The sequence below is a fragment of the Triticum aestivum genome, chromosome 3A (genome assembly GCF_018294505.1).
Source record: "Triticum aestivum cultivar Chinese Spring chromosome 3A, IWGSC CS RefSeq v2.1, whole genome shotgun sequence".
Taxonomy (NCBI): domain Eukaryota; kingdom Viridiplantae; phylum Streptophyta; class Magnoliopsida; order Poales; family Poaceae; genus Triticum; species Triticum aestivum.
This window is the reverse complement of record NC_057800.1, coordinates 694,002,125-694,074,213: the sequence shown is the minus strand read 5'-3', so window position 1 is coordinate 694,074,213 and position 72,089 is coordinate 694,002,125. Positions and strand designations below refer to the sequence as shown.

General features: G+C 42.9%; 1 protein-coding gene across 1 annotated transcript; it reads left to right on the top strand.

Moving 5' to 3' along the window:
* Nucleotides 1–32,012: 32,012 nt before the first annotated feature.
* LOC123057173 (uncharacterized) lies at nucleotides 32,013–67,641 on the top strand. Its single transcript, XM_044480281.1, has 2 exons — nucleotides 32,013–32,074; nucleotides 66,957–67,641. The coding sequence occupies exons 1-2, from the start codon at nucleotides 32,013–32,015 to the stop codon at nucleotides 67,639–67,641; spliced, it is 747 nt and encodes a 248-aa protein (XP_044336216.1).
* Nucleotides 67,642–72,089: the final 4,448 nt, after the last annotated feature.

Genomic DNA, 72,089 nt, shown 5'->3' with positions numbered 1-72,089 from the left:
AGGACTTTCCCAAAGTCTTCCCAAAGGTTCTACTTGGCACAAACACTAATTAAACACATAAAACCACATCTAAACAGAGGCTAGATGAATTATTTATTACTAAACAGGAACAAAAAGCAAGGAACAAAAATAAAGTTGGTTTGCCTCCCAACAAGCGCTATTGTTTAACGCCCCTAGCTAGGCATGATGATTTCAACGATGCTCACATAAAAGATAAGAATTGAAACATAAAGAGAGCATCATGAAGAATATGACTAGAACATTTAAGTCTAACATACTTCCTATGCATAGGGATTTTGTGAGCAAACAACTTGTGGGAACAATAATCAGCTTGCATAGGAAGGTAAAACAAGCATAACTTCAAAATTTTAAGCACATAGAGAGGAAACTTGATATTATTGCAATTCCTACAAGCATATATTCCTCCCTCATAATAATTTTCAGTAGCATAATTAATGAATTCAACAATATAACCAGCACCTAAAGCATTCTTTTCATGATCCACAAGCATAAAAAATTTACTACTCTCCACATAACCAAGATTCTTCTCATGAATAATAGTGGGAGGAAACTCAACAAAATAACTATCATGTGATTGAAAATTAAGATCAAGATGACAAGTTTCATGGTTATCATTATTCTTTAAAGCTTACGTGTCATCACAATAATCATCATAGATAGGAGGCATGCTTTCATCATAATAAATTTGCTCAACAAAACTTGGGGGACAAAAAATATCATCTTCATCAAACATAGCTTCCCCAAGCTTGTGGCTTTGCATATCATTAGCATCATGGATATTCAAGGAATTCATACTAACAACATTGCAATCATGCTCATCATTCAAATATTTAGTGCCAAACATTTCATAGATTTCTTCTTCTAGCACTTGAGCACAATTTTCCTTTCCATCATACTCACGAAAGATATTAAAAAGATGAAGCGTATGAGACAAACTCAATTCCATTTTTTATAGTTTTCTTTTATAAACTAAACTAGTGATAAAACAAGAAACTAAAAGACTCGATTGCAAGATCTAAAGATATACCTTCAAGCACTCACCTCCCCGGCAACGGCGCCAGAAAAGAGCTTGATGTGTACTACACAACCTTCTTCTTGTAGACGTTGTTGGACCTCCAAGTGCAGAGGTTTGTAGGACAGTCCCAAATTTCCCTCAAGTGGATGACCTATGGTTTATCAATCCGTAGGAGGCGTAGGATGAAGATGGTCTCTCTCAAGCAACCCTGCAACCAAATAACAAAGAGTCTCTTGTGTCCCCAACACACCCAATACAATGGTAAATTGTATAGGTGCACTAGTTCGGCGAAGAGATGGTGATACAAGTGGTATATGGATGGTAGATAAAGGTATTTGTAATCTGAAAATATAAAAACAGCAAGGTAACGAATGATAAAAGTGAGCGTAAACGGTATTGCAATGCGTTGAACCAAGGCCTAGGGTTCATACTTTCGCTAGTGCAAGTTCCCTCAACAATAATATCATAATTGGATCACATAACTATCCCTCAACATGCAACAAAGAGTCACTCCAAAGTCACTAATAGCGGAGAATGAACGAAGAGATTATGGTAGGGTACGAAACCACCTCAAAGTTATTCTTTCCAATCAATCCGTTGGGCTATTCCTATAAGTGTCACAAACAGCCCTAGAGTTTGTACTAGAATAACACCTTAAGATAGAAATCAACCAAAACCCTAATGTCACCTAGATACTCCAATGTCACCTCAAGTATTCGTGGGTATGATTATACGATATGCGTCACACAATCTCAGATTCATCTATTCAACCAACACAAAGGACCTCAAAGAGTGCCCCAAAGTTTCTACCGGATAATCACGACGAAAACGTGTGCCAACCCCTATGCATAGGTTCATGGGCGGAACCTGCAAGTTGATCACCAAAACATACAACAAGTGAATCACATGGTATCCCATTGTCACCACAGATACGCACGACAAGACATACATCAAGTGTTCTCAAATCTTTAAAGACTCAATCCGATCAGATAACTTCAAAGGGAAAACTCAATCCATTACAAGAGAGTAGAGGGGGGAGAAACATCATAAGATCCAAATATAATAGCAAAGCTCGCGATACATCAAGATCGTATCACCTCAAGAACACGAGAGAGAGATCAAACACATAGCTACTGGTACATACCCTCAGCCCCGAGGGAGAACTACTCCCTCCTCGTCATGGAGAGCACCAGGATGATGAAGGTGGCCACCAGAGAGGGATTGCCCCCTCCGGCAGGGTGCCGGAATGGGTCTAGATTGGTTTTCAGTGGCTACAGAGGCTTCAGGCGGCGGAACTCCCGATCTATTGTGCTCTCAGATGTTTTTAGGGTATATGGAGATAAATAGGCAGAAGAAGTACGTCAGGGGGGCCACGAGGGGCTCACGAGGGTGGAGGGCGCGCCCAGGGGGGTGGGCGTGCCCCCTACCTCGTGGCCTCCTCGCAGGTCCCCCGACGTGCACTCCAAGTCTTCTGGGCTTCTTTCCTTCCAAAAATGAGTTCCGTGAAGTTTCAGGTCAATTGGACTCCGTTTGATTTTCCTTTTCTTCGAAACCCTAAAATAGGGTAAAAACAGAAACTAGCACTGGGCTCTGGATTAATAGGTTAGTCCCAAAAATGATATAAAAGTGTATAATAAATCCCATAAACATTCAAAACAGTAGATAATATAGCATGGAGCAATCAAAAATTATAGATACGTTGGAGACGTATCACGCTTTACGGCACCCGTCCATTTTTTCAAGAGGATGATTTGAATTTTCTTTCACATATGAAGGAATGAAACATGGAAGTTAAATTTGGTAAAACCTATCTATACAATGTCAGTAATTGAAGTGAGGGAACTTCAGTCGTTTTACAAAACAAAAATGGGTCAAATATGTAACACATATAGCTAGAGAGAGGAAAGGAGCATTTTATTGGATGGAGCAAAAGCAATCTGTAAGGATAACATAATAAAGTTATGTTAGCACCTTCTTGTTCCTGCTCTTTTGAAAAATTTGTGAATAATTTTGTATGAAATCGGCACTAAAATGGAAACTTTCATTCTGATCCACTTTTGTTAACTTTGGTAGTTTCACATAAATACATAATAATGTAATAATAGTGAAATAACTATTGATTATTGAACATAATATTCCTTACACGGTGGTATTAATCTAGGTAACATTTAACTACACTGGGCCAATGAAAAACTAAATTGAACATCAGTTTATATGTTATTTTTTCCTTGGAACATAGAAATAAGATATCAATAGTTTTGGCCCATTCAACTCATTAACAGAGCTTCAGAACTTCTAAATCGGGAGGTGATCTCACAACTGCTACCCATTTTGTCTCGGTTGTACTATAATCATCCTATTCCCATCCTCAATAAACCAAACACATGAAAGGTCGCATGCACGTGCCATGCACAGGAGCTCACCTGCAGCACTTGCTCGAGTATTTGCTATTGATATGTGTTATTAGCACTGAACTACTGAAGACACAAGGCGTAGTTGACTTCTTTTTCTACTAGAGACACAAGGCTTACGTAGTTGACTTCCTTTTCTATTGGAGAAACAAGGCGTAGTTGACTTCTGTGCCTTCTACTTACCGGGCAAGGGAGGAGGAGTCCTACTCCCAATGCAATTCGTCCCCAAGCTTCACTAGTAGAAAAGGGGCTTTCGTTCAGGCCTGGCCAGCCCATTAGTCCCGATTCTTCCATGAACCGGGAGCAATGGATGCATTCGTCTCGGTTCGTGAGCCCAGGGGGCCGGCCGGGGCCTCGTGGGCATTGGTCCCGTTTCGTATGGACCCATTTGTCCTGGTTCCAGGCACGAACCGGGTCCAATGGGCCTCGCTCCTGGCCCACAAACATTGGTCCCGGTTCTTGGCTCGAACCGGGATAGAAGGCTGGGCTTTAGTCCCGGTTCCAGCCACAAACCGGGACAAATGAGTTGCCTATATATACCCCGTCGCCGCAGCAGAGCACTCCACAGTGCTCTGTTTTTTCTGGCCGGTGAGGAGAGGGCATTTGGGTGCTGTAGCTCACCTCCTATGCACACGAGGTGTTCAATGAAATGCCCGAGCCATGCTAGTTAAGCTTTCTCCTCTCTAAGCTTGACCTCCAAGCTCCATTTCCCCCGATATTTGTCTAGGTTTAGCGTTCCATCCCGTCCCGTCCTCGTCTTCACCGCCGCCGATCGCCCGCGCCGATCTCGTCGCCTGCACCACTGTGGTGAGCTTCTTACCTTCTTCTGAAAGAAAACAATTCTTACTTTAGACAGATACTTGTCTAATTTTCTTACTTTTATTATTGCTTGTTATTATATAGTGTGATGGTTTTGGTATTTGCCCCCGTCGGCCCTCGTCCTGGCTATCATTCGGATGTGGTATATATTATCTTTTATAACTATTTGGTTCATTTATTGTTTATGACAATTATGCCCATCAAGTTGACATAGATTATATTTATGTAGGAGGTATTTGAACCGGAAATTCCAACCGACCCTATTTTCGAGAGGTTAAATTTAGTTGAAGAAGAAAACAATTACTTGAAGGAAAAAATAAAAAAAATTGAGGAGGAGAAGATGATATTGGAGTTGCATGTTGCGGATGTCGTCGATGATCACAAGATTAAGATGGATGCAATGCGGTTGAAGATGAGAAAGATTAGAAAATATGCCATTCATACCGAGGCTTGGTATCATTATGCCGTTGGATCAATTTTTACCTTGGTTGTGATTATCATCGCATTTATTGTTGCATTGAAAGGTTTCACATAGTTTCAATGTAAGGTTTAACTAGATGCTCTAGAGAGCTATATGTTGGTCAACGAGAACTATGTATGTACTTTGTTTATAATGTGATGATGAACTTCTATTAATTTGGTCACTTATCTATCCATGAGAGCTATATGTACTAAATTGATGATGTGGCTTTGAATGGTGCATTTTATACACGAAGTGCATCCAGTTTTTGTCGTAAGCCTCTCTACTTTCTTGCACATGCTATGTGAGTGAAATGATGATACCATGCCAACTTTCAACCTTTTCAGAGTTCATTTGTAGTGCTTTTCAATTTCAGGGTCTTATAGCTCAAAATAATCAGTAATGCATGAAAAATAACAAATGAAGTCAGAAAGGGTTGAAAATTGATGATGTGGCTTTGAATGGTGCATTTTGAACACAGAAAAAGTATGGAGTTCAAATAAGTTCAAAAAAAAAAATGAAATCCCTTTGTAACAGACGAGTTTCTGTATGAAACCCTGATACTTTGAAAGAGATTGTTCGTTTTGTACACGCAATGCATCCGGTTTTTGCCGTAAGCCTCTCTACTTTCTTGCACATGCCATGTGGGTGAAATGATGATACCATGCCAACTTTCAACCTTTTCAGAGTTCATTTGTAGTGCTTTTCAATTTCAGGGTCTTATAGCTCAAAATAATCAGTAAATGCATGAAAAATAACAAATGAAGTCAGAAAAGGGTTGAAAATTGATGATGTGGCTTTGAATGGTGCATTTTGAACACAGAAAAAGTATGGAGTTCAAATAAGTTCAAAAAAAAATAAATCCCTTTGTAACAAACGAGTTTCCATATGAAACCCTGATACTTCGAAAGAAATTATCCGTTTTGTACACGAAGTGCATCCAGTTTTTGCCGTAAGCCTCTCCACTTTCTTGCACATGCTATGTGGGTGAAATGATGATACCATGCCAACTTTCAACCTTTTCAGAGTTCATTTGTAGTGCTTTGCAATTTCAGGGTCTTATAGCTCAAAATAATCAGTAAATGCATGAAAAATAATAAATGAAGTCAGAAAGGGTTGAACATTGATGATATGGCTTTGAATGGTGCACTTTGAACACAGAAAAAGTATGGACTTCAAATAAGTTCAGAAAAATGAAATCCCTTTGTAACAAACGAGTTTCCGTATGAAACCCTGATACTTCGAAAGAGATTGTCCGTTTTGTACATGCAGTGCATCCGGTTTTTGCCGTAAGCCTCTCTACTTTCTTGCACATGTTATATGGGTGAAATGATGATACCATGCCAACTTTCAACTTTTTCAGAGTTCATTTGTAGCGCTTTTCAATTTCAGGGTCTTATAGCTCAAAATAATCAGTAAATGCATGAAAAATAACAAATGAAGTCAGAAAGGGTTGAAAATTGATGATATGGCTTTGAATGGTGCACTTTGAACACAGAAAAAGTATGGAGTTCAAATAAGATCAAAAAAATGAAATCCCTTTGTAACAGACGAGTTTCCGTATGAAACCCTGATACTTCGAAAGAGATTGTCCGTTTTGTACACGCAGTGCATCCGGTTTTTGCCGTAAGCCTCTCTACTTTCTTGCACATGCTATATGGGTGAAATAATGATACCATGCCAACTTTCAACCTTTTCAGAGTTCATTTGTAGTGCTTTTCAATTTCAGGGTCTTATAGCTCAAAATAATCAGTAAATGCATGAAAAATAACAAATGAAGTCAGAAAGGGTTGAAAATTGATGATCTGGCTTTGAATGGTGCATTTTGAACACAAAAAAATATGGAGTTCAAATAAGATCAAAAAATGAAATCCCTTTGTAACAGACGAGTTTCCGTATGAAACCCTAATACTTCGAAAGAGATTGTCCGTTTTGTACACGAAGTGCATCCAGTTTTTGCCGTAAGACTCTCTACTTTCTTGCACATGCTATGTGGATGAAATGATGATACCATGCCAACTTTCAACCTTTTCAGAGTTCATTTGTAGTGCTTTTCAATTTCAGGGTCTTATAGCTCAAAATAATTAGTAAATGCATGAAAAATAACAAATGAAGTCAGAAAGGGTTGAAAATTGATGATGTGGCTTTGAATGGTGCATTTTGAACACAAAAAAGTATGGAGTTAAAATAAGTTCAAAAAAAATGAAATCCCTTTGTAAGACACGAGTTTCCGTATGAAACCGTGATACTTCGAAAGATATTGTCCATTTTGTACACGAAGTGCATCCAGTTTTTGCCATAAAATTATCAAAGTATATTATGTTCAAAATCATTAAGAGCAAAAAGAATTTTCATAAAGAACTTTTTTTGTTAGAAACTTTAATAGCAAAAAGAATTATCATAAAATAAAATAAATAAGTAATTAGAAACAAAATAAAATAGAATAAATAAGTATTTTGTTGTAAGTTGAAACAAAAGAAAAAAATAAAGCAAAAAAGGAAACAAAAAATGGGAAAAACATAAAAAATTTGCCACCTACTTGGCCACCACGGTCTGAATACGACTAGAAATGCATCAATGGGCCAGGATTCAGGCCCGTAGAAGGCCCAGTAGGCCTATCAGGCATACAGTCATAATTAGGCCCGTAAGCCTGCAATGGAGAGGAGGTCGAGAGGGGTGCGACAGTGGGGCTTATAAACCACTGCGCGCCCCTCTCGACTAGCGAGGTGGGACTAAACTCCCACCACCTCCCAGCTGTGCAAGGCCTTTGGTCCCGGTTCGTGGCACAAACCGGGACTAAAGGGGTACATTGGTTCCGGTTCGTGGCACCAACCGGAACCAATGCCCCCCTTTAGTCCCGGTTGGTGCCACCAACCAGGACCAAAGGCCACCACTTCCCGCCCTTTGGGCTGCTGAAAAGAGACCTTTGGTCACGGTTGGTGGCACGAACCGGGACCAAAGGGGGGTATTTGTCCCGGTTTGTGCCACCAATCGGGACCAAAGGTTCTACAATATAAGCCCACACTTAGAAAATTTGGCAGTTTCATCGCCAATTGCCTCCTGACGACGCCGAGCTCTTTGACACCGCCAGGCTGCCCCGCCGCCCTGCCGTCGCCCCCGACCGCGCCGTCGCCGTCGCCCGTGCCTCATTGTCACCGTCTCCGTCGCTGTCGCCGACGTCGTCACCAAGCCCGCGCGCCCCTGCCCTCGCCCCCAAGCGCGCCTTCGTCGTCCGTCGTCCCCGAGCCTTCCTCGTCGCCGACGCCACCTCGCTGTGAGCGCCGCCCCAATCCCCTGCTCATCCTGCCTGTACTAGCCGCCGTCGCCGCCGCACGCTGCCACCACGCCGCCGCCCCCGCCCTTCGCTGCCACCGCGTGCCGCCCCTGCCCTGTGCGGCCGCCGTGTCGCCGCCCTTGCCCTGCGCTGGCACCGCACGCCGCCCCTGCCCTGCCATGCCGCCGCCCTGCCCTGCGCCGGTGCCGCACGCCGCCCCGCTGCGCGCCGCCCCTGCCCTGTCGTGCCGCCGCCCCTGCCCTGCATTTTATTTCATAGCATTTTTTTTCATAAATGTATTTTTTTCAATTTATGTATATGTTCATATATGTGCATATTTGTAAAACAATTGTGTATGTATAAGGAAATTTATGTATATGTTTTTGTGCATATTTTTTGTCAATTTATGTATATGTTCATATTTACAAGAAAAAAAGGAGTGGAAAAACCAGGTTAGTGCATTTTAGGTTAGTGTAGAGGAAAACGTAAAATAAGGAAAAGGAAGAAAAGTTTTATATATCTAGCTAGGAAAGGAAGAAGAAGAAAAAGAAGGAGAGGAAAAACGAAAATAAGAAGAGGAAGAAAGGAGAAGAAGAGGAGAGGAAGAAGAGGAGAAATAAATAAGAAGAGGAAAAAAGAAGAAAAAGAAGAGGATAGAATATTTTCTATTTTTTCTTCTTCTCCTCTTTTTCTTCTTCTTTTTTTTCTTCGATCTTCTTCTCTATTCCTTTCTTCTTCTCCTCTTTTTATTTCTTCTTCGTCTTCTTATTTTTTTATCGGGTATGTTATTGTCGATATACCCCCTCCCCGATAACATTATTTTCCCATGTATGTATGTCGTTGTTGTCGATATATATAACTCCCTCCCAGATAACTTCGAGAAGAGGGGCGGTCGATATATATACCCCCTCTCGACCGTGATAACTTATACCACGGGAGCACCGTCCGGCCCTCTCGCTCGACCAAAACTCTCGAGGACACCCAAACCCTAGAAAAAAACAATGCCGGTCTCCTACCCCTCCTGCAGCACCCCTACCCGATCGACAAACTCTCTTGAGGCCACCCAAATTTACCAAGTTAAAAGAGCGTTGTCGTCGAGGCCACCCGAACCCTTGAAGCTTGTTTAGGTTACCCCAAACCCTTGAAGCATTGCCGAGGCCACCCCAAACCCTAGAGAAGCGTCGAGGCCATGCCACTAATATGATTCCTTATTGTGGTTAGCTAGCTAGTTCTATGTTTGCCACTAATATATCCATCTGTCATGTTTGAATAATAATTTCCATGTTGTAAATATTTGCAGAAAGTATGGATCCACACCCTCGAGACGAAGCAACAAAAGCGGTGTTGGGGGAGATAATCGCACATGGAAGTGATGCCGTCTTGTCGTTTCTCAACGTCACATGCACCGATGGTCTGGAAAGACAGGATGAAGAAGCAGGCTACGACGATGATCAAACAATGGAGGAGGAAGGACACCGTGATGACGGCTCCGGTGACCGAATGGAGGGGGAAGGACACCGTGATGACGGCTCCGATGACCGAACTAAGGGGGAAGGACACCGTGATGACGGCTCCGGTGACCGAACGGAGTCCGGCCAGGTATATATATATTAATTAATTAAGCATGTGCTGACTATAGCTAATTGATGCATTAATTGTTTTTGGTATGTACACATATCAACTCTCTTATTTTTCTTCTTTTCTAGCCCTCCGGATCGAGCAACACTTCGGTAACGAGACGAGGCCCGAAGAGAAAGTTGCGCTCTGATGAAAGGTACACAATCATCGAAATTGATCTCGCTGGCTGATACGTCTCCAACGTATCTATAATTTTTGATTGCTCCATGCTATATTATCTACTGTTTTGGACTATATTGGGCTTTATTTTCCACTTTTATATTATTTTCGGGACTAACCTATTAACCGGAGGCCCAGCCCAGAATTGCTGTTTTTGCCTATTTTAGGGTATCGAAGAAAAGGAATATCAAACGGAGTCCAAACGGAATGAAACCTTCGGGAACGTGATTTTCTCATCAGATAAGACCCAGGAGACTTGGACCCTCCGTCAAGAAAGCCACGAGGCGGTCACGAGGGTGGAGGGCGCCCCCCTAGGGCACGCCCCCTGCCTCGTGGGCCCCTCGAAGCTCCATCGACGTACTTCTTCCTCCTATATATATCCACGTACCCCCAAACAATCAGAACAGGAGCCAAAAACCTAATTCCACCGCCGCAACTTTCTGTATCCACGATATCCCATCTTGGGGCCTATTCCGGAGCTCCGCCGGAGGATGCATCGATCACGGAGGGCTTCTACATCATCATCCAAGCCCCTCCGATGAAGTGTGAGTAGTTTATTTCAGACCTACGGGTCCATAGTTAGTAGCTAGATGGCTTCTTCTCTCTTTTTGGATCTCAATACAATGTTCTCCCCCTCTCTCGTGGAGATATATTTGATGTAATCTCCTTTTTGCGGTGTGTTTGTTGAGACCGATGAATTGTGGGTTTATGATCCAGTCTATCTATGAATAATATTTGAATCTTCTCTGAATTCTTTTATGTATGATTGGTTGTCTTTGCAAGTCTCTTCGAATTATTAGTTTGGTTTGGCCTACTAGATTGGTTGTTCTTGCAATGGGAGAAGTGCTTAGCTGTGGGTTCGATCTTGCGGTGTCCTTTCCCAGTGACAGAAGGGGCAGCAAGGCACGTATTGTATCGTTGCCATCGAGGATAACAAGATGTTTTTTATCATATTGCATGAAACTACCCCTCTACATCATGTCATCTTGCTTAAGGCGTTACTCTATTTTTCACTTAATACTCTAGATGCATGCTAGATAGCGGTCGATGAGTGGAGTAATAGTAGTAGATGCATAATCGTTTCGGTCTACTTGTCTCGGACGTGATGCCTATACACATGATCATACCTAGATATTCTCATAACTATGCTCAATTCTGTCAATTGCTCAACAATAATTTGTTCACCAACCGTAGAATACTTATGCTCTTGAGAGAAGCCACTAGTGAAACCTATGGCCCCCGGGTCTCTTTATCATCATATTAATCTCCATCACTTTATTATTGCTTTGCTTTTACTTTGCTTTTTTACTTTTTACTTTGCATATCTATACCAAAAATACCAAAAATATTATTTATCATCTCTATCAGATCTCACTTTCGTAAGTGACCGTGAAGGGATTGACAACCCCTAAGCGCGTTGGTTGCATTGAGCTATTGTTTTTGTGTAGGTACGAGGGACTCGAGCGTAGCCTCCTACTGGATTGATACCTTGGTTCTCAAAAACTAAGGGAAATACTTACGCTACTTTGCTGCATCATCCCTTACTCTTCGGGGAAATCCAACGCAGTGCTCAAGAGGTAGCAAGAAGAATTTTTGGCACCGTTGCCGGGGAATCTGCGCAGAAGTCAACATGCCAAGTACCCATCACAATCCCTATCTCCCGCATTACATTATTTGCCATTTGCCTCTCATTTTCCTCTCCCCCCAATTCACCCTTGCCATTTTATTCGCCCTCTCTCTCTATCCTCCCTCTCTATTTGCCTCTTTTTGCCTGTTTGCTTTTTGTTTGCTCGTGGGTTGGATTGCTTGTTTGTCGCGATAGCTCTACCTAGATTTAGTGATCTTCACCTTAAAAGGTTAGAGGAGATCAAAAACAACGTTAGGAAGTTTATGGTTTTGTAATTTGAGCATAATAATTTCTTTAGAAATGAGCTTAAGGAACAAAAAAGTTTCATGAATTATATGAATAAAGAGCTCGATGATATGTCTAAAGAATTTGATGGTATAAGATCCCAAATTGCCCATCTTGAAAAATTAACTGTTGAAATTTCGGATATGCAAGCTACCTTAGTCAATAAGATGGCCGCTAAACCGGATTCCTATGAAAATAATGATGAAGATCTAAAAGTTATTGATGTGTCCCCTATTAAATCTTTGTTTTGTAATATGAATCTTGATAATGATGGGACTGAATATGATCCACCTTTACCTAGAAGGCGTTCTAAGAATTCAGAATTTGTTGATCTTGATGCTAAATTTGATAAAAGTGGGATTGAAGAAATGAAAACCCTAGATATTGCTAAACCCACTATATTGGATTTCAAGGAATTTAATTATGAAAATTGCTCTTTAATTGATTGTATTTCCTTGTTGCAATCCGTGCTAAAATCTCCTCACGCTTATAGTCAAAATAAAGCGTTTACTAAACATATCGTTGATGCCTTGATGCAATCTTATGAAGAGAAACTTGAATTGGGAGTTTCTATCCCTAGAAAACTTTATTATGAGTGGGAACCTACTATTAAAATTAAAATTAAAGATCATGAGTTTTATGCTTTGTGTGATTTGGGTGCTAGTGTCTCTACTATTCCCAAAACTTTGTGTGATTTGCTAGATTTCCGTAATTTTGATGATTGCTCTCTAAACTTGCATCTTGCGGATTCCACTATTAAGAAACCTATGGGAAGAATTAATGGTGTTCTTATTGTTGCAAATAGGAATTATGTGCCCGTAGATTTTATCGTTCTTGATATAGATTGCAATCCTTCTTGCCCTATTATTCTCGGTAGACCTTTCCTTAGAATGGTTGGTGCAATTATTGATATGAAGGAAGGGAATATTATATTTCAATTTCCATTAAAAAATGGCATGGAACACTTCCCTAGAAAGAAAATAAAATTACCATATGAATATATCATGAGAGCCACTTATGGATTGCCTACCAAATATGGCAATACCTAGATCTATTCTTGCTTGTTTATGCCTAGCTAGGGGCGTTAAAAGATAGCACTTGTTGGGAGGCAACCCAATTTTATTTTTATTCCTTGCTTTTTGCTCCTGTTTAGTAATAAATAAATTATTTAGCCTCTGTTTTGCTTGTGTTTTTTGTGTTTAATTAGTGTTTGTGCCAAGTAGAACCGTTGGGAAGACTTGGGGAAAGTCTTGTTGAATTTGCTGTAAAAAACATAAACTTTAGCGCTCACGAGAATTGCTGTCATTTTTATTTGGAAATTGATATTTAGTTAATTATTTTTTAAGATGATTAATATATAAATTCCTCACGTCCAGCAATTTATTTTAGAATTTTTGGGGTTCCAGATCTTGCGCTAGCTACAGATTACTATAGACTGTTCTGTTTTTGACAGATTCTGTTTTTCGTGTGTTGTTTGCTTATTTTGATGAATCTATGGCTAGTAAAATAGTTTATAATCCATAGAGAAGTTGGAATAGAGTAGGTATAACACCAATATAAATAAAGAATGAGTTCATTACAGTACCTTGAAGTGGTCTTTTGTTTTCTTTCGCTAACGGAGCTCACGAGTTTTCTACTTTAAGTTTTGTGTTGTGAAGTTTTCAAGTTTTGGGTAAAGATTTGATGGATTATGGAACAAGGAGTGGCAAGAGCCTAAGCTTGGGTATGCCCATGGAACCCCCACGATAATCTAAGGACACCTAACAGCCAAAGATTGGGGATGCCCCGGAAGGCATCCCCTCTTTTTCGTCTACTTCTATCGGTAACTTTACTTGGAGCTATATTTTTAGTCACCACATGATATGTGTTTTGCTTGGAGCGTATTTTATGATTTGAGTCTTTGCTTGTTAGTTTACCACAATCATCCTTGCTGTACACACCTTTTGAGAGAGCCATACATGATTTGGAATTTGTTAGAATACTCTATGTGCTTCACTTATATCTTTTGGGCTTTATAATTTTGCTCTAGTGCTTCACTTATATCTTTTAGAGTACGGTGGTGGATTTTTTTTATAGAAACTATTGATATCTCATGCTTCACTTAGATTATTTTGAGAGTCTTATTATCATGGTAATTTGCTTAAAATCCTAATATGCTTGGTATGCAAGATTAATAATAAAACTTTCGTATGAGTGTGTTGAATACTAAGAAAAGTTTGATGCTTGATGATTGTTTTGAGATATGGAGGTAATAATATCAAAGTAATGCTAGTTGAGTAGTTGTGAAATTGAGAAATACTTGTGTTGAAGTCTGCAAGTCCCGTAGCATGCACGTATGGTAAACGTTATGCAACAAATTTGAAACATGAGGTGTTATTTGATTGTCTTCCTTATGAGTGGCGGTCGGGGACGAGCGATGGTCTTTTCCTACCAATCTATCCCCCTAGGAGCATGCACGTAGTGCCGAGGTTTTTGATGACTTGTATATTTTTGAAATAAGTATGTGAGTTCTTTATGACTAATGTTGAGTCCATGGATTATACGCACTCTCACCCTTCCATCCTTGCTAGCCTCTTCGGTACCGTGCATTGCCCTTTCTCACATTGAGAGTTGGCGCAAACTTCGCCGGTGCATCCAAACCCCGTGATATGATACGCTCTTTCACACATAAACCTCCTTATATCTTCCTCAAAACAGTGACCATACCTACCTATTATGGCATTTCCATAGCCATTCCGAGATATATTGCCATGCAACTTTCCACCATTCCGTTCATCATGACACATTCATCATTGTCATACTGCTTAGCATGATCATGTAGTTGACATAGTATTTGTGGCAAAGCCACCATTCATAATTATTTCATACATGTCACTCTTGGTTCATTTCATATCCCGGTACACCGCCGGAGGCATTCATATAGAGTCATCTTTGTTCTAGTATCGAGTTGTAATCATTGAGTTATAAATAAATAGAAGTGTGATGATCATCATTATTAGAGCATTGTCCCAAGTGAGGAATAAATAAAAAAAGAAAGGCCATAAAAAAGAGAAGGCCCAAAAAAAGAAAGGCCATAAAAAAGGCCCCAAAAAAATGAGAGAAAAAGAGAGAAGGTACAATGTTACTATCCTTTTACCACACTTGTGCTTCAAAGTAGCACCATGATCTTCATAGTAGAGAGTCTCTCATGTTATCACTTTCATATACTAGTGGGAATTTTTCATTATAGAACTTGGCTTGTATATTCCAAAAATGGGCCTCCTCAAGTGCCCTAGGTCTTCGTGAGCAAGCAAGTTGGATGCACACCCACTAGTTTGTTTTGTTGAGCTTTCATATATTTATAGCTCTAGTGCATCCGTTGCATGGCAATCCCTACTCCTTGCATTAACATCAATCGGTGGGCATCTCCATAGCCCATTGATTAGCCTCGTTGATGTGAGACTTTCTCCCTTTTTGTCTTCTCCACATAACCCCCTCATTATATTCTATTCCACCCATAGTGCTATGTCCATGGCTCGCGCTCATATATTGTGTGAAAGTTTATAGTTTTGAGATTACTAAAGTATGAAACAATTGCTTGGCTTGTCATCGGGGTTGTGCATGATGAGAGCATTCTTGTGTGATGAAAATGAAACATGACTAAACTATATGATTTTGTAGGGATGAACTTTCTTTGGCCATGTTATTTTGAGAAGACATAATTGCTTAGTTAGTATGCTTGAAGTATTATCATTTTTATGTCAATATGAACTTTTGTCTTGAATCTTTTGGATCTGAATATTCATACCACAATTAAGAAGAATTACATTAAAATTATGCCAAGTAGCACTCCACATCAAAAATTCTGTTTTTATCATTTACCTACTCGAGGACGAGCAGGAATTAAGCTTGGGGATGCTTGATACGTCTCCAACGTATCTATAATTTTTGATTGCTCCATGCTATATTATCTACTATTTTGGACTATATTGGGCTTTATTTTCCACTTCTATATTATTTTTGGGACTAACCTATTAACCGGAGGCCTAGCCCAGAATTTCTGTTTTTTGCCTGTTTTAGGGTTTCGAAGAAAAGGAATATCAAACGGAGTCCAAACGGAATGAAACCTTCGGGAACGTGGTTTTATCATCAGATAAGACCTAGGAGACTTGGACCCTCCGTCAAGAAAGCCACGAGGCGGTCACGAGGGTGGAGGGCGCCCCCCCTAGGGCGCGTCCCCTGCCTCATGGGCCCCTCGAAGCTCCATCGACATACTTCTTCCTCCTATATATATCCACGTACCCCCAAACGATCAGAACAGGAGCCAAAAACCTAATTCCACCGCCGCAACTTTCTGTATCCACGAGATCCCATCTTGGGGTCTGTTCCGGAGCTCCGCCGGAGGAGGCATCGATCACGGAGGGCTTCTACATCATCATCCCAGCCCCTCCGATGAAGTGTGAGTAGTTTATTTCAGACCTACAGGTCCATAGTTAGTAGCTAGATGGCTTCTTCTCTCTTTCTGGATCTCAATACAATGTACTCCCCCTTTCTCGTGGAGATCTATTTGATGTAATCTTCTTTTTGCGGTGTGTTTGTTGAGATCGATGAATTGTGGGTTTATGATCCAGTCTATCTATGAATAATATTTGAATCTTCTCTGAATTCTTTTATGTATGATTGGTTATCTTTGCAAGTCTCTTCGAATTATCAGTTTGGTTTGCCCTACTAGATTGGTTGTTCTTGTCATGGGAGAAGTGCTTAGCTTTGGGTTCGATCTTGCGGTGTCCTTTCCCAGTGACAGAAGGGGCATCAAGGCACGTATTGTATCATTGCCATCGAGGATAACAAGATGGTTTTTTTATCATATTGCATGAAACTACCCCTCTACATCATGTCATCTTGCTTAAGGCGTTACTCTGTTTTTAACTTAATACTCTAGATGCATGCTGGATAGCGGTCGATGAGTGGAGTAATAGTAGTAGATGCAGAATCATTTCGGTCTACTTGTGTCGGACGTGATGCCTATATACATGATCATACCTAGATATTCTCATCACTATGCTCAATTCTGTCAATTGCTCAATAGTAATTTGTTCACCCACCGTAGAATACTTATGCTCTTGAGAGAAGCCACTAGTGAAACCTATAGCCCCCAGGTCTCTTTATCATCATATTAATCTCCATCACTTTATTATTTCTTTGTTTACTTTGCTTTTACTTTTTACTTTGCATCTCTATACCAAAAATACCAAAAATATTATTTAGCATCTCTATCAGATATCACTTTCGTAAGTGACCGTGAAGGGATGACAACCCCTAAGCGCGTTGGTTGCGTTGAGCTATTGTTTTTGTGTAGGTACGAGGGACTCGAGCGTAGCCTCCTACTGGATTGATACCTTGGTTCTCAAAAACTGAGGGAAATGCTTACGCTACTTTGCTGCATCATCCCTTCCTCTTCGGGGAAATCCAACACAGTGCTCAAGAGGTAGCACTGGCCAACCGATTGAACCCCTCCGGAGCAAGGAAAAAATTTAATGCTCAGTGTGGAGTTCTAGTTAGGGACATGATCCTGATCAACATCGAGCAATGGTTGAAGCCTAAGGACAAAGACTCTCAAGTGTCTTATGTCAGCGATAGGCAGAAAGCTAATCTTTGGACCGCGCTGCAGGAAAATTTCACCTTCCCGCCAGAGGAGGATCCAGAGAATCCAGTTAAAAAGCCAATGATCAAGGCTTATCCTCTTAAGAAGATGGCTTAGCTATTTAGGAGGTGAAAGAATGAGCTGAAATCATCGTTTGTCGACCAAGACAAGACTCCAGAATTCATCGGCCGATTTGAGAAGATCAAAGATCAGTGGCCCGCATTTGTCACCAAAAAGAAATCTAAGAGAGCAGCAAAGATGTCAGCGACAAACAAGAAAAATGCTGCAAAGAAGAAGCATCACCATCGCACGGGGTCAGGTGGCTACCTGAAAGCCCGGCCGTTGTGGGACAAGGTTGAGAATGACCTCATTGCTAAAGGTATCGAACCAGAGACGCGACGCTGGCCAGACCATTGCAGGACTGGATTCTTCGGGGTTGGGGGAAAATTGGACCCTGTAACAGGGAAGTCCATTTGGACCAACGAGCAGCTGAACGCACCCATCGAGAAGCTTCAGGGGTATATCAAAAAGGCGCAGCAAGGGACGTTCGTTCCAGACAGAGAGAACGACGAGCTCACAGAGGCCCTCAGGAATCCTGAGCACCCCGGACGGACACAAGGCACGCCAGGCTCCCTTTCATGGAAGGCTAGATTTCCTGATGCAGGCGGTTACAAACGCCGGGAGAGGAAGAAGAAAAAGGAGCTGACCCAACTACAGGCACTGCACGCAAGGGTACAAGTGCTAGAGGAATGAGACAAGGCCCGCAGCACGCGACCTGCCGAAGCTACTACACTCGAAGCTACACCGCCATCTCAGCGGAGAAGCAACGTGGCTTCCACGGAGCTGCTTCAAGAGCTTGTCTTCATGGCTCCTGCTAGCTACCCCGTGTACTTAATCACGTAGTCTCAAAATTTCCACCTTATGACGCAATGGATGAATATGAAAGTCAAGGCGGCTGTTGGCTCTGTTGCACGTCCTGAACCTGGCGCAACTTTTCACTGCCGGCCGATTCCAGAAGGATATGCTAGGGTGATGGTAGACGAAATAATGGAGGGATTTGAGGAGCTCGAGCTTGCCCACCCTACCGGTGAATCGGAGACTCGGCTGGGTTCTGCTCTGAAGACTCCATGCCTATGGCGGAAGGAGCTCATCAACCTTCCGAACTGGACGGCTCCGCCTCCTCCTCCTCCTCCTCCTCCGGCGAGTCAGGGCACTCCGCCTCCTCCACCGCCTCCTCCTCTGGCGAGTGATCAGGGCACTCAGCCTCCTTTTCTGGCATGTGGTGGCACTCTGCCTCCTTCTCCGCCTGCGCCGGTGCGCCCGAGCAGCCACCAGCCTCCTCCTTCTCCGGCGTGTGGCGGCACTCCGCCTCCTTCTCCGCCTGCGCCGGCGCGCCCGAGCAGCCACCAGCCTTCTCCTTCTCCGCCTTGCCAACAAGGGCGGAAGAGACTCGCCGCCCCGCCCCGGCTGCTTCAGCGCGTCGTAGTCCTTCTCCTCCGCCTCGTAAGCAAGCACGAAAGAAGACAACCGCAGCCTCTCCGTCTGCTCCGGCATCTAGCAGTACAACCAGAGGCGGGAGGCAATACAAATTCGGTCCACCTCTCAAGCCTCTAGAGAAGTTACCATACGAGAGGACTGTGGAAGAAAATGCGAAGATCATGGAAAAAGAAGTGAATGCCTTCTTTAAAGGGGTGAAAGCAAAGATACATCCACCTCCGGAGGAGAAGGTAGACCGGGTGAAAGCAAATCGCACTATCGATGCCCTGAGGAAACCACCAACGTCTCTGCTGAAAAACAACTATGAGCGCATTACTACAAAGGTATATATCGAAGAGGAGCGGTCGGTAAATAATATCAATGATCGAAGGTTAGCAGAATGACGAGTTGGGAAAAAAATAGCCCAGCTCGGCAAACAAGCGGACCAATCGTGCCCCCCGCTCAAGGTGTCTAGCGATATCGTCGCTAATGGTGCCCGATTATAGCAATCTTGAAGATTACCTACCCGACGATGTACATTATGATTTCTTGGAGGTGGAAGAACACCAATACCATTACAGGAAGCCTCTTGTCAAAGATGAAAAATCTCTAACAACGATGATGCGAACATTCCATGATTGGTACATGAAAACTTGCAGAGAGTCTGGAGGGACGAATACTTTGTATCTGAGAGTTAAAGAGGAGCACGACCTCGTTGGAATTGATTTGTTTACTGTTCCATTTGAGGAGTTCTTCCAGTGGTTCAACCAAAAGGCCCTCGATAAATTAACGGTCACTTGCTATTGTCTGTAAGTACTACTTCTGTCATTAAGTCTCTATATATAGCTCAGCTCTTTCATTGCATGTATATATGATTATCCTCACTATATTATGCAGATTGAAGATCGTCGAGTGCAGAAAAGCAGAAATGTATGATTGGGTTCATTAACACAAATCTCATAGATAAATTTGAGGTTGAATAGAACGCCGATGATGCTGAGGCCAACTTGCTCAAATCATTGATAGTAAATCAAAACAAGATAAAATACTCTTTCCTTACAACTTCGAGTGAGTGTTACTGTCTTGTGCATATTCGGTTTCCCTTATTACTCGAGCGAGGTTATAGTAATGTAATTGATGATGCATGCGTGCGCAGCTTCCACTATATTCTCCTGGAGAATAAGCTTGAGCAGGGACTAGTAACTGTCTTAGACTCGAGACGAAAATCTCCCAAGACCTATGCGGACATGACTAAAATGCTCGAGAAGTAAGTTCAATCGATCATTATCGCACCATATCGGCAACTTTTTGTTCATTTCCTGATATCAAGTAATTGTTTTCTTTGTCTCGCAGTGTTTGGAAAGTATTCACCGCAAAAGCTCCGGGACTGCCGGGGGAGCTGCGATGGACATACCCGAAAGTAAGTAGTACTAGCTAGCTAGTTCCGCACATCTCAATCCCGTTGATTCTAACTACTTTCATCAATGCCATTTATAATGCTTCATTATCAGTTTGATTGACCTCTATTTCTCATAAAGTGCTTGTGGCAGGAACAAGGGAATGATTTCTATGGATACTACGTGTGCGAGTTCATGTACAACGCGACTTGCAAAGATAAGCGGGGCTACTCTAAAAGACAATTTGATGTGCGTAAGCAATAATATTCACAATTTCATTTTATTACACCATCATTTCTGTTGAGTTTCATTCATATATATGTATTAACCCCCTTCTTCAAATTAGACGTGGGAGATGTGGAATGAACTCCTACCAGAAGATCGCATGAAAGCAATTCAAGAGGAATTAGCGGGATTCTTTCTTGACCACGTCATCAATAAAGCCGGAGAATACCATGTGGAACTTGATTTCAGATGCTAGGGGATTGTAACATATCTTACATATTGTATATGTATGTAGCCAGTAGCGTCGGATAGATAATACGAAAACTTGTTGTTCGACCAATCTCTCGGATAAGGAGAGGTTGATCACTTCTCTCGGTATGCATGATGAAAATTCTGTACTTAATGGTTTCCTTCATTTTCTTACTAGCTAGCATGACGAGGGCCTCTCTATACGTATAGTACGTAGCATCGACCAAGCACGGAGATAAGAGAGGACACTTCTCTCTATTAATTAATTAGCTACCTAACACAATATATGAAACACCTTAATTAACCATACAAACCCCCCAAATCAACCCCCCTTTCAGAAAAAAACAAAAACCGTAGCCCCTGAACAGCTGACGCGTGTATGCCTATTGGTCCCGGTTGGTGCCACCAACCGTGACTAAAGGCCCTCCTGCCTGGGCTCACCACAGCGGCCACGTGGAGGCCCATCTGTCCCGGTTCGTATAAGAACCGGGACTAAAGGCCAAGGGCATTAGTAACGACCCCTTTAGTCCCGGTTCCGCAACCGGGGCAGATGGGCCTTATGAACCGGGACAAATGGCCCTTTTTCTACTAGTGCTTGTCCAACAAGATAGGGGTGCTACAACCTTATTGGGCCCATAGGACCAATAACTCTCCCCTAATAGGCCTTATTGATATTTTCCTTAGCCCATTGACTCTAAATAAATAATACATACTCCTATATAATTATCTAAGGCCTCTATTATTTATATTAGGTCCCCGGAAATATTTCCCACCTATCTATCATTTCCCGGTATTACCCGGTACTCCCCGAAACATAGCGGTTTCTCTCGAAACTATTCTTTTGTTCCCGAAACTATTTGGAGAATATTTTCTCATATTCCTCACTCCACTAGACTTAACATATCGTAATTCCCTTAAGCGTGTGACCCTGTAGGTTCGGTAAAACATGGACATGAACAAAAACATCTTTTGTTGAATGATCAATAGGGGAACCATGGACATCCATACATGAATGATATTAAAGTGAAGATTTGGTTATCACATGCTATTCCCGTTGCTTCACGATATATTACAAAACCCGAGGTGAGATATGCCAGTCTGTGAGTCATACACATGCTCACTATACCGGTCTGCTCATTATCGGTTTTGTTCTTCTTTCTCATTGTCATGTTCAGGCATCCTTGTGAGCTAGTCACATGTGTCTGGCCAGACAATGATGGGTGTCGTCACACCGAGAGGGCCCTAAGAATATCTCTCCATCGACGGAGGAGAAAATACCACTCTTGAGCTATCTAGTTCCTTGTCACCCTTTCTGATAAACCTGTAAGTTGTCATTATGATCACCTTGTTACAGATGACGTTGGAACAATCCCAATGTGTACCATCTAGTATGATGGGACTCGATACTCTCATGGTCTAAGGAATTAGGCATACATTAACTCTCCTTGTTACCACTGTAGACCTGCGACAATAACATCTCTAAGTATATCAAAATAGTTGGGTCAATTCAATATGATCGTTTTTCTAACATCATACCCTCAATGTTGTTGGCATTCTTGATACACTAAACAAATACCTATGGTCAGGAAACCATAATCATCATACAACACTTAGCTAGTCCTAGAGGCAAGACTAGGAATTAGGTATCATTCTACACGTGCTTATGAGTTTTCCTCTTAATCACTTATTCAAGAATCACAATAGTTATAGCATAGAATATAGAGACATAATTATAAATTTGGAAATAAATAATACAAATATTATTGCCTCTAGGGCATATCCGGCCAGTCCAAACTTCACTTGTAATCTCTACACAACACAATAGAAGGCTTTGAAAAATTCCTCATGAATTTTGTTCCTACACGCCGCACAAATTTCCCATAACATCAATAGTATAGTTGAGAATTCTATATGTGTTGTAGTCTCCATTAGATGGAACAACCATTACTTTATGTTTGATGCAAACTTGCGCACAAATGCTTGGTAAGCTGGCCATAGTGTAATCAACGAGGGCATGTTGCCATGTTTCCTTTGATCCTGTGCAAATCGTGCACTTTGTTGAAGTAGACATGCCCCATATGCAATACATATCTCGTTGGTAGTGAATTCTATGTGAATTGACATGCTTTCGTTGATCTGTAGGAGCTCGAGCTCAGCCTACCCACCAACTAGTCTTCTCATGTCTTGTTCATGGTCACCAACATGAGATAGTAGGATCCGACTCAAAAGGGCCACTTTGTTCATGCAGCCATGCCTAGAAGTCCTCTTTATGTACCATGTTGGTTGGTATTGCATTAATGGCTTTGATGTCCATCAATAGAAATAAATCTGCAACACTTCATTGTTCTACTTCCATTCGTACCATGAATGAGGGCAACATAGACTCTGGTGGTCCATCAGAAAGCGCAACCACTGGCCACATCCATTCTGATCTTGGTATCTAGTTATAGTTCAAATAGACGTCATCATACTGTTGGAAATATGGTGGGTGAAACCAACTTGTAGAACATTCCATTCTTGAACAATCACTTTCCAAATTCGTCATGGTTTATTTCCCAAAGTTTCATTCATGATGTCTGCATTTGTAAAATAGACCACTAAGCATTCGAGCACTCAATGTCTCCAAGTTCAAAAGAACTTCCAAGCTTCATGTGCGAGAAGTGCGAAGTTTAATAACTCAATATATCAAAAACCAAGTCCCCATATGTTTAAGCATTGTGAGAGCATCCCATGAAACACCTTGAGGATTTCACTATCCTTCCTTGCTTCCCCACCCAAAACAATTATTAATGAATTTATCTTCTCGCATAAACCTCTCGCGAGCTTGAAGCAAGCCATAAATTAAGTGGGAAACACCTGCTTCAGTGTAAATTGATTAAAACTTCTTTCACAACAAAGGAAAAATGCAGTCAATCCAACTAAGAATTCTATTTCATACTCCATCCTTTTGGTCTTTAAAATCACCATTAGCTAATCATCCCACCTCCGTTGACATTTCTAGGTAAGTGCTTACTTAGGTACTTTTGTTACCTTGCATATTTACTTAGTAGGATCCTTGGAGTGATTTAGCCCCTAGTCGAACAACTAAATGGGGGTTATCCTTAATTCTTCATCTCGACAATCACCCATCGACAACAAAAATGAGAATAAGTTGTCCCTGGTGTTGACTTATTTTTTTTATTATCTTTGTATTAGAAAAATGGATTGGCCTAGTAATATCTATTTCTTTCCTATCTTTTAGATTTTTATGTAGTTTTCTTGCTCAAAATAATCAAATTGTGGTGTAGGCCTAATACCCATCATATTTGACTTTTCATACTTATATGTGTCCCGTGACAATGCAAGAGCACATTGCTATTTACTTTGAATTGATCAATAGATACTATAGGAAAGCCTACAACAAAATGTGATCAAAAACCATTTTGTGAACCTGTAGCTTTACGGGTCAGAAACAATACAAGACTACACATACAATTTTGCTTGAGGGAATTGTTTGTGATAGGAACCTGATGTTCCCTGGCTCTGGTGCGAAAACAATTATGTTTTTGGCACTGAGACATAAGGGTTTGTAGTACTTAGAAAGCTTTCCTCTCAGTTAAGGAACCAAGGTAATCAATCCGTGAAGCTAAACTACAAGCTCAATCATCAGCCGTAAACTCAACTTAAAAACTTAACTTGTGTCCCCAACTGCTCTAGTGAGGTTTTCAATCTCACTAGCTTGGGTAGTTAAACAAGGATTAGCGTATCAAGTCTTTGGAATTGTTAGAGAATTAATACAATAAAAAAATTCAGATATTAAAGAGCAAGAAAACAGAAAATAAATATTTGTATTTATGAGGAAAACAGGAACGGGATCCATAAGTTCACTAATGGCGTCTCTACAGATAGTGTAGGCATGGTTAACAAATTACAAGTACATACCAACTAAATTCTAGTGTTTATGGCAAATCGTACATGTCATGATTACATATAGGAATTACAACATTACAACATTATATCCATAGACCACTATCCAGCATGCATATATAGCTAATAATCCACCCAAAGACTGCTATCCAGCATGACATCATGAGTATTAAGTCATAAAATAAAGTATTGCATTAAGCAACGTGAAATAATGTTCACAGTTGGGTTCTCTACACATCATCCATTGAAGAGATAGCAAGATCAACTATAATTTTTATCCTTAGTGGCAATGGTACACCCACAGGCGGAGCTCTCGGTAGGGCGAGGTTGGGCGCTCGCCCTACCTTGATTTCCAGCGATTCTGTTTTACATATGCAAGCCAGATCGATGACTAAACAAATACTGCGAAAGAAAAACCTGTTTTATTGGGCTGCGAGCAACACCATCGTATTCATAGCGGCATGCCAGGGCGGCCCTTCCCGTTCATATGCCATATGTTATATATCAGCAAGCCATCCGCGGCGAACCAACCCATGATTTGATGGTTAGAAGGACCCTGATATCCCCAACCCATCAGGGTTCAAGTCCTGGTGCTCGCATTATTCCTGAATTTATTTCAGGATTTCCGGCGATGTGCTTAGTAGGGTGCGTGTGTGCGTTCATATGGGTGAGCGTATGCGCATATGTATGAGCGTTTGCGTCTGTATTGATGTTCAAAAAAAAAGCAAGCCATCCGTGACTTGAACGATTTCTCGTGCCCATACGTTTGGAAAGTGTCATTTTTCTTGTTTGTGCATAACATTTTAATGCATCCAAAATATTTTAGGACTTAATATTGTAAAATTAGCAACGATTCTTTTCTATTGTGCCATGCAGCTTCCTGACTTTATTAATTTGTCACATTTCAGCGTGTGCATGTAACTCTTTTACATGGAAAAACTATTTATGTGCATTTTAATTTGTATTGGCTACTTTAGCTTTGCATCAAAAAAGATATATGCTTTCGTGTCTGCCCCACCTAATTTTTTGTTCCGTCCTCAGCCACTGGATACACCGCTGAGCTTTCTATTCTTACAGCCACTAAAAATAATCTCTCAAAGCGATCAAACCAAACTGATGCACACCACTCCCTTTTGCAGGCCGTTCATCAAAACATAACCAGTGAATAAACTAAAAGACTCGAGAGTATATCATTCTGTAAATCATGTTCACATAACCAAAACAAAATCAAAACAACAATTCATCACACCGTGACAAACACACCATGTTCAAATTGATCATAATCATGGTAGGTAGTTCATGTTATCTTTTTACTGAATAACGAGAGAGATAAAGATGCCACGTAACTACTTTTATGGACAAATAGTCTGAGGGAAACTCACACATAATCAAGCAAGCAACAATGTCGATGAAGAAGTCGTCGATGATGATCTCCCTCACAATCACAATATCGGAAAAGGAATCCTCATTGGATCCCCTCGGATTGCATCTAGGTGGAGGCAGAAAAAGCTAAGGGTTTGTGGTGGTGGTGGTGGGGGGGGGGGGGTATAAAGCGATCGGGGTGATGAGGTGCTTGGAGGCGGTGACCAGGGGCTCCACACGCCCCCTCCAAGTGCCCTAGGCCTGGGCCGCATGGGCCATGAATGTGTTGGCCACCTCGCCTCCTCTAGTGGTTCTTTGGCTGATAGAGTGGTTCTTTGGCTGATATAACTCCTTCGATGAAATTTCGAAAGTGATTTTTTCCTAGACCTTTTTCTTTTGCATCAAAAACACTAAAAATAGCAGTTGGCACTAAATTATATGTTAGTCCAAAAAAATAATGATCTATAAACCAAAAACAGGCGAAAGGACAAACAAAAGCGAACAAAATCTACATAGCTAACAAAAAAAAATGATGGGCGTAATAATTATCTCCACTTGAAGATCCATGTGGAATATATTTATTTTCCTTCTCTTGATAGTTTTTTACCAGGGTTTGAAATTTAGCAGACATGCATTTGCTAACTAGGCGTCTAGGCCAGGGTAGAAAGTGTTTCAAACATGTGCCACAAGGTTCCTACCGATATGACCAGAGCTTGTCAACTAACTTTATAGTCGGATTCTCCTTGGAGAGAAGAGCTTCTAACGATCTACTAGAAACTACAATCTACCAGGAGCTAATATGAATGATATATTCATCTTTAATGTAATGATCAACCACTTGGGTCTTATTGACCTTACGATTAAAGGGTGTGCGTTCGCCTAGAGCAACATGCATGATCACCCCATGTTAGAACAGTTAGGTAGACTGGTTTTCCATGACACACACTTGGACCCTGCGATTCCCCAATACCATGGAAAATCATCAGAATTGTCACGCTTCAGATTAATTGCCATGTATCGTCGTTATTGAAACTTCAACTCCTCCGGCCTTAGTTTTTTATTTTGCACTCAGGCGGGAAACTATATCACAAAATATTTTAACTTGTGATTTTTTGGAATACTTTTCACTAGAAACGCAAACAACCTATTTTTAGGTATATACACATACCAATCTAAGAAGCTATATGAACAAACAATGAGTTAGACGCATCTAGTTCGATCCACGTAGCAGATCTTGAAAACACGTATCACTTTCTTTCCTCCAGGAGAAGAAAGAAAGGCGATCTCGCCTCCCGCCGCCAGGGCGCCTTCCCCCGCCGCCGTTCTCAGGCATCCCCCCTCCGCCGACGACCTCGGTCGTTGGTGGTGAGGGGGTTCGCCGGATCAACGCGTGTGAAATGTTTTAGGCATTAGTTTCTTAGGGTTTTGGGTTGTTCATAGTCTTGGCTTCGGTGGTGGTGATGGCGGCGCTGACTAATAAATCTTCAGATCCTTCCCAAATGAGGCGATCCGCTTTTGGGGTGGATTTAGAAACTAGTCTGTTCAAGTAAGGGTGGTGCGGCGGCGGCATCCTCGTGATGGACCTGTGTCCTCGGGCTCCACTGTTGCAACGGCGTTTGCTCCAGCGTCGGCGTGGAGCTTGGGAAGTAGTCCAGGAGCAGATGCAGATTATGGTCTGGATCGGCGGCATCTGGAAGATGGTGGATCGTGTGCTGGGTTTGTGGTTTGTGGCAGGCAGGTATAATTTCCTCCTTCAACGTCTTAGTTGGGTGGGGGTGCCAGATCTGGAGTTCGATGGCGTGTCCGGGGTGTTGCCCCGGTCTGATTCGTGGAATGGCAATGTCTTTGACTTTATTGACGAGCCACCTTGGAGGTCCGCAAAACCGCATATCAGCGATGGAGCCGCGCCGAGCTCGGGTGTGGATGTGATCTGTCATTTCTCCTTTTCTGGCTGCTATGGTGGTGCCAGAGGCAGGTGATAGGCTTTGGTGTCAAGCTTAGAGGATTCTTCGGTCTTGTTTGTAATTTTACTTCTTGGCTGCTGTTCCTGTGTGCAAGGGCTACTGTTCTGCTGTCTTTTCAGTTTTGTCAGGTCGGTATGTACCTGGCTTGTACTATGATCCTTATGATGTAAATTAGACACGTATTACCATGTAAAAAAACAATGAGTTAACGAAACATTTTCTCTTGATTTGTTATTATTTTTTATATATCATCCATCACAGCGAACACTAAAATGTATATTTTAAAGAAGTGTCAAAAACATTTTTATATTATTGGACGGATGGAGTATATTTTAAAGATAATAGGAAATGCTATTTTGGAAGTAGAAAAACATATATGCTAATGGGCCGCATAAATATCCGGCCCATTTTACTGGTGCTTGAGGCGAAGCTGGGTTCACTCGCGCTAAATACCGCAGGCGCGAAGCATTCTCCGACTGGCCGTGTGAAGCGGGGAATAGTTTGGTTTGCATCGCGTTCCTTTCCTAAAAAGAAAAACAATTAAAATTCCCGCGGGCGCGAAGCATTCTCCGACTGATAAGAGCGGTACGCGCCCGCGCCGCCCGGTCGTCAATTACATATAGCGCCGCCGACCGCCCGGTGACCAACACCATCTACAACTTTGCCACTTCGGATCAGCCCGGTGCAGCTATGGCGATGTCGAAGCATGCCGCCGGCCCCGCCGCCGTCGCTGGCCCAGTGGTCGTGCGCCAGGTCGAGGCGACCACGATCTGCTTCTCCGAGGATCCCGCGCCGGCCAACACCGGCTACCTCGCGGTGATGGTGACGTGCTACGTGAAGCGGTCCCTGGACTTCCGCGGGCACGGCCAGCGCCCGTACGTGCTGGAGCAGGAGTACATCTGGGATGGCAGCGACACCGCCACCACATTCCTCGTCAGAGACCTCTCCGCGCTCCAGAGCGACGGCGCCTGCCGCTGGGCCCTCCGCGGGATGCTGGCGGAGCTGCCGCAGGTCCGGGCGCTCGGCCTTCCCGAGGACGAGTGGGACGCCGTCGTGCCGGCGGACGTCGTGCCGCAGATCGTCCGCCTGGCGCGCGGCGACGACGCCAGCTACGGCTTCACCTTCTGCTTCGCAATGGAGGTGAATCAGCGGTTCATACACGGCGAGCTGGCCCTCCTGATGGCTTGCAAGGAGTGGGAGCTGGGCGGCAGCAAGAGGGCCGACGACTGCCCGATCTGCTTGGATGGGCTGGAGCTGGAGGGACAGCCCGCCGTGGAGCTGCCGTGCAAGCACCCGTTCCACAGCCAGTGCATTTCCACATGGTTTTCCAAGGAGACAACTTGCCCGATGTGCCGTGGCGACGTGAGGCTCTGTGCCCTGCCGGAGTTTCTCAACCTGTAGTGCACTGGGGAGATGTGGGACTCAAGGCCTAGCCCAGCAGCCAAGCAGTACCCTATTTTTAGCAGTTTCCTCTATCTATCTATTCTTTTTCCAGAAAGAGTGCCAAGCTATTATATGTAAGGTGTGTCAATTTCAGTTTGAGTCGGTTATTATCTGTTAAGTTTGTTGCTAATTAAAAGAAATGGAATTGGGCTGGGCTTGAGACTTCACTATATCCATTGTTCCAGCCTTGTAGTAAGTTTAAAGATTGGCCGTACATTCATTCATGTTTTTGCAGGGGAGATACTTGTATTATTCTCTCGCAAAAAAAGATGCTTTTATTATTCAAACAATAGGGTCACAACAATCAGTTTCACATAGTTTAACGGTATCAGAAAGATCAGACCCCAACCAGGGTAATGGATCCCGGATGAAAGAAAATCTCGTGGGGCACCGAGGTATTTGGTTACCACGGTAACCAAAAATGGCGGACAGTTACTGAACCATTATTTTAAATGAATTTTGAATCTAGATAAAATCCATCCAAAATTCAGTCAAATTGATTCAAATTCAAAATTTTAAATTTTTTGGCCCGGTAAGGCGACTTCTCATGGTGTACTGTGATTTGCGGTTAATGCCCCTGGTAACCAATTTTTATGCTCGGTACCCAAATTTTAGTAGTTTCCTCTATCTATCTATCTATCTATCTATCTATCTCACCCTTTTTTCCCGCAAAAAAAATAATGTATCTCACCCTTTATCATAAAAAATCTATCTATCTATCTATCTATTATTTTCATCTCAAACAAAATATATTTATTCTTTGTTCCAGAAATGTTAAGTTATTTTTCTCAAAAAAGAAGAAACGTTAAGTTATTATCTTTAAGTTTGTCACTTTCAGTTTCAGTAAGTTATTATCTATCAAGTTCGTTGAGAACAGAAATGGAATTGGCATGGGCTTGAGACTTCAGTATATATACATTGTTCCTGAAAGTCCTGCTCGAGCTCAAATGCTCTTGGCACGAATCCCGAAAGGATCTACGAAGAGTAACCACAATGATTGTATCTGAGTAGAAAGAAGCAACAGACAGTGGCATGACAAAATAAAGGATCAAGTTTGCCTATCTAATTTTCGTCCTATTAGGTTATGCAATGTCATCTATAAATTAGTTGCAAAGTGTCTAGATAATAGACTACAACCGATACTCAACGAGATAATATCTCCGTATCATAGTGCTTTCGTACCTTTGAATGCACTTTGAAGGTTGATAACAGATAATGTTTTGCTAATCTTTGAATGTCTTCATTATACTCAGCATGAGAAGATCCCGACTAACAATTTTAGTTCATATAAACTTGACCTGTCAAAAGCTTATGATCGTGTTGATTGGGTGTTATTGGAGCAAGCGATGCAAAACTTGGGCTTCGCTCACCAGTGGGCAACGTGGATTATGATATGTGTTATCTTGGTGAGGTACTCCATTAAATTCAATGAAGCCTGCTTGGATTCCTTTGCACCGTCTTGAGGGTTACAGCAAGGTGATCCCATATCTCCTTTTTTTATTCCTATTTTAGCTGACGGTCTATCTGCGTTGCTAAGACAGGGTGTGCAAGGCAATGCCATCATTTTGGGTAAGGTGTGTCCGCGGGTGCCAGGGGTGTCACATCTCCTATTTGCAGATGGCACACTTCTCTTTCTCAGGGCTTACTCGGTCCAAGCTCAATCGGTTAAGAATGTCATTAAGAGCTATGAGAGAGCTACATGACAGCTAATTAGTCCTAAAAAATGCTCGATTCAGTTTGGGGAAAGTTGTCTAGTACACATACAACAGGAAGTTAAACAGATTCCGGAGGTATAAAGAGCTCACTTTGACAGCAAGTACCTTGGACACCCAACACCAGATGGTAGGATGCATAAAGGCAAGTTCTGGATGCTATAGGAAAGCATCACAAGCAGAATTTTAGTTTGGGCTGACACATTGTCATCGAATGCGAAGGAGACAATGATAAAAACATTGCACGAGCAATTCCTACATACATTATGGGGGTCTTCAAGTTGCCTTGTTCAATGTGCGATGACTTAACAAGGCTTGTCAGGAATTTTTGGTGAGGGTGTCTAAATAAGGAAAGAGGAAGACACAGTGGGCTTGTGGGATGAATTGACCCAGCCAACGGCACAATTTGGACTTGGTTTTCACTATTTCAGGATTTTGAACCAAGCCCTCCTTGCTGGCCAAGCTTGGCGTCTTCTAACGCACCTAGAGTCCCTATGCGCCCAGGTACTCAAGGCTAGATACTATCCTAACGGTGAACTTGAGGGCGTTGTTTTTGCAGGTAAAGCATCCCCGACGTGGCATGCCATACAACATGGGATGGAACTTCTCAAGAAGGGCCTCACCTAGAAGGTTGGAAATGGGGAGCGGGTGTGTATATGGCGCGACCCCTGGCTGCCCTGGCCTTTGTCATATCGACTTACTACCGCTCATGGCACATGCAGATTGCAGCGGGTGGCTGAGCTTCTGGATGCTAATGGACAATGAAACATGCTGCTGCTACAGAATCATTTCAACATGGCAGACATCGAATGCATCACCAACATCAACCCCTTGTTGGAGCGCTTGGACGATGTTTGCATGAGCTCCAAACCCACGTGGTATCTTCACCGTGCGGAGTGCTTACTATGTTGGCCTTCACGAATTTAATAGAACAAATCGGTGCGCCATGGGCAAGGCATTGGAAGGCACACGTGCCGTCTGGAAGGCATTATGGGGCGTGCCCCCAAGGTACATGTGTTTGCTTGACGAGTGGTCTCGAATTTATTGGCAACAATGGTGAACAACCAAAAAAGAACTTTTGGGAAAAATTGATATTTGTGTTGTTTGCAGGGTGGAATGCGAGGACACAATCGAACACTCTGTGTAGCTGCCCGTAGTCGCACGTTTTGTGGCGGTCTATGGCAGAAGAATGGTGCACTCCAAATGTGGATGACCTACGCAATATGAGACATGACTAGCTGCTACATCTCATCAACTCTAGTGATGAACATGTTGGGAAACGTAGTAGAAAACAAAAAAGTTGCGCCTACGCACATCCAAGATCAGTAATGGGTTGGTGATACGTCCATTTTGCATCATGCTTTTATATCGATATTTATTGCATTATGGGCTGTTATTACACATTATGTCACAATACTTATGCCTATTCTCTCTTATTTTACAAGGTTTACATAAAGAGGGAGAATGCCTGCAACTGGGATTCTGGGCTGGAAAAGGAGCAAATATTAGAGACCTATTCTGCACAACTCCAAAAGTCCTGAAACTTCACGGAAGATGTTTTCCAAATATATAAAAAATACTAAGAGCAAGAACTTCACCAGGGGGCCATACCCTTCCCACGAGGGTGGGGGCGCGCCCTACCCCCAGGGCGCGCCCCCTACCTCGTGGGCCCCCCGGTGGCCCTCCGGTGGCCATCTTCTGCTATATGGAGTCTTCCGATGGGAAAAAAACCATAAGCCATCTTCTCGGACGAAACTCCGCCGTCACGAGGCGGAACTTTGGCTGAATCAATCTAGGGCTCTGGCGGAGCTGTTCTGCCGGGGAAACTTCCCCCCCGGAGGGGGAATCATCGCCATCGTCATCACCAACGCTCCTCTCATCAGGAGAGGGCAATCTCCATCAACATCTTCATCAACACCATCTCATCTCAAAACCCTAGTTCATCTCTTGTATCCAATTCTTGTCTCCAAGTCCGGGATTGGTGCTAGTAGGTTGCTAGTAGTGTTAATTACTCCTTGTAGTTTATGCTAGTTGGTTTAATTGGCGAAAGATCATATGTTCAGATCCTATATGCATATTAATACCCCTCTGATTATGAACATGTTTATGCTTTGTGAGTAGTTACTTTTGTTCCTGAGGACATGGGAGAAGTCTTGCTATTAGTAGTCATGTGAATTTGGTATTCGTTCGATATTTTGATGAGATGTATGTTGTCTCTCCTCTAGTGGTGTTATGTGAATGTCGACTACATGACACTTCACCATTATTTGGGCCTAAAGGAAGGCATTGGGAAGTAATAAGTAGATGAGGGGTTGCTAGAGTGACATAAGCTTAAACCCTAGTTTATGCGTTGCTTCGTAAGGGGCTGATTTGGATCCATATGTTTCATGCTATGGTTAGGTTTACCATAATACTTTTGTTGTAGTTGCGGATGCTTGCAATAGAGGTTAATCATAAGTGGGATGCTTGTCCTAAAGGAAATATGCCCTAGAGGCAATAATAAAGTTGTTATTTATTTCCTTGTATTATGATAAATGTTTATTATTCATGCTAGAATTGTATTAACCGGAAACATAATACATGCGTGAATACATAGACAAATAGAGTGTCACTAGTATGCCTCTACTTGACTAGCTCATTGATCAAAGATGGTTATGTTTCCTAACCATAGACATGAGTTGTTATTTGGTTAACGGGATCACATCATTAGGAGAATGATGTGATTGACTTGACCCATTCCATTAGCTTAGCACTTGATCGTTTAGTTTGTCGCTATTGCTTTCTTCATAACTTATATATGTTCCTATGACTATGAGATAATGCAACCCCCGTTTACCGGAGGAACACTTTGTGTGCTACCAAACATCACAACATAACTGGGTGATTATAAAGGTGCTCTACAGGTGTCTTTGAAGGTATTTGTTGGGTTGGCGTATATCGAGATTAGGATTTGTCACTCCGATTGTCAGAGAGGTATCTCTGGGCCCTCTTGATAATGCACATCACTCAAGCCTTGAAAGCATTGCAATTAATAAGTTAGTTGCGGGGTGATGTATTACGGAACGAGTAAAGAGACTTGCCGGTAACGAGATTGAACTAGGTATTGAGATACCGATGATTGAATCTCGGGCAAGTAACATACCGATGACAAAGGGAACAACGCATATTGTTATGCGGTCTGACCCATAAAGATCTTCGTAGAATATGTAGGAGCCAATATGAGCATCCAGGTTCTGCTATTGGTTATTGACTGGAGACGTGTCTCGGTCATGTCTACATAGTTCTCCAACCCATAGGGTCCGCACACTTAAAGTTCGGTGACGATCGTAATTAGGGTTTTTGTGTTTTGATGTACCAAAGGTTGTTCGGTGTCCCGGATGTGATCACGGACATGACGAGGAGTCTCGAAATGGTCGAGACATAAATATTGATATATTGGAAGCCTATATTTGGATATCGGAACGTTCTGGGTAAAATCGGGATTTTACTGAAGTACCGGGGGGTTACCGGAACCCCATGGGGGTTATTGGGCCTACATGGGCCCTAAGGGAGAAGAGGAGGGCCGGCCAGGGCAGGCCGCGCACCCCCTCCCCCCTAGTCCGAATAGGACAAGGAAGGGGGGGGCCCTTTCCTCTTTCTCCCTTCCCCCTTCATTTTCCAACAAGGCAAGAGGGGGGAGTCCTACGCCCGGTGGGAGTAGGACTCCTCCAGGCGCACCCCTTGGGCCGGCCGCACCTCCCCCTCTCCCTCCTTTATATACGGGGGCAAGGGGGCACCTCATGACACACAAGTTGATCTTTGTGATTGTTCCATAGCCGTGTGCGGTGCCCCCTTCCACCATATTCCACCTCGGTCATATCATAGCGGTGCTTAGGCGAAGCCCTGCGTCGGTAAAACATCATCACCGTCATCACGCCGTTGTGCTGACGAAACTCTCCCTCAACACTTTGCTGGATCGGAGCTCGAGGGACGTCACCGATTTGAACGTGTGCAGAACTCGGAGGTGCCGTACGTTCGGTACTTGGATCGGTTGGATCGGGAAGACGTACGACTACTTCCTCTACATTGTGTCAACGCTTCCGTTGCCGGTCTACGAGGGTACGTAGACAACACTCTCCCCTCTCGTTGCTATGCATCACCATGATCTTGCGTGTGCGTTGGAATTTTTTTGAAATTACTACGTTCCCCAACAGTGGCATCCGAGCCTAGGTTTTATGCGTTGATGTTATGCACGAGTAGAACACAAGTGAGTTGTGGGCGATATAAGTCATACTGCTTACCAGCATGTCATACTTTGGTTCGGCGGTATTGTTGGATGAAGCGGCCCGAACCGACATTACGCGTACGCTTACGCGAGACTGGTTCTACCGACGTGCTTTGCACACAGGTGGCTGGCGGGTGTCAGTTGCTCCAACTTTAGTTGAACCAAGTATGGCTACGCCCGGTCCTTGCGAAGGTTAAAACAGCACCAACTTGGCAAACTATCGTTGTGGTTTTGATGCGTAGGTAAGAACAGTTCTTGCTAAGCCCGTAGCAGCCACGTAAAACTTGCAACAACAAAGTAGAGGACGTCTAACTTGTTTTTGCAGGGCATGTTGTGATGTGATGTGGTCAAGACATGATGCTAAATTTTATTGTATGAGATGATCATGTTTTGTAACCGAGTTATCGGCAACTGGCAGGAGCCATATGGTTGTCGCTTTATTGTATGCAGTACAATCGCGCTGTAATGCTTTACTTTATCACTAAGCGGTAGCGATAGTCATGGAAGCATAAGATTGGCAAGACGACAACGATGCTACAATGGAGATCAAGGTGTCGCGCCGGTGACGATGGTGATCATGATGGTACTTCGGAGATGGAGATCACAAGTACAAGATGATGATGGCCATATCATATCACTTATATTGATTGCATGTGATGTTTATCTTTTATGCATCTTATCTTGCTTTGATTGACGGTAGCATTATAAGATGATCCCTCACTAAATTATCAAAGTATAAGTGTTCTCCCTGAGTATGCACCGTTGCGAAAGTTCTTCGTCCTGAGACACCATGTGATGATCGGGTGTGATAGGCTCTAATTTCAAATACAACAGGGGCAAAACTGTTGCACACGCGGAATACTCAGGTTAAACTTGACGAGCCTAGCATATAACAGATATGGCCTCGGAACACGGAGACCGAAAGGTCGAGCGTGAATCATATAGTAGATATGATCAACATATTGATGTTCACCATGGATACTACTCCATCTCGCGTGATGATCGGACATGGTTTAGTTGATCTGGATCACGTGATCACTTAGAGGATTAGAGGGATATCTTTCTAAGTGGGAGTTCTTAACTAATATGATTAATTGAACTTAAATTTATCATGAACTTAGTACTTGATAGTATCTTGCTTGTCTATGTTTGATTGTAGATAGATGGCTCGTCTTGTTGTTCCATTGAATTTTAATGCGTTCCTTGAGAAAGCAAAGTTGAAAGATGATGGTAGCAATTACACGGACTGGGTCCGTAACTTGAGGATTATCCTCATTGCTTCACAGAAGAATTACGTCCTGGAAGCACCGCTAAGTGCCAAGCCTGCTGCAGGAGCAACAGCAGATGTTATGAATGTCTGGCAGAGCAAAGCTGATGACTACTCAATAGTTCAGTGTGCCATGCTTTACGGCTTAGAACAGGATCTTCAACGATGTTTTGAACGTCATGGAGCATATGAGATGTTCCAGGAGTTGAAGTTAATATTTCAAGCAAATGCCCGGATTGAGAGATACGAAGTCTCCAATAAGTTCTATAGCTGCAAGATGGAGGAGAATAGTTCTGTCAGTGAACATATACTCAAAATGTCTGGGTATCATAATCACTTGACTCAACTAGGGGTTAATCTTCCTCTTGATAGTGTCATTGATAGAGTTCTTCAATCACTGCCACCAAGCTACAAAAGCTTCGTGATGAACTATAATATGCAAGGGATGAATAAGACTATTCTTGAGCTCTTCGCGATGCTAAAAGCCACGGAGGTAGAATCAAGAAGGAGCATCAAGTGTTGATGGTCAATAAGACCACCAGTTTCAAGAAAAAGGGCAAAGGGAAGAAGAAAGGGAACTTCAAGAAGAATAGAAAACAAGTTGCTGCTCAGGAGAAGAAACCCAAGTCTGGACCTAAGCCTGAGATTGAGTGCTTCTACTGCAAGCAAATAGGTCACTGGAAGTGGAACTGCCCCAAGTATTTGGCGGATAAGAAGGATGGCAAAGTGAACAAAGGTATATGTGATATACATGTTATTGATATGTACCTTACTAATGCTTGCAGTAGCACCTGGGTATTTGATACTAGTTCTGTTGCTAACATTTGCAACTCGAAATAGGGGCTATGGATTAAGCGGAGATTGGCTAAGGACGAGGTGACGATGCGCGTGGGAAATGGTTCCAAAGTCGATGTGATCGCGGTCGGCACGCTACCTCTACATCTACATTCAGGATTAGTATTAGACCTAAATAATTGTTATTTGGTGCCAGCATTGAGCATGAACATTATATCTGGATCTTGTTTGATGCGAGACGGTTATTCATTTAAATCATAGAATAATGGTTGTTCTATTTATATGAGTAATATCTTTTATGGTCATGCACCCTTGAAGAGTGGTCTATTTTTGATGAATCTCGATAGTGGTGATACACATATTCATAATGTTGAAACCAAAAGATGCAGAGTTGATAATGATAGTGCAACTTATTTGTGGCACTGCCATTTAGGTCATATCGGTGTAAAGCGCATGAAGAAACTCCATACTGATGGACTTTTGGAACCACTTGATTATGAATCACTTGGTACTTGCGAACCGTGCCTCTTGGGTAAGATGACTAAAACACTGTTCTCCGGTACTATGGAGAGAGCAACGGATTTGTTTGGAAATCATACATACAGATGTATGTGGTCCAATGAATGTTGAGGCTCGTGGCGGATATCGTTATTTTCTCACCTTCACAGATGATTTAAGCAGATATGGGTATATCTACTTAATGAAACATAAGTCTAAAACATTTGAAAAGTTCAAAGAATTTCAGAGTGAAGTTGAAAATCATCATAACAAGAAAATAAAGTTTCTACGATCTGATCGTGGAGGAGAATATTTGAGTTACGAGTTTGGTCTACATTTGAAACAATGCGGAATAGTTTCGCAACTCACGCCACCCGGAACACCACAGCGTTCCGAACGTCGTAATCATACTTTATTAGATATGGTGCGATCTATGATGTCTCTTACTGATTTACCGCTATCATTTTGGGGTTATGCTTTAGAGACGGCTGCATTCAAGTTAAATAGGACACCATCGAAATCCGTTGAGACGACGCCTTATGAACTGTGGTTTAGCAAGAAACCAAAGTTGTCGTTTCTGAAAGTTTGGGGCTACGATGCTTATGTGAAAAAGCTTCAACCTGATAAGCTCGAACCCAAATCAGAGAAATGTGTCTTCATAGGATACCCAAAGGAGACTGTTGGGTACACCTTCTATCACAGATCTGAAGGCAAGACTTTTGTTGCTAAATTCGGAGTTTTTCTAGAGAAGGAGTTTCTCTCGAAAGAAGTGAATGGGAGAAAAGTGGAACTTGATGAGGTAACTGTACCTGATCCCTTACTGGAAAGCAGTACATCACAGAAATCGGTTTCTATGACACCTACACCAATTAGTGAGGAAGCTAATGATAATGATCATGAAACTTCAGATCAAGTTACTACCAAACCTCGTAGATCAACCAGAGTAAGATCCGCACCAGAGTGGTATGGTAATCCTGTTCTGGAAGTCATGCTACTAGATCATGATGAACCTACGAACTATGAAGAAGCGATGGTGAGCCCAGATTCCGCAAAATTGCTAGAAGCCATGAAATCTGAGATGGGATCCATGTATGAGAACAAAGTGTGGACTTTGGTTGCCTTGCCCGTTGATCGGCAAGCAATTGAGAATAAATGGATCTTCAAGAAGAAGACTGACGCTGATGGTAATGTTACTGTCTACAAAGCTCGACTTGTTGCGAAAGGTTTTCGACAAGTTCAAGGGATTGACTACGATGAGACCTTCTCACCTGTAGCGATGCTTAAGTCTGTCTGAATCATGTTAGCAATTGCCGCATTTTATGATTATGAAATTTGGTAAATGGATGTCAAAACTGCATTCCTGAATGGATTTCTGCAAGAAGAGTTGTATATGATGCAACCAGAAGGTTTTGTCGATCCAAAGGGAGCTAACAAAGTGTGCAAGCTCCAGCGATCCATTTATGGACTGGTGCGAGCCTCTTGGAGTTGGAATAAACGCTTTGATAGTGTGATCAAAGCATTTGGTTTTATACAGACTTTTGGAGAAGCCTGTATTTACAAGAAAGTGAGTGGGAGCTCTGTAGCATTTCTGATATTATATGTGGATGACATATTATTGATTGGAAATAATATAGAATTTCTAGATAGCATAAAGGGATACTTGAATAAGAGTTTTTCAATGAAAGACCTCGGTGAAGCTGCTTACATATTGGTCATTAAGATCTATAGAGATAAATCAAGACGCTTAATTGGACTTTCACAAAGCACATACCTTGACAAAGTTTTGAAGAAGTTCAAAATGGATCAAGCAAAGAAAGGGTTCTTGCCTGTGTTATAAGGTGTGATGTTGAGTAAGACTCAATGTCCGACCACTGCAGAAGATAGAGAGAAAATGAAAGATGTTCCCTATGCTTCAGCCATAGGCTCTATCATGTATGCAATGATGTGTACCAGACCTGATGTGTGCCTTGCTATAAGTCTAGCAGGGAGGTATCAAAGTAATCCAAGAGTGGATCACTGGACAGCGGTCAAGAACATCCTGAAGTAACTGAAAAAAACTAAGGATATGTTTCTCATATATGGAGGTGACAAAGAGCTCATCGTAAATGGTTACGTTGATGCAAGCTTTGACACTGATCCGGACGATTCTAAATCGCAAACCGGATACGTGTTTACATTAAACGGTGGAGCTGTAAGTTGGTGCAGTTCTAAACAAAGCGTCGTGGCAGGATCAACATGTGAAGCGGAGTATATAGCTGCTTCGGAAGCAGCAAATGAAGGAGTCTGGATGAAGGAGTTCATATCCGATCTAGGTGTCATACCTAGTGCATCGGGTCCAATGAAAATCCTTTGTGACAATACTGGTGCAATTGTCTTGGCAAAGGAATCCAGATTTCACAAGAGAACCAAGCACATCAAGAGATGCTTCAATTCCATTCGGGATTTAGTCCAAGTGGGAGACATAGAAATTTGCAAGATACATACGGATCTGAATGTTGCAGACCCGCTGACTAAGCCTCTTCCACGAGCAAAACATGATCAGCACCAAGGCTCCATGGGTGTTAGAATCATTACTGTGTAATCTAGATTATTGACTCTAGTGCAACTGGGAGACTGAAGGTAATATGCCCTAGAGGCAATAATAAAGTTATTATTTATTTCCTTGTATCATGATAAATGTTTATTATTCATGCTAGAATTCTATTAACCGGAAACATAATACATGTGTGAATACATAGACAAACAGAGTGTCACTAGTATGCCTCTACTTGACTAGCTCATTGATCAAAGATGGTTATGTTTCCTAACCATAGACATGAGTTGTTATTTGGTTAACACGATCACATCATTAGGAGAATGATGTGATTGACTTGACCCATTCCATTAGTTTAGCACTTGATCGTTTAGTTTGTTGCTACTGCTTTCTTCATAACTTATATATGTTCCTATGACTATGAGATTATGCAATTCCCGTTTACCGGAGGAACACTTTGTGTGCTACCAAACGTCACAATGTAACTGGGTGATTATAAAGGTGCTCTACAGGTGTCTCCGAAGGTATTTATTGGGTTGGAGTATTTCGAGATTAGGATTTGTCACTCCGATTATCGGAGAGGTATCTCTGGGCCCTCTCGGTAATGCACATCACTCAAGCCTTGCAAGCATTGCAACTAATAAGTTAGTTGCGGTATGATGTATTACTGAACGAGTAAAGAGACTTGCCGGTAACGAGATTGAACTAGGTATTGAGATACTGACGATCGAATCTCGGGCAAGTAACATACCGATGACAAAGGGAACAACGTATATTGTTATGCGGTCTGACTGATAAAGATCTTCGTAGAATATGTAGGAGCCAATATGAGCATCCAGGTTCCGCTATTGGTTATTGACCGGAGACGTGTCTCGGTCATGTCTACATAGTTCTCGAACCCGTAGGGTCCACACGCTTAAAGTTCGGTGACAATCGTAATTAGGGTTTTTGTGTTTTGATGTACCGAAGGTTGTTTGGTGTCCCGGATGTGATCACGGACATGACGAGGAATCTCAAATTGGCCAAGACATAAAGATTGATATATTGGAAGCCTATATTTGGATATCGGAAACGTTCTGGGTAAAATCGGGATTTTACCGAAGTACCGGGGGGTTACCGGAACTCCCCGGGGGTTATTGGGCCTACATGGGCCCTAAGGGAGAAGAGGAGGGCCGGCCAGGGCAGGCCGTGCCCCCCTCCCCCCTAGTCCGAATAGGACAAGGAAGGGGGGGGGGGCGGCGCCCCCCTTTCCTCTTTCTCCCTTCCCCCTTCCTTTTCCAACAAGGCAAGAGGGAGGAGTCCTACGCCCGGTGGGAGTAGGACTCCTCCAGGCGCACCCCTTGGGCCGGCCGCACCTCCCCCTCTCCCTCCTTTATATACGGGGGCAAGGGGGCACCCCATGACACACAAGTTGATCTTCGTGATCGTTCCTTAGCCGTGTGCGGTGCCCCCTTCCACCATATTCCACCTCGGTCATATCCTAGCGGTGCTTAGGCGAAGCCCTGTGTTGGTAGAACATCATCACCGTCATCACGCCGTCGTGCTGACGAAACTCTCCCTCAACACTTTGCTGGATCGGAGCTCGAGGGACGACACCGAGTTGAACGTGTGCAGAACTCGGAGGTGCCGTACGTTCGGTACTTGGATCGGTCGGATCGGGAAGACGTATGACTACTTCCTCTACGTTGTGTCAACGCTTCCGTTGCCGGTCTACGAGGGTACGTAGACAACACTCTCCCCTCTTGTTGCTATGCATCACCATGATCTTGCGTGTGCATAGGAATTTTTTGAAATTACTACGTTCCCCAACATGTCCAAGTAAGGACAGCACCCAAGCACCGGTCCACCCACATACCAAATTATCAAAGTACCGAATGCGAATCATATGAACATGATGAAAACTAGCTTGACGATATTCCCATGTGTCCTCGGGAGCGCTTTACATCTTATAAGAGTTTGTCCAGGCATGTCCTTTGCTACAAAAAGGATTGGTCCACCTTGCTGCACCTTATTTACTTTTGTTACTTGTTGCTCGTTACAAATTATCTTATCACAAAACTATCTGTTACAACTTATTTCAATACTTGCAGAGAATACCTTGCTGGAAACCGCTTATCATTTCCTTCTGCTCCTCGTTGGGTTCGACAATCTTACTTATCGAAAGGACTACGATAGATCCCCTATACTTGTGGGTCATCAGTTGGGTCATGATTGTTATCGTCACCGAGTTCCAGCGGAAGAAGAACGTGTCGGTGAATATCGTACTTGGAGTCCCTCAAACCATCGATGAACGATTCCGCAAACCATACACGAACAGTCCCTCGAACTAAACACCGAAAGCACGGCCTCTCTACTTTGTTGCAACATCTTTAGTAGCACCATCTCATCTCCAAACCCTAGTTCTTCCCTTGATTTCAATCTTTGTATAAAACCTCAGATTGGTACATGGGGGTGCTAGTTGTGTGGATTACATCCTGTAGTTGATATTAGTTGGTTTACTTGGTGGAAGGCTATATGTTCAGATTGTTCATCATATATTTATGTCCTCTGATCAAGAACATGAATATGATTTGTGAATAGTTTCATTTGTTATTGAGGACATGGGAGAAGTCTTGTTATAAGTAATCATGTGAATTTGGTTGCTGTTCAATGTTTTGATGATGTGTTGTGTTGTTCATTCTCTAGTAGTGTCATGTGAACGTCGACTACATAACACTTCATCATGCTTGGGCCTAGGGGAAGGTGACACATACCAAACGGAGTCCAAATGCTACGAAATGTTTTGGCAATTTTTTCTGGACAAGAAGGGACCCTAGAAGCTTCAAGACAAGACCTAAAGTGCCATGAGGCAGTGACAAGCTGCCAAACGTACCCTATAGGCCTGTGGGCCCCTCGTGGCACCTCCTGGCCTAATTCTAGCGCTATAAATTCCCATGTATTCCCAATACATCAGGGAGCCACCCGAAAATACTTTTTCCTCCGCCGCAAGTTTCTGTTCTTGCGAGATCCCATCCGGAGGCCTTCTCTGGTACTCTGCTGGAGGGGGAATCAATCACGGAGGGCTTCTGCATCAACCTTGCCGCCTTCTGATGATGTGTGAGTAGTTTACCACAGACCTACGGGTCCATAGCTAGTAGCTATATGGTTTCTTCTCTCTCTTTGATCTTCCATACAATGTTCTCCTCGACGTCTTGGATTTCTATTCGATGTAATCTTTTTTTGCGGTGTGTTTATTGGGATCCGATGAATTGTGGGTTTATGATCAGATTATTCATGAATATTATTTGTGTCTTCTCTGAACTCTTTTATGCATGATTATTATAGTTTCGTATTTCTCCCCAATCTATTGATTTGGTTTGGGCAACTAGATTGATTTATCTTGCAATTGGAGAGGTGCTTTGTAATGGGTTCAATCCTATGGTGCTCTATATCCCTGTGACAGAAAGGGACAAGACACGTATGTGCATTGCTGTCATTAAGGATAAAATGATGGAGTTTATTCATATTGATTGAGTTTACTTTGTCTACATCATGTCATCTTGGTTAAGGCGTTACTCCGTTCTTTATGAACTTAATACCCTAGATGCATGTTGGATAGCGGTCGATGCGTGGAGTAATAGTAGTAGATGCAGGCAGGAGTCGGTCTACTTGTCTCAGACGTTATGCCTATATACATGATCATTGCCTTGAATATCGTCATAACTATGTGCTTTTCTATCAATTGCCCAATAGTAATTTGTTGACCCACCGTATGCTATGTTTAAGAGACAAGCCTCTAGTGAAAGCTATGGCCCCAGGTCTATATTTATCATATATTAAATACAAAAATATTTTGCTGCAATTTATTTATGTTTATTTTATTTTGTGTTTTTGATTACCTATTTATCACATGAAATTTGATCCTTGCAATTAACCGCCAAGGGATTGACAACCCCTTGTTTGCGTTGGTTGCAAGTATTTGTTATTTTGTGTGTAGGTGCTATTCACGAGGTTTCGCGTGGTTCTCCTACTGGATTGATAACCTTGGTTCTTAACTGGGGGAAACAGTTATCTCTACTGTACCGCATCATCCTCTGCTCTTCGAGGAAATCCCAACGCAGCTAACAAGTATCATAAGCCATCGTGGAATTAGTTTGTACATGATGGGTTGCAGGAGTACAAAATCTAATCCCCAGTTTATTAGTTGTTCTGTAAGGGGCTGTTTTGGATCCATATATTTCATCAGATGGTTAGATTTATTGAAATTCTTCTCTTGTAGTTGTGGGTTCTTATGAGAGGGGGTAATCATAAGTAGGTTGTTTGTTCAAGTAAGAATATCACCTTAGCTTTGATCCACCCACATGACAACTTATCAAAGCAATGAACATGGATGAATGAATCGTGGTGAAAGTAACTAGATGAAATTTTCTTGTGTCCTTGAGAATGTTCTAATCACTGTAAGAAGTAATTCTGGCTTGTCCTTAGCAATAGTAAGGATTGGGACACCTTGCTGCACCTTCTTACTTTTGTTACTTGTCACTTGTCATGAACACACATTGGGTGGCAGCTGCTTGGTTGATTGGAAGATGGCATACTCTCTCAAGGAATATGGCGGCCTAGGTGTCCACAACGGGTTCCTTCTCAACCAATACCTAGATGTGCAGTGGTGTTGGATCTAGAGAGTGTGCGAGGACAAGCCCCGTGTTGGCTTGCCTCTGGTGGTCACCAAGGAGGCCGAGGGCATCTTCGGCACCACGCTTAAGTGCTTGCTTGGCAACGACCCTAAGCTTTTCGCCTAGACTGACAAGTGGTTGGATGGTCGTAGCATCGAGCAACTGGCCCCAAACATGACCTCCTACACCGAGCCTGCCAACTAGAGGCGCACGATGGCGGATGCCCTGCCAAATAACTCATGGGTGGACGACATCAAAAGAATGCCTTCCATACCTTCCCTTGCGGAGTTCCTTGAGCTCTGGCTGCAGATCCAAAACACCACTCTACGGAATTGTGACGACGTGTTGTCCTGGTGCCTACCTCAAACATCGTCTATTAGGACAGATCCACCTATGGTTCCTTTTTCCTTCGTAGAGAATTCTTCCCCTATGTGCACGAGCTTTAGACATCTTGGGTACCGCTGGAACTCATAATCTTTGCTTGGTTGAATTGCAGAATCATTTGTGGACGTGAGATCGGCTAGCGGCGCGACACTTGGATCACCCGCACAGCTGCTTCATGTGCTGCCAGCAGCAGGAAACAGCAAAACACCTTCTCAAGTGTCCCTTTGTGCGGGAGGTCTGGTACAACACGCTGCTGCCACTACGCCTGCACCGTTCACTCCCTCTGGTGATTCCTCACTCATCACTTGGTGGTCTAGTCTATCGATGGTGACGCTGTCAGCTACCAGGAAGGAACTCAACTCCCTTGTCATTCTGACTATGCGACACATTTGGTTGGAGAGAAATAATAGAGTTTTCGAAAAGATAACATGTCTACCTTCCCCGGTGCTAGTCAAGATCCGCGCTGAATTCGCTTTCTGGAAGCTCGCACATAATAGTCATGTGGGATCGCGTAAGGATCAATAGTGTGTTCTTTCCCCACCCCTCTACTGGCCTCTGTCTTCATATAGCTTGACAAACAGTGTGTCCATGGTTGTAACAACAATGGCCACACTGTAACTTCTTTTCACTTCTACCTTAATACAAAAGGCACGCAACTCTCTTGTGTGATCTTGAAAAAAAGGCGGTATTTAGCCAGCACAATATCATTTTTCAGATTATTATGGGAGCTTCTCTTGCGGTTCCTTGATGTCCTATTCCCAACATACATATGAGCCCCACACGTCGGTGTACAAATTTATTATATCCTATCTCTCCTCCTCCTCCTAGACCCCCCCCTCTCTCTCTCCCTCCCTCCCTCCTCCCCAAATCATTAGGCCAACTCTAGCACACGACCCCAAACAGACGACTTTTTTACCCGGATTGTATCTATTTGGGTAGCGCAATGGGTGTTGGGGAACGTAGCATGCAATTTCAAAAAAAAGTTTACGATCACGTAAGATCTATCTAGGAGATGCATAGCAACGAGAGGGAGAGAGTGTGTCCATGTACCCTCGTAGACCGAAAGCGGAAGCGTTAGGTTAACGCGGTTGATGTAGTCGAACGTCTTCACGATCCAACCGATCTAGTACCGAACGTACGTCATCTCTGAGTTCAGCACACGTTCAACTCGATGATGTCCCTCGAACTCTTGATCCAGCAAAGGGTCAAGGGAGAGTTTCGTCAGCACGATGGCATGGTGACGGTGATGTGATCTGCGCAGGGCTTCGCCTAAGCACTACGGCGCTATGACCGGAGCAGTAAACTGTGGAGGGGGCATCGCACACAGGTAAGAGAATAACTGTTGTGCTTTGGGGTACCCCTGCCCCCGTATATAAAGGAGGGGAGGAGGAGGCCGGCCACCAAGGGGAAAGAGGAAAGGGGCCGCGCCCCCTCCCCCTTGTCCAATTCGGACTCCGTTGGGGGGGCGCCACCCTGCGGCCTCCCCTCTCTTTCTCCCCTATGGCCCATCAAGGCCCATTACTTCCCCGGGAGGTTCCGGTGACCCCTCAGTACCCCGATAAATATCCAAAATGTCCCGAAACTATTCCGGTGTCCGAATACCTTTGTCCCATATATCAATCTTTACCTCTCGACTATTTTGAGACTCCTCATCATATCCGTGATCTCATCTAGGACTCCAAACAATCTCCGGTCACCAAAACACATAACGCATAATACAAATCATCATCGAACATTAAGCGTGCGGACCCTACGGGTTCGAGAACTATGTAGACATGACCGAGACACATCTCTGATCAATAACTAACAGCGAAACCTGGATGCTCATATTGGTTCCTACATATTCTATGAAGATCTTTATCAGTCAAACCGTAATAACAACATATGTTATTCCCTTTATCACTGGTACGTTACTTGCCTGGGATTCGATCATCGGTATCCTCATACCTAGTTCGATATCGTTACCGGCAATTCTCTTTACTCGTTCCGTAATGCATAATCACATAACTAACTAATTAGTCACATTGCTTGCAAGGCTTCTAGTGATGTGCATTACCAAGAGGTCCTAGAGATACCTCTCTGATACTCGGAGTGACAAATCCTAATCTTGACCTATGCCAACCCAACAAACACCTTCGGAGACACCTGTAGAGCATCTTTATAATCACCCAGTTATGTTGTGACGTTTGATATCACACAAGGTGTTCCTCCGGTATTCTGGAGTTGCATAATCACATAGTTAGAGGAATATGTATAAGTCATGAAGAAAGCATTAGCTATAAAACTAAACGATCATTATTCTAAGCTAACGGATGGGCATTGTCCGTCACATCATTCTCCTAATGATGTGACCCGTTCATCAAATGACCACACATGTCTATGGTCAGGAAACTTAACCATCTTTGATTAACGAGATAGCCAAGTAGATGCATACTACTGACACTTTGCTTTATCTATGTGTGTGCTTTATCTATGTATTCACACATGTATCAAGTTTCCGGTTAATACAATTCTAGCATGAATAATAAACATTTATCATGATAGAAGGAAATATAAATAACAACTTTATTATTTCCTCTTGGGCATATTTCCTTCAGTCTCCCACTTGCACTAGAGTCAATAATCTAGATTATAGTAGTGATTCTAACACCCATGGAGTCTTGGTGCTGATCATGTTTTGCTCATGGGAGAGGCTTAGTCAATGGGTCTGCAACATTCAGATCCGTATGTATTTTGCAAATCTCTATGTCTCCCTCCTTGACTTGATCGTGGATGGAGTTGAAGCGTCTCTTGATGTGTTTGGTCCTCTTGTGAAATCTGGATTTCTTTCACTAAAGCAATTGCTCCAGTATTGTCGCAAAAGATTTCCATTGGACCCGATGCACTAGGTATTACACCTAGATCAGATATGAACTCCTTCATTTGCTTCTTCCGAAGCAGCTATGTACTCCGCTTCACACGTAGATCCCGCCACGAGCTCTGCTTGTTACTCCACCATTCAATATAAATATGTATCCGGGTTGCGACTTAGAGTCATCCAGATCAGTGTCAAATCTTGCATCGACGTAACCATTTACGACAAGCCCTTTGTCACCTCCATAAACGAGAAACATATCCTTAGTCAATTTCAGGTATTTCAGGATGTTCTTGACCACTGACAGTGATCGACTCCTGGATTACTTTGGTACCTCCCTGCTAAACTTATAGCAAGGCACACATCAGGTCTGGTACACAACATTGCATACATGATAGAACATATGGCTAAGGCATAGGGAATGACTTTCATTTTCTCTCTATCTTCTGTACTGGTCGGTCATTGAGTCTGAGTCAACTTCACACCTTGTAACACAGGCAAGAACCCTTTCTTTGACTGGTCCATTTTGAACTTCTTCAAAACTTTATCAAGGTATGTGCTTTGTGGAAGTCCAATTAAGCGTCTTGATCTATCTCTATAGATCTTTATGCCTAATATATAAGCATCTTCACCGAGGTCTTTCATTGAAAAATTCTTATTCAAGTATCCTTTTATGCTATCCAGAAATTCTGTATTATTTCCAATCAACAATATGTCATCCACATATAATATTAGAAATTCTACAGAGCTCCCACTCACTTTCTTGTAAATACATGCTTCTGCAAAAGTCTGTATAAAACCATATGCTTTGATCACACTATCAAAGCGTATATTCCAACTCCGACAGGCTTGCACCAGTCCATAAATAGATCGCTGGAGCTTGCATACTTTGTTAGCACCTTTAGGATCGACAAAACCTTCTGGTTGCATCATATACAACTCTTCTTTAAGGAATCCATTAAGGAATGCAGTTTTGACATCCATTTGCCAAATTTTATAATCATAAAATGCGGCAATTGCTAACATGATTCGGACGGACTTAAGCATCGCTATGGGTGAGAAGGTCTCATCGCAGTCAACTCCTTGAACTTGTCGAAAACCTTTCGCAACAAGTTGAGCTTTGTAGACAGTAACATTACCGCCAGTGTAAGTCTTCTTCTTGAATATCCATTTATTATCTATGGCTTGTCAATCATTGGGCAAGTTAACCAAAGTCCATACTTTGTTCTCATACATGGATCCCATCTCAGATTTCATGGCCTCAAGACATTTCGCAGAATCTAGGCTCATCATTGCTTCCTCATAGTTCGTAGGTTCGTCATAGTTTATAACATGACTTCCAGAACAGGATTACCGTACCACGCTAGTGCGGACTGTACTCTGGTTGACCTATGAGGTTCGGTAGTAACTTGATCTTAAGTTTCATGATCATCATCATTAGCTTCCTCACTAATTGGTGTAGGAATCACTGGAACTGATTTTGTGATGAACCATTTTCCAATTCGAGAGAAGGTACAACTACCTCATCTAGTTCTAATTTCCGCCCACTCACTTCTTTTGAGAGAAACTCCTCTAGAAAGGATCCATTCTTAGCAACGTATCTTGCGTTTGGATCTATGATAGATGGTGTACCCTACAGTTTCCTTTGGGTATCCTATGAAGACACATTTCTCCGATTTGGGTTCGAGCTTATCAGGCTGAAACTTTTTCACATAAGCATCGCAACCCCAAACTTTAAGAAACGACAGCTTGGGTTTCTTGCCAAACCATAGTTCATATGGTGTCGTCTCAACGGATTTAGATGGTGCCCTATTTAATACAACTGTCTCTAAAGTATAACCCCAGAACGATAGTGGTAAATCGGTAAGAGATATCATAGATCACACCATATCTAATAAAGTACGGTTACAACGTTCGGACACACCATTATGCTGTCATGTTCCAGGTGGCGTGACTTGCGAAACTATTCCACATTGTTTCAAATGAAGACCAAACTCATAACTCAAATATTCGCCTCTGCGATCAGATCATAGAAACTTTATTTTCTTGTTACGATGATTTTCCACTTCACTCTGAATTTTTTTGAAGTTTTCAAATGTTTTGGACGTATGTTTCATTAAATAGATATACCCATGTCTGCTCAAATCATCTGTGAATGTTAGAAAATAACGATACCCGCCGCGAGCCTCAACACTCATTGGACTGCATACATCTATATGTATTATTTCCAATAAGTCAGTGGCTCGCTCCATTGTTCCGGAGAACGGAGTCTTAGTCATCTTGCCCATGAGGAATGGTTCACAAGCATCAAGTGATTCCAAAAGCCCATCAGTATGGAGTTTCTTCATGCGCTTTACACCAATATGACCTAAACGACAGTGCCACAAATAAGTTACACTATCATTATTAGCTTTGCATCTTTTAGCTTCAATATTATGAATATGTGTATCACTACGATCGAGATTCAACAAAAATAGACCACTCATTAAGGGTGCATGACAATAAAAGATATTACTCGTGTAAATAGAACAACCATTATTCTCTGATTTAAATGAATAACCGTCTCGCATCAAACAAGATCCAGATATAATGTTCATGCTCAACGCTGGCACCAAATAACAATTATTCAGGTCTAAAACTAATTCCTAAGGTATATGTAGAGGTAGTGTGCCGACGGCGATCACATCGACCGTGGAACCATTTCCGACGTGTATCGTCACCTCGTCCTTAGCCAATCTTTGTTTAATCTGTAGCCCCTGTTTCGAGTTGCAAATGTGAGCAACAGAACCAGTATCAAATACCCAGACGCTACTACGAGCATTAGTAAGGTACATATCAATAACATGTATATCAAATATACCTTTCACTTTGCCATCCTTCTTATCCGTCAAATACTTGGGGTAGCACTACAAGAAATATGTCAACTAGTGACCTTCTATTAGTGACCTTGGAAGAAATGGTCATAGATTTATGACCATTTCAGACCAATTGGTCAAAAGCTGTTCGGGGGGCTCCAAACCCTAAACCATTGCAACCATTTTGGTCAGAAAGGTCGTAATTCCCTTACATGAAATGGTCATAAAGCAAATAGCGCTAGTCCGTTGCCTTATTTCTAGTTGTTAACGACCAATATAGATGGTCATAGCCTTGTAAATTGTGGTGGGTTGCTATGACTAGGCGCCACCTCATCAGTTTTGCCTATGTGTCATGTCCATGTGGCAGTTTTTGCCCTAGGTTGTGAAGCAACCTATATTTCTGTCATTCCCAAAATTCCCAAAAAAATATCATAAATTCTTTGGGTCATATCTTCGTCAAATATGTAAAAACCTTCCTTGCCTAGTTCAAAAATAATTCAAAAATATTCATTTTCCTATTCTGTTCAGAACAACAGTTTGTGAAGAAAGTACCACTTTGGCATGTCCAAATAGTATCCATTTTCTACAGTGCTTTCCTATGCCCAAATAACCATCCTCCACCAAATGCCATCTCAATCCATTCATTATTTTGAGCCGAGCTTCAATATTCGTATTTATGTCCAATGTGGTAGTTTGCAAAGCAAGTACCACCTAGGCTCCTCTTTTTGAGCTGACAATTTGTGAAGACGGTCTTCTTAGTAACTAATCATCCTCAGCCAAAACTCACGCCCATTAGCCATGTACATTTCCCGTACCGCTAATCAAACACTTGGCTGCTAATTCATGTTTGAGCATCGATCGGTCTCCTCGTGAGAATATTATGTTGTAATTTTCTTCCTAGCACCTACCTGAGGAGTGCCCAACCCACTAGACATTCCTAGGCTGCCCATAACACATGGCAACGCCACGGTCACGCGGTGACCACGTGGCAGGCATGCGAGTTTACGTGCTCTAGAGTTGGGGCCCTTGGCCACCGCCGAAACCTCGACGTATCGCCACCAAACCATGTATTTATGATTAAATAGGTACTTATGTACCTAGAAATGATTTTTGGAAAAAATAAATAGCAAACTATGAGGCAGCTGCAGTTCAAATTTGACCCACTTCCAACTGAATCAGCAGAAATTTGTCTTTTTCACGAGAGGTGGATCAAAACTTTTTACACCCAACCATTTTGTCAATTGTGCATTAAATATGTCCTAATATTTTATAAAATTGATTTGGTCCAATTTTGCAACAATTATTTGGGAGGTCCTTCACAAAAAAACCTCCTTTTGAGCACTCGAAAAATGGAAAATGGTTTTTTCGTCCAAAGAAAATGAAAACTTCCTTAGGAAATATTGTTTTCCATTCCAAGATGCACCCTTGTGCACAATACGAGATCATTTGAACAAACTATGCCATGAATGTGGCCATAGGATTGATCATCTGGCTTGAAAGCAATGAATCTTCACGCATGATAGCTCATTTCTGAGAACACTGTTTTAAAAAGAATTGCCGTATTACAAGTTTATTATTTTTCCTGGTAACTTGGTCATATATAATGACACAATGCGAAGGTTTTCCAATTTTTTGATTTTTTTTGAATTTTTTATGCCCGTTTCAAAATGCGGTCAAAACGGCAGGAATGACCCTTCCTAGCTAGTGGTTGAATCTTGGAATTTTTTTGGTGTTTCTCTGATTAAATAGATACTTATGTACCTAGAAATGATTTTTGTAAAAAATAAAGAGCAAACTATGAGGCAGCTGCAGTTCAAATTTGACCCGCTTCCAACTGAATCGACGGAAATTTGTCTTTTTCACGAGAGGTGGATCAAAACTTTTTACACACAACCATTTTGTTAATTATGAATTAAATATGTCTTAGTATTTTAGAAAATTGATTTGGTCCAATTTTGCAACAATTATTTGGGAGGTCCTTCACAAAAAAACCTCCTTTTGGGCACTCGAAAAATGGAAAATGGTTTTTTCGTCCAAAGAAAATGAAAACTTCCTTAGGCAACATTGTTTTCCATTCCAATATGCACCCTTGTGCATAATATGAGATCATTTGAACAAACTATGCCATGGATGTGGCCATAAGATTGATTATTTGGCTTGAAAGCCATCGATCTCCACACGTGATAGCTCGTTTTTGAGAACACTTTTTTAAAAAAATTGTCGTATTACAAGTTTGTTATTTTTCCTAGGAACTTGGCCACATATAATGACACAATGCTAAGGTTTCCCAATTTTTTGATTTTTTTTGAATTTTTTTATGCCCGTTTCAAAATGCGGTCAAAACGGCGGGAATGACCGTTCCTAGCTAGTGGTTGAATCTTGGAATTTTTTTGGTGTTTCTCTGATTAAATAGATACTTATGTACCTAGAAATGATTTTTGGAAAAAATAAAGAGCAAACTATGAGGCAGCTGTAGTTCAAATTTGATCCGCTTCCAACTGAATCGGCGGAAATTTGTCTTTTTCACGAGAGGTGGATCAAAACTTTTTACACCCAACCATTTTGTCAATTGTGCATTAAATATGTCCTAGTATTTTAGAAAATTGATTTGGTCCAATTTTGCAACAATTATTTGGAGGTCCTTCACAAAAAACCTCCTTTTGGGCACTCGAAAAATGGAAAATGGTTTTTTCGTCCAAAGAAAATGAAAACTTCCTTAGGCAACATTGTTTGCCATTCCAATATGCACCCTTGTGCACAACATGAGATCGTTTGAACAAACTATGCCATGAATGTGGCCATAAGATTGATCATTTGGCTTGAAAGCCATGAATCTTCACACTTGATAGCTCATTTCTGAGAATACTTGTTTAAAATAATTGTCGTATTACAAGTTTATAATTTTTGCTGGTAACTTGGCCACATATAATGTAGCTATGCGAAGGTTTTCAATTTTTTGATTTTTTTTGAAATTTTTATGCCCGTTTCAAAATGCGGTCAAAACGGCGGGAATAACCGTTCCTAGCTAGTGGTTGAATCTTGGAATTTTTTTGTTGTTTCTCTGATGAAATAGATACTTTTGTACTTAAAAATGATTTTTTGGAAAAAATACAGAGCAAACTATGAGGCAGCTGCAGCTCAATTTTGATCCGCTTCCAACTGAATCATCAGAATTTTGTCTTTTTTGTGAGAGGTGGATGAAAACTTTTGACACCCAACCATTTGGTCAATTGTGCATAAAATGTGGCCTAATATTTTAGTAAAATGATTTGGTCCAATTTTGCAACAAATATATGGTAGGTCCTTCACAAAAAAACTCATTTTGGGCGCTCGAAAAATGAATAATTGATTTTGTGTGCAATGCAAATGAAGACCACAAAATCATCATTGTTTGAAATCCTAAGATACACATATGTGCACAATATTGGGTCATTTAAACATACAACATGAGGCTAATATGTTGAGTGTGTACCCAAAATAAGAGGGTAAAAAATATAAAAGAAACAAAAGAGAAAAAGAACAATTACATATGCTAGATTCTGATTGGTGGAACCATCTGTCAATGGATCAATGACATGGCAGACATCCATCCATCCATTACTAGCAATCCAACCATCTATCCATATGAATAAACCCACCGCACCAAACCCTACCTCACTCACCTCTCCTCCCTTCCTCCCGCCTGCCGCCTCCCTCTCTCTCTCCCCCCGATCCAAATCGACGCCGCCTCCCTCTCTCTCTCTCGCTTCGCGTCGCCGGCGGTGGTGCCCTCCTTCCCTCGCCCTCTCCTCCTCCCCTCCTCACAGCGCCTCCACCACGCCAGGAATCCCGGCGACCCACCCCGTCTCCGCGCTCGCCTCCGCAACCACCTCCGCTGCGCGTCCGAGTCCCATCCATGTCCGCGCCAGCTCCATCCCTGTCTCCTTTCGTGGGAGGTGACCCACACCCGGCCCCGCAGCGGGGGAGGGGCGGCGGCGGCCTCGTGTAGATCCCATCGGGGCCCCATTCGGATCATGGCGCGGACGCATGCCCCAGACGCCATGACCCGTCTCCCTCCCCTCCTCTAATCAGGAAGGAGAGGCCAGACGCTGGCCATGAACTCGCTCTGCCCGGGACGCCGCTCGCCATCAAGGTCACCCCCACCCCCTCTTCGATCTACTCTTCCTCCTTTCCCTTCCCTTCCCTAACGCGCGCCATTTTCTTCCTCACGCGGGCAGGAGGCCGGCAACACGGTGGTGATGAGGCCAGTGTTCAGCGCGGACAATCCCTGCTCGATTCGGCCAGGCTCGAGATACACCCATCCCTCGGCTCTGCTGCTTCTCCCCGACTTAGGTAAGGCACTCAAAGCCGTCTTCCACTCTCTCTGCTCGAGCGTGCCAGTCACACCTAACTAGACTACATCAAGAAGGTCCTCGGCGAGCAGGAGCAGCACATGGTCAATTGCTTAGGCCAATACATCTTACACTGTTTGCCTAGCTAGGTGTAGAACACATTGCTAATTGTGTGCAAGTTCAGTAAAATATTGCTGGATCTGCTGGACTGAACTACATCCACGTACATAATCAAGACAAACCCTAGACCGCCCGCAGAAGAAGTGCGAAAAAAATTATATGAACAACCTAGATCCAATTCGATGTGCAATCATATAATGTACTCCAAGCATCACAAGGTACACTGCAAAATGGTCTATACTCTTTTTTGAACTAGGGGACTCTGACCGAAGTGGGCTAACTGAAACCGATTTCCGTTGCCATCATACAACATGTGGTCTATACTCTTTTCTGAACTCAGTGACTTAGATTGAAGTGGTGCTAACTGAAACTGATTTCCACTGTGTTTCACATGCTGAGCAACGGCAGATATAAGAGCGTGTGGCACCGTGCCGTGGTGAACTCAGACAGGCCGAGGATGTCCATCGCCTCCTTCCTCTGGGCCATGGTGCTGCTTCTCCCCGACTTAGGTAAGGCACTCAAAGCCGCCATGGGCACACCCTCTTCTCCTAGGTTTCGTCTGGTTAACCATCGGTGTTAATTACTACTGCTCATGAGCCTTGCAGTATCGGTAGTGATTCTGGGAATTTATGTACTGATGTGCTGCTACTTTTAGAATTATTGCCTGGTGTATGTCTGAACAGTATTGATGTGTTTGCAGTGCGTGAGTGTTTTTCTTTTTCTTTTTTGACAGCTTGTTTGTGGTGCATGAATCTATACTGCTCTTCTTGGTTATCGTATAGTCTAGTAGTATATATCCATTTGCTGTTACTGGATTCCATGTCTAGTGTTTTTTACTGTTCAGATGCTTTCATCCATTCCGGTTGTACTTTATGTGCATACTTGTTCTACTAGCGAATTCTCTGTAGGAAGTAGTTCAGGCTGCTGTGATGCGAAAATGAGACATATGTGGCATTGACATTTTTTAAGCTTGCATGTTGTAGCTAATTTACCTGTTGATCAAATATACACCTCCATATCCCTGCAAGTAATATTTACATCCCTGCATATATCTGCATATCATCCATTGTGATCGTACTTTATGTGCATAGCTGTTCTACTAGCAAATGCTCTGTAGAAATTAGTTCAAGCTTGTTATGATGTTAAAATGAGACATATGTGGCATTGTCACTTTTTAAGCATGTACGCAAAGCTAATTTACCTTTTGGTCAAGCAGCAATGTGTATTACAAGTTCTGAGCTGAGATTTCTGTGTATTCAGAATATCAAGAACCTGAACAACAAGGGCAAAGTGGAAGGCACCTCTAGTCGACAACCCAGGGAACCTGAGCTTACGCACTGCTATACTTTCTTTCGAACTTATTCGGTGAAAATTCAAAGCTTATGCAGTTTTATCCCCTATTGTTGCAGAGTACAAGGATTAATATTGCATCTATGCTTTTGACAGCTTGAAGTACATAAGCGTTGAGCTGTGGCAGGTTAGGTTATTGCTATGAAGTTCAGTGACTTGCACATCGCTGCATTATGTTCTTTTTACTTCAAGAGCTACAATGCTCTCATACTATCATTGCATTGCCTGTTGTTCTTGCTGCATGCCTATATCTCAAGTATTTTAGATTTCCTGCTAGTTGCATATCTGCACTTCACTGTACGTATGTCGTGTTGGATCTCAGTCCAGAATCTAGATCCATAGCTTGTACTGTAACTAATGTGTCATGCGTTTTGTGGCAGCAACAGCAGCTAGCAGGAGCAATTCTCTTGTTGGTATGCATGTATGCCTCTGCTTTGGTCTTACTGCATGTGAGCTCGGTTGTGTCCGTTGACGCAGTGTAGCTATTCTGTTCCTATAGATTTAGGGTGGGGGAGGGGGGATCTTTACCCACTTAAATTACTTTTATGTGCTCATCGAATTGGATGGTTGCTCTGGTGTGAATCGTACTAGTATGCACTAGCAGCAATCTGTGAATGTTTGCTACTGGAAAATCCTCAATATCTTTTCCAGTTATGCTTCCTGCTAAGGAATGGTTGCTCCTTTCATCATTGTGGTCGCCCGTGCTATATCATCATCAGATCCCGTGTCTGTATTTTGTCTTGCTCGACGAGTTATCCAGCAATACTAGTGCATAGTAGAAAATCATCATAGATCCTGGCTGTAACCTGCTTTCGTGCTTGTGACTTTGGCCTTCATGATTTTGTGGGGATGTGGTACCAGACTAGAGGGTAGAGGCTGACGATTTCTTGCTATTTCAGTCAAGTGTTGTTCTCGGTGGAGTTGCTCCTCCAGTGCGCTTTTTGAGCTGCTCGGAGCCATGCTGTCAGAGCTCTTCATCAACTGGACCATCTACACCAACAAGTCACCGTACATACACTGAGCCATAATTCTTTTGTGTCGCTATTCCATGTGTCAAGTCGAATGATATTCTTATTATAGTGCCCCGATGCAAGTTTCTGAATTATGCCTCTTGAACTTGCGAGTTGGGATATCTTGCAAATGCTTTAACTTTTAAACTCGAAACTGTTCCCTTTTATGTTTGATTCAACTTACTCTTGTTATAATGTATTGTGTAGTTGTTGTTTCAAACTGTTTTGCTACAAGTACCATAATTTGCATTGAAGATATTGTATTCTGTTGTTGTATCATTGTTTAATAAAACCACAGCATGAAGCTCACATGAGATATCCACATGTTTCTGTGTTGTTTGATTCAAGCTTACTCTCATTATAATGTATTCTGTTGCTGTTTTGCTACAAGCTGTGTGTTGATTTGATAACAGGAGTTTCCTTGTCCTGGTCCTATACTGCATTTTGACTCCTATGTTTCTGTGCGCGTGTGTTTAATTGATGTTGTTTCAACTTTGAACTGCTTCTGCATATGGCCTATACTGCAATTGAGATTTAAATTTGTGGTTGTTCCTCTTTTACAGATGCTCAAGTGTGAAGTGTGAAGCAAGTGTGAAGCCGTGAAGTGTGAAGCCGTCAAGTTCTACTTAGTGAAGAGTAGCATATTGTAGCATATATGTGTTGTAAAGATTGTAATAGATTTATTTAGTGGTGTATTTGATGAAATTTATGTGTTCCTTTTGATTATGTATGTGATCTGAAAACTTGTGAAATGGAAACTTGACCAATGGGTCCACTTATGAAAATAATCTGTCAAATTTGTACATTTCCGACATGTGGGACCAATTTGAGAGATGATCATGACAAGTGGGACCCATCTGACTAGTGGGACTAGCTTGAATATATAATGGCTGAAAATAGAGAAGCAATAAATAATAAAAGGCCATGGGCCAACAATAAAAAAGCTACAACGTTGGGCTTGGCCCATGAAGCCGACCAGAATTAACAAGGAAAAAAATAATAGAAGGCCGAATTAATGGGCTCGGCCCATGTAAAACACCTAATCGGACTGGGCTGATTCTTGTACCACATCAGATTGCCACGTCGGATGCCTACGTGGCCTGAGGAGGCTGCTAGTGACCAAAACAAAACAGTAGGCCTATTTTGGTCGTAAACGTCTACGACCTTCTCACAGAGAAGGTCGTTAATTTCAGTTTACGACCGCCAGCTTTTGACCTTCTGTTTTTGGTCACAAAAAGGTCGCAAATGAAAAACAATGACCTTTCAGTGACCAATAGTCAAGGTCACAAATTGACATATTTCTTGTAGTGTAGTTCCGCTTCCACTAACCAGTCCCTTTGCACTAGAAGCACTCAGTTTCAGGCTCAGGTCCAGACTTGGGCTTCTTCCCGGGAGTAGCAACTTGCTTGATATTCTTCTTGAAGTTCCCCTTCTTCCCTTTACCCTTTTTCTTGAAACTAGTGGTCCTGTTAACCATCAACACTTGATGCTCCTTCTTGATTTCTACCTCCACAGCCTTAAGCATTGCAAAGAGCTCGGGAATTTTCTTTTCCATCCCTTGCATATTATAGTTCATCACGAAGCCTTTATAGCTTGGTGGAAGTGATTGAAGAACTTTGTCAACAACACTATCATCCGGAAGATTAACTCCCAGCTGAGTCAAGTGGTTATGGTACCCAGACATTTTGAGTATGTGTTCACTGACAGAACTGTTCTCCTCCATCTTGCAGCTATAGAAATTGTTGGAGACTTCATATCTCTCAACTCGTGCATTTGCTTGAAATATTAACTTCAACTCTTGGAACATCTCATATGCTTTTGAAGTCCCGATTCTAAGCCGTAAAGCATGGCACACTGAACTATCAAGTAGTCATCAGATTTAGCTTGCCAGACGTTCGTAACGTTCTGAGTTGCTCCTGCAGCAGGCCTTGCACCTAGAGGTGCTTCCAGGACGTAATTCTTCTGTGCAGCAATGAGGATTATCCTCAAGTTACGGACCCAGTCCGTGTAGTTGCTACCATCATCTTTCAACTTAGCTTTCCCTCGGAATGCATTAAAATTCAAGGGAACGGTAGCACGGGCCATTGATCTATGACAACATAGATATGCAAAAACTATCAGGACTAAGTTCATGATAAATTAAAGTTCAATTAATCATATTACTTAAGAACTCCCACTTAGATAGACATCCCTCTAGTCATCTAAATGATCACGTGATCCATATCAACTAAACCATGTCAGATCATCATGTGAGATGGAGTAGTTTTTAATGGTGAACATCTCTATGTTGATCATATCTACTATATGATTCACATTCGACCTTTCGGTCTCAGTGTTCCGAGGCCATATCTGCATATGCTAGGCTCGTCAAGTTTAACCTGAGTATTCTGCATGTGCAAAACTGTCTTACACCCGTTGTATGTGAACGTAGAGCTTATCACACCCGATCATCATGTGGTGTCACGGCACGATGAACTGTAGCAACGGTGCATACTCAGGGAGAACACTTATACCTTGAAATTTAGTGAGGGATCATCTTATAATGCTGTCGCCATACTAAGCAAAATAAGATGAATAAAAGATAAACATCACATGCAATCAAAATATGTGACATGATATGGCCATCATCATCTTGTGCCTTTGATCTCAATCTCCAAAGCACCGTCATGATCTCCATCTTCACCGGCTTGAAACCTTGATCTCCGTCGTAGTGTCTTTGTCGTCTCGTGAACTATTGCTTCTACAACTATCGCTACCGCATAGTGATAAAGTAAAGAAATTACATGTAGATTGCATTTCTCATACAATAAAGCGACAATCGTAAGGCTCCTGCCAGTTGCCGATAACTTTTACTCCCTCCGTCCGAAAAAGCTTGTCCCTCAAATGAATGTATCTAGCACCAAGTTAGTGCTAGATACATCCATTTGAGGAACAAGCTAGGGACAAGCTTTTTCGGATGAAGGGGGTACAAAACATGATCATCTCATACAATAACTTATATCACATCATGTCTTGACCATATCACATCACAACATGCCCTACAAAAACAAGTTAGACGTCCTCTACTTTGTTGTTGCAAGTTTTGCGTGGCTGCTACGGGCTTCTAGCAAGAACCATTCTTACCTATGCATCAAAACCACAACAATTTTTTGTTAAGTGTGTTGTTTAAACCTTCAACAAGGACCGGCCGTAGTCAAATTTGATTCAACTAAAGTTGGAGAAACAGACACCCGCCAACCACCTTTATGCAAAACAAGTTACATGTCTGTCAGTGGAACCAGTTTCATGAACGTGGTCATGTAAGGTTGGTCCTGGCCGCTTCATCCAACAATACCGCCGACTCAAAATAAGACGTTGGTGGTAAGCAGTATGACTATTATCACCCACAACTCTTTGTGTTCTACTCGTGCATATCATCTACGCATAGACCTGACTCTGATGCCACTGTTGGGGAACGTATTATGCAATTTCAAAAAAATTCCTACGATCACGCAAAATATATATAGGAGATGCATAGCAACGAGAGGGGAAGAGTGTGTCCACGTACCCTCGTAGACCGAAAGCGGAAGCGTTAGGTTAACACGGTTGATGTAGTCGAACGTCTTCACGATCCAACCGATCTAGTAACTGATACATCTCCAACGTATCTATAATTTTTGATTGCTCCATGCTATATTATCTACTGTTTTGGTCATTATTGGGCTTTATTATCCACTTTTATATTATTTTTGGGACTAACCTATTAAACGGAGGCCCAACACAGAAGTGCTATTTTTTTTGCCTGTTTTAGGGTTTCGAAGAAAAGGAATATCAAACGGAGTCCAAACGGAATGAAACCTTCGGGAACCTGATTTTCTCAACAAACAAGACCCGGGAGACTTGGACCCTACATCAAGAAAGGAAACAGGAGGCCACGAGGTAGGGGGCGCGCCCACCCCCACCAGGTGCACCCTCCACCCTCGTGGGCCCCTTGTTGCTCCACCGACGTACTCCTTCCTCCTATATATATCCACGTACCCCTAGACGATCAGATATGGAGCCAAAAACCTAATTCCACCGCCGTAACTTTCTATATCCACGAGATCCCATCTTGGGGCCTGTTCCGGAGCTCCGCTGGAGGGGGCATCGATCACGGAGGGCTTCTACATCAACACTATAGCCTCTCCGATGAAGTGTGAGTAGTTTACCTTAGACCTTCGGGTCCATAGTTAGTAGCTAGATGGCTTCTTCTCTCTTTTTGGATCTCAATACAACGTTCCCCCCCTCTCTTGTGGAGAACTATTCAATGTAATCTTATTTTTGCGGTGTGTTTGTTGACACCGATGAATTGTAGGTTTATGATCAAGTCTATCTATGAATAATATTTGAATCTTCTCTGAATTATTTTATGTATGATTGGTTATCTTTGCAAGTCTCTTCGAATTATCAGTTTGGTTTGGCCTACTAGATTGATCTTTCTTGCAATGGGAGAAGTGCTTAGCTTTGGGTTCAATCTTGCGGTGTCCTTTCCCAGTGACAGTAGGGGCAGCAAGGCACGTATTGTATTGTTGCCATCGAGGATAACAAGATGGGGTTTTCTTCATATTGCATGAGTCTATCCCTCTACATCATGTCATCTTGCTTAAGGCGTTACTCTGTTTTTAACTTAATACTCTAGATGCATGTTGGATAGCGGTCGATGAGTGGAGTAATAGTAGTAGATGCAGGCAGGAGTCGGTCTACTTGTCTCGGACGTGATGCCTATATACATGATCATACCTAGATATTCTCATAACTATGCTCAATTCTGTCAATTGCTCAACAGTAATTTGTTCACCCACCATAGAATACTTATGCTCTCAAGAGAAGCCACTAGTGAAACCTATGGCCCCCGGGTCTATCCTTATCATATTGATCTCCTACTACTTAGTTATTTCCTTTTCTATTTACTTTGCCTTTATTTTACTTTCCATCTTTTATCATAAAAATACCAAAATTATTATCTTATCATATCTATCAGATCTCACTCTCGTATGTGGCCTCTTATAGGGATTGGCCACCTCTATTTGTGTTGGTTGCGAGGATTTATTTGTTTTGTGCAGGTGCGAGGGACTCGCGCATAGCCTCCTACTGGATTGATACCTTGGTTCTCAAAAACTAAGGGAAATACTTACGCTACTTTGCTGCATCATCCCTTCCTCTTCGGGGAAAATCAACGCAGTGCTCAAGAGGTAGCAGTAACGAACGCACGACACCTCCGAGTTCAGCACACGTTCAGCTTGATGACGTCCCTCGAACTCTTGATCCAGCAGAGGATCGAGGGAGAGTTTCGTCAGCACGACAACATGGTGACGATGACCGTGATGTGATCCACACAGGGCTTCTCCTAAGCACTACGACACTATGAATGGAGGAGTAAACTGTGGAGGGGGCACCGCACACAGCTAAGAGAATAACTTTTGTGCTTTGGGGTTCTCCCTGCTCTCATATATAAAGGAGGGGAGGAGGAGGCCGGCCACCAAGGGGCGTGCCAAGGGGGGAGTCCTACTAGGACTCCACTCCTAGTAGGATTCGCCCCCCCTTTTTCCTTTCTCATGGAGGGGAAAGAGGGAGAGAGGGAGAGGGAGAGGTAAAGTGGAAAGGGGGCCGCACCCCCTCCCCCTTGTCCAATTCGGACTCCCTTGGGGCTGCCACCCTGCAGGCTCCCCTCTCTTTCTCCCCTATGGCCCATCAAGGCCCATTACTTTCCCGGGGGGTTCCGGTAACCCCTCGGTACCCCGATAAATATCCGAAACAAGGTTGTCAGAATCACGATTATGTTGTATGATTCTACGACTTTACGATCCAAATTAACCTCTTTGATTCTATGATTTTGGTACATATAATCTATGTTTCTACGATTTGCGATTCTACCATCGGAACTCCGATCCGATTCAGGATCACGATTCTGACAACCTTGATCCGAAATGTCCCAAAACTATTCTGGTGTCTGAATACCTTCATCCAATATATCAATCTTTACCTCTCGACTATTTCGAGACTCCTCGTCATGTCCGTGATCTCATCCTGGACTCCGAACAATCTTCGGTCACCAAAACAAATAACTCATAATACAAATCGTCATCGAACGTTAAGCGTGTGGACCCTACGGGTTCGAGAACTATGTAGACATGACCGAGACACATCTCCGATCAATAACCAACGGCGGAACCTAGATGCTCATATTGGTTCCTACATATCCTACGAAGTTCTTTATCGGTCAAACCGCAATAACAACATACGTTATTCCATTTGTCATCGGTATGTTACTTGCACGAGATTCGATCATCGGTATCCTCATACCTACTTCAATCTCGTTACTGGAAAATCTCTTTACTCGTTCCGTAATGCATCATCCCATAACTAACTCATTAGTCATATTGCTTGCAAGGCTTGTAGTGATGTGCATTACCGAGAGGGCCCAGAGATACCTCTCCGATACTCGGAGTGACAAATCCTAATCTTGACCTATGCCAACCCAACAAACACCTTCGGAGACACCTGTAGAGCATCTTTATAATCACCCAGTTACGTTGTGATGTTTGATAGCACACAAGGTATTCCTCTGGTATTCGGGAGATGCATAATCTCATAGTCAGAGGAATATGTATAAGTCTTGAAGTAAGCAGTAGCAATAAAACTAAATGAGCATTATGCTAAGCTAACGGATGGGTCTTGTCCATCACATCATTCTCCTAATGATGTGACCCCGTTTATCAAATTACAACACACATGTCTATGGTCAGGAAACTTAACCATCTTTGATTAACGAGCTAGCCAAGTAGAGGCATACTAGGGACACTTTGTTTTGTCTATGTATTCACACATGTATCAAGTTTCCGGTTAATACAATTCTAGCATGAATAATAAACATTTATCATGATATAAGGAAATATAAATAACAACTTTATTATTGCCTCTAGGGCATATTTCCTTCAATGGGTCGTGTCCGGGCAGTTTCTGGGATGCGGTGGCCGTGCGCCCAATGCGCGGCCGCATCCTGTCCGCATACATTTTTCTTTGCAAGTCCATAACTTTTTTTCGTCATTGATTTTTGATACATGGGAATACATCACCAAAGTTTGACTAGAAAAGCAAGACCAAAGAAATCAAGAACCACAAGATAACATTTTAGAAGATATCCAACTTCCAGAACTGTTCATGTAAGTTGGATTAGTGCCTTCTCGTTCACTCATTGTTGATGTGCGGAGGCTCGATCTTGCGTGCTTCTTTCTTCGCGTGTAAAGAACTAGACGTTGCTTCCTCGCATCTAGTCTCATGTCTAGCCTCTATTATAGCAACAAGTGCACTAGTCTTATCTCTAGCCTCTATGCTAGCTAAAAATGCACGAACATCTACCAAATTGCGCTCTATCAATATATCGATGTACTCTTCTTTCCAATACCAAAACTTGCATCCATTCTACACAATAAAATGTTAAGTTAGCACAACTAGTCAAATTCGAGAGCACAACCGAAGCTAAAGTAGAACATACCCCATCGTTTAAGCACTTGATGAACACCCATCCAGGATGTTCCGACATTGTAAACACGCGGCATGACCTTCTTTGGGCAGTCATCGTATTAATGAGTGGCAATGGTGCGTCGACGTGCTTTTGGGCTAGCATCGAGCCCGGCCGACCGCCATTCGTGTATCTGCCGGCGGACCACCGATGGTGTAGATCCGAGTGGCTAGAGGAGGAGCCACTACCTGCATGCAGCCTTGCGGCCTTGCCGGGGACTTCCGGCCCGATGCCCGACCAGTCCATGACGCGACGCGGCCTCCCACAACCGGGCGAGCTCAAGACCGACCGGATTCGCAACAAATCCAGCCGCGGGATGCGCTAATCAGGTGGCCATGGTTGGGTAACTCCGGGGCGTCGAGGGGAAGGGGCTGGGCGAGCGTGCGTCCGAGCTGCACAGCTGCAATGGCAGTGGCGGCGGCGGCGAGGGGCAGAGTGGAAAAGAGTGGAGGGGGTGCGGCTGGAGGGGGGAGGGGGTGGATAGAAAAAGGGGTCTCTGTGCCACCGACGAGCGGGCTAGGGGAGGACACGCGCACACGGCCCGCCCGTCCGCGTGCTGTCTGCTTCACCCCAAAAGCGGCCCAAACTTGGGCCGGGGATGGGTCGAAAGCGGATAGAAAACGGACAAAAATCCGTTTGCGTCCGCACGCTGGGCCGTCTGGTTTGTCCGTTTTATCCCAAACGAACGGTGCCGGACGGGATGGGGTCGCGCGCTGGAGTTGGCCTTAGTCTCTGAACTCATCAGCAAACTCCAGCGTTGGACAGGCGGCAAACTATTTCACTATTTGTTTACCCTTTTTTTATTTTGATGATTTCACGAAATACTTTCAACTATCAGCGCAAATCATTTTCAAGTATACATACATGAAGTAATCTAAGAAGCTATATGAACAAAACTATAAGTTTGACGAAATATTTTCTCTTGGTCTATTAATTTCCTAATATTTCATTTATTAAAGATAACTCAATTTTATTTTTATTCATTCTTACATATATAAAATATGTTTTCTATTGGGAAGTAATAATATATATATGCTAATGGAATGCGCAAATGGCCAGCCCACATTGAACTTGCTTAAGGCGAAGCTAAAGGCCGGAGCCATCTCTATTTACCTGTTGGCCCGAAACGGAGAAACAGAGTCAAGTATAGCTAGCCTACCCATCCGTGTGAGACGGAGAATGGTTGGGCTGCATCCCGCGCGTTCGTTTCCTAAAATGAAAAACATTTGCATCGCGTTCGTTTCCTAAAATGAAAACATTTGCGGCGCGTTCGTTTCCTAGCTGATACGAATTTCCCGCGCGAAACCTTCTCCTACTGAAAGTCACGGTACGCTCACTGCCGCCCGGCCGCGACTACAAATAGCGCCACCGCGATTCGCAACCATCTGCAGCTTTGCCACTCCAGATCCCAGGTTGCCATCCGGTGTAGTGAACTAGTGATGGCGATGTCCAATCACGCCGCCGCCGCGTCGAGGCAACCGCTATCTGGTTCTCCGAGGATACCGCGCCGGTCGACGTCGGGTACCAGTTCGCGGTGCTCGTGTGGTGCTATGTGAAGCGGTCCCTGGAGTTCCGCCGCCGCGGCCAGCCCCCGGTCGTGACGGACCAGCCGTACCTCGGGCGTTGCGGCGGCTACGGCAACGGCAACAGGTTCATCGTCACAGACCTCTCCACGCTCCAGAGCGACGGCGCCTGCCGCGGGGCGCTGCGCAGGATGCTGGCGGAACTGCCGCAGCTCCGCGCGCTCCGCCTCACCCAGGACGAGTGGGACGACGTCGTACCCACTAACGTGGTGCCACAGATCGTCCGCGTGGCGTGTGGCGACGGCGCCACCCGCGGGTTCACCTTCCGCTTCGCGATGGAGGTGGACCGGCAGTTCATACACGACGAGCGGGCCCTCCTGATGGCGTGCAAGGAGAGGGAGCTCGGCGGCGGCGGCAGGCCGGACAAGTGCCCAATCTGCTTGGAGGGCCTGGAGGGAGAGCCCGCCGTGCAGCCACCGAGGTGCCCGCACACGTTCCACCGCAGGTGCATTTTAATGTGGTTCTGCAAGGCGACGACGTGCCCAATTTGCCGCTGTGACGTGAGGTTCTGTGCCCTGCCGGAGTTTCTTGCTCTGTAGTACACAGGAGGTGGAGAGGCCTATGACTCGAGGCCCAGCAGAGCAGCAGTACCGAGTCTCTTCGATTATTCCAAATAAAAGATTGCAAGGTCGTGGTCAACATTTCAGTCAGTTATCCCTTCTTCGTTAGGGATTCAGTCAGTTATCTGTCAAGTTCGTTGAAAGATTGTCAGGTCGTCGTAATTTCATCAGCCTGTTATCCCTTCTTTGTTAGGGATTCAGTCAGTTAGTATTTGTTATAAGTTCGTTGAGATATTGTAAGGTCGTCGTCATTTCAGCCTGTTATCCCTTCTTGGTTAGGGGTTCAGTCAATTAGTATCTGTTACAAGTTCGATCAAAATGGAAATTATGGACTTGGGCTGGGCTTGACACTGGCTCCGCTATTACTACTGGTATAAATAGTACAGCCTCGTCGAATCCTGACATGTCGTGGGAGCCTTGCAGGATGGGATGCACGTAGTACAAATGCCTGTGCGTTGCACTGGGCGATTTTTTTTCGAAAAACCTGCTCTGCGTGCCACTACAGGCCAAATTCTTACATCCAATTCTGACAAACGTCGAAAATAACGTTACCCTCATTCTTTATAAGGTGAATATGCCCGTGTGTTTTCACTGGTTGAATTATCGCTTTTCGGACCATAAAGTGTGGATGTGAAGAAGTCACCCTAACGTCCTTCGTCGGTCCTATCCAGTTCCGCACTGCCATCGGATGGAAGAATAGTGGCGCATGGAATAGCCTTTGAGCATGAGAAACATACATTGTGATTGTTACATGCTCTTCGAGAGTTTAATAATTCATGTAACTAAATTACCGTGAATACAAATTTATAAGATCTGTATGTTCATACAAATTTTATTATTTACTTTTATTTTGAGAAATGTAACTAAATTAGTAGTAGTAACAAAAATAGTGAAAACATCTACACATGTACTATCAGACCTTTAAAGAAAAAAAATCTTGAAGCAGTAGTAGATAAGCACAATTGGCCACTAATTCATTTTTTCTTGGTGGGCTAAAATAAAAGTAAATCCTTGACAGAAGTGGTGAGCATCAATTGGGGAGGCAGAGATAGCAGCATGACTCACAATCCTTTCCTTCCACCCCCATACACAGACCTTGAATTTCAAACACAGAACCATGCAACAATGCATTTGTGTTATATTTCATAATATTTACAATCATCAATCCAATAATATATATGCAAAAAATTTAACTTCCAAAAGCTCCACATTTTGAATATCTTCATCCAGTGGGTGCGCATGAAGCTAAGTGCATAAAATCAGCTCTTGTGGCTCTTGTTCTACCTATTTATGAGGTAAAACAATTTACTGAGCAGTACCCTAGGAAAACCTTGAACTGAAACCACGACAAGAATTATGGAATGGAAGGATTACAGAGTGATGTCTGCACGTGATGATTATTTCCTGGACATTATGTCCCATAATGTATATTGAGTGTAATTTTCAGATGACAAACAGTATAAGCACAGATTCAGAATAGAAAGATGTCTAAACTAAGCCCGATGACCACACCAACCCAACAAATCTATTGGGAGATCAGAGAAGTTGTTCAAGAATAAAAGCAAGACCAGGATAAAACAGTACACAAGGTTGTCACACTTGCATCAGCAATTACTTCTGCTCACTGTCATAGAATTCATCTCAACTTTTTTAGCAACGGAATAAATTTAGTTATCTCCCTGCTCAAAAGTTTAGTTACCAATTGCAGGAAAACACATTGCATACTTATTGGCATAAAACATAATAAAATAGGACAAAATACTATTTACACATATTGGTTGTGTAATCCTACCGTATGTTTAAAGCTTATAGAAATTTGTTGCCAGCAACAATAACCAAACAACAATAAAAATGAATTATTCCTATGCAAGCCTACAAATATATTTTAGTGGCTCTTGCAGAGTTAACTGGGTTGTACAGAGAATTACTTAGTAGAGACTATATATGCCGAAAAACCATGAGCATGGAGATGTACTAAATATTCCACTATGGAGTAGAAGGGAAAGAAGTAGAGATAGCACGGTAGAAGAGGAAGAGGTAGCTCCAATACATCTATTGGGAAGCCATACAAAAATATTAATCATACTGTACAAGCTCACAAAACTGGCTCTGAAGATTGTATAATTAGAACAACCAATAGGATTTTACCTGGTTGAAGCACACGACAAAAGAATCCATTCATTTTCTTCAAGAAATTCATCGAAGGTTTGGCGCGCGACAACAATGGAACCATAACTGGATATGTTGTAAAAGTACCCTAGTAATCAAATTTCTAATCTGCATGACATGTAATATGATGATTATATAACAAAGCAACAGTTTCCTATATTGTAGAAGACAAAACACAAAAGTGGATTGGTAGGCTTTGGTGCTAGAGTTGCGGTTACCAATTAGAGCAAGTACAATAGGATGACGTAGGGCTGTCTATAAGACTTTAAATATTATATTTTTGATGAGTTGGCGGGGAGAGAAGAAGAGAGAGAAGAGAAGCAGGCTTAACTAACAGCCGACTGTAGCACGTGCTCCTAGGCACTTTGTTTTTTTTGAGGATTAAGCCAGCTTTATTAATCAAAGTCCACAGAAAGTGGGATACAAGATGTGTCATGGGGTTGGCCGGGCCACAGATGACGCCTCGGTCCCCTTCTAAGAGAGAATCTGGCTAGACTATGTGCTTCATAATTTACAGCACGACACTCAAAGGAAAAAATGCATTGAAAAAGGGTAGCTCGAAGACTAATCTCGGACAGAATGGCACCGTATTGCCCTCTACTACCCGAGTTTATATCACAGACAACTTGCTTGCAATCGGAGGCCACTATGTAGTTGTTGATAAGAAGATCCTCTGCCAAGCACATTGCCTCCCTGCATGCCACAGCTTCCAGACAAGCCGGATCGTCCACTCCCTCCACCACTAGGGATGAACTCCCTAGGTAATTTCCGTTTGAATCACGGCAAACTGCTGATGCTGACCCACCTCGCCCCGGTCGTACTGTAGCGTCAACATGGATTTTTGCATACCCCGGCGGAGGCTCCTTTGGTCGCTGCGGTCCCAATGGAGCATTAGGTGCATTTGTTTGTCTTGCTGTCGAGCGGATCACATTAAGCTCGTCACGGTATCTGTTGATGAAAGTCTGTGTTGCTTGAGGACTCTGAAAAATCCCCTCATGGATCGCCTTGCGCCTCGTGTGCCAGATTGACCACAATGTAATCGACAGGAGGACAAACTCGTCATGTGTGAAGGAATCAATAAGCGCAAACAGCCATTGCCTTACTTTAGGCTCTGACAGCGCCATCATTTTATGTGCAAGTTCCTTATCCACCAAAGCCCATACACATCTGGACATTGTGCATTGAATCAATGAATGTTTCCACGAATCCGGCATCCCACATAGCCCGCAGCTGCTAGACGTCGTCATATGGCGGTGGGCTCGCACGTCCTTGGTGGGTAGGGAGTGTTTTGACAGTCTCCATAGAAACATCCGGACTTTGCCAGGAACTTCAGTTTTCCAAAGTTTCTTCCACATCCCTTCCTCTGACTGCGCTGATGACGTTCCTGGTGACCCATTAAGCCATGCCTCACGGCGTTGTTTAGTTTCTGAGAGCATTCTATACACTGATTTAACTGAAAACGTGCCTTTTGGGCTCGAAGTTCCACGACCAGAAGTCGTCTACATTACTAGTACAGAGAGGAATTCCCATTATGATATTTGCGTCCATTGGCATGAAGACCTCGTTCACCCTTTGCTTGATCCAGGTAGCTGAAGTTGGGTCTATCAATTCTGACACAAGCTGCGGTGGGTTCGCCGAGATGCACCCATAAGGCCGGAGCATTTCTTTTCTTGGGAGCCAATTATCTGTCCATATGTTAATAGTAGCACCGTTTCCGACTCGCCGTATCAGCCCCTGTTTCAAGACGTCACGACCCTCAATTACTGCTCTCCATATTTGGCTCGGATGACCCCCCAAAGAGGCTTGCAGGATATCCACATTCGGATAATATATGCTCTTTAGTAGTCTGGCACTGAGAGAGGTGGGTTCCTGCAAAAGTCGCCATGCCTGTTTTGCCAACATAGCTAGGTTAAAAAGCTCGAAATCTTTAAACCCAAGGCCACCCATGCCCGTCGATGAGGGGGAGCAAGGTGAGCGATCACACAGGGCCCCCAAAATCGTGGGGCCCCTATCGAGAGAAAAAAACCCTTCGTATGTTGCCTCCCTTCGGTTGAAAGATCGCTAAAAACCAGAAAAGGAAACTAAAGTATGTGTGTACGTGACTACATGGTGTCTTTGATTAATCTGCTAGGCTTCCAGGACTGCTAAGCGTCCAGGTCTGCTAGTGCTAGAGGCCCAAATAACATATTTACAGAAAATAATGTTGGAGGCCCAATAGGTCGACCGGTAGATTGGATACGAATCGCTTGATTCCAGCG

Coding starts and splice junctions, on each gene's coding strand:
- LOC123057173 (XM_044480281.1), top strand. CDS start 32,013: ATGGGCAAGGCATTGGAAGGCACACGTGCCGTCTGGAAGGCATTATGG. Junction 32,075..66,956: donor TTATGGGGCGTGCCCCCAAG/GTACATGTGTTT, acceptor GTAGTGAACTAG/TGATGGCGATGTCCAATCAC.